The sequence below is a fragment of the Apostichopus japonicus genome, chromosome 1 (assembly GCF_037975245.1).
Source record: "Apostichopus japonicus isolate 1M-3 chromosome 1, ASM3797524v1, whole genome shotgun sequence".
NCBI lineage: Eukaryota > Metazoa > Echinodermata > Holothuroidea > Aspidochirotida > Stichopodidae > Apostichopus > Apostichopus japonicus.
Window position 1 is genome coordinate 9,838,510 of NC_092561.1, and position 54,292 is coordinate 9,892,801.

The window sequence follows — 54,292 nt, forward strand, 5'->3', positions numbered from 1 at the left end:
TAGTTTAATGCATCACAAACATTATATCAAAAGTTCTCCAAAAAATTTCCTGCAGTATTTTTGTAAGAAACCCTTGAAATTGGGTAAGTTATGTAGACATTACGTGCTACGATGCTATGTATTAGGAACACGTGCTAACGTTAGATTTGGTACAGTGGTGCATACATACCACAAGTTATATGTTAAATTACGACTGATATATTTTTTTTGTATAATAGTTGGGTCAGGGTTACAAGAATGGTGGAAGAGGATTCTGGTCTAAGGGTCAGTGAGGGTTGTTTTCAGGCATTACAAGTTGTGCCCCCCCCCCTCCATTTTCGCCAAAATGGTAAAAAATCACATTTTCAACTTTGAAATATGAAATACAATTTTTGCACATTATAACTTAAGGGTTTTAATTATAAAAATGTACCACTTTTGATAAACTCAGATATAATGCTTTGTAATAAATCAAATATTTTTAGATTTTCCCCCTATGTTATGAATGCATTTCGTCTGTGCATGTATGCGTAAATATACACATATAATGAAAAGTTCCTCTCCATAATTGTTACACTCCCCATCCAAACTGTTTTACAAATGCGACCCCCTCCCCCTCTACTTTACATGTAGCTAAATCCCTAGTTACAATGAGATGTACCAATGCCCCAAGACCAGTGAGCTATTTCTTTTGTATAAATCAATATATAAGTTGGCACACTAAGACGTCATGGCATATTGTAGATGTGAAATAAAGTTATAGTCGGTATATATCCGTTACCTTAGTACTCTTTCTACAGTCTCCTGCAAAACTAGGTACTTTCTCCTTGTTACTGAAACGACATGTTTATAATTCGTATTCCTGCAAAAAGAGTTTCCAAGGGAGTTAAAGCATAAAAGAAAAGATCGACAAGGTTTCGAATGGTATTTTGAATAATAATAGTTCTATATTCTACAAATAATATGAATAATAAAGGTGAATGGTACAAATAAGTGAATAACGAAGACAGTTAACTTAAGCCCCAGATATAAAGAAATAATGTATCTATTAAGACTGGGTCGATACACTCAATGGTGTAGTAGAGCTGGGCCTTTGCGATGATTCAAGATACAGGTTCTTCATCAAAAGGCGCGGCGCAGAATTAATAAGTAATTAAAAGTTCATGCAAGGACAGTTGTACTAGTCTTAACAGTATCCACTTCAATTCACTGCATGGAAGTCAGATATGGTATGGAAAAGGGAAAGTCTATTCCGTAGTAGAGGTGAAGATAATCAGATGAAATAAAAGTCACTAAAGACTTGAATATCCTTCAGTCAAAACTTGAACAGATGCACAGAACATATTAACAATATGAATAAAACAGGTAACGAAATGTTACGGCAAACAATAAAGAACCGTGATATTGGAACAGGGTCAGGGGCGATGGTTCCCCAACAACAGTATATAAACCTTTGACTGGTTTCAGGACGCGGTATTTGCGTCATCGTCATCAGTAAATGTAGTTGTGAATATGCAAGAGGTAAAGCATGCCCATAACACCCTCCTCCCCCCTCCCATCCCCTCTAAAAAAAAAGTGTGATTTGAAGAAAATGTGGATATTTATCAAAGGTGTCTGGTAGGTAGGGTAATCTACGTAAAACTACTAATAGCTAAAATGAATATATGAATAAGATCATGTTTACTGGTTCCTTTAAACTCTGGGGAACAAAATAATGACAACATGACTTTGAAAAAGTTAACCCTCTTCACAAACTTCAAACTTGATTAAAATTTCAGACTAAGATATCGAGATTTAACACCATCACAGTTCATCCTCCAAATCATCTTCTCCTGCATCAACAATCTCAACATCTTCTTGGAAGTTGCTGCAATTTCCATATTTACATAGGTCTGTACACGGTAGTTGTGCATTCATTCAGGAACATCTTCCTTTAAGACATTTGCCGACTCTACAGCTACTGCTGACACACTGAAGCAAAACATCTGGGTTAGGTGGCTTCGTCATCCAAGTGATTATAAGGTCATCATTTTCAAGTTTACATCCATGTCCCTCTGGTGAGAGTGCATCAATCCTTGGCTGCAATGCCCTACTGTGAATAGCAGCCTGGTTGGTGCAGCGCTTAACATGCGGGATCAGAGCATCTTTTGTTGGTGGTAAACTCTGCTCTGAGGAGGAGATGAACAGAACACCTTGTACCATGAAATTGGATATTTTTGAGTCTCACATTTTATGATGGGGTACCAATATAATTACAGTTCAGCTAGAAATATGTTGCAAATTTCTTTAATAATTTCAATGGAAAGATTAACCTGATATTGCATCTCAAAGCGTTTAGAGAATTTTTTAATTTTCCTTGGGGGAGGACCCCCATATTCCAAAAGTCCTAGATCCACCCCTGAACACTCAATGAACCACACATTGAAGAGAGTACTTTACCTTTCAAGATCTGTATGTCTTCCTTGTCAAGAATTGTATCTAGTTTCTTCAACATAGAGAGTGGTACCTCACTTCAATGGCAACACGGTCTTTTCCTATAATATTCATAAAATCTGGGCTCATCTTTTTTCCGCTCTGCTGCTTGTCGAAGCAATACCTTAATAAAATGAAATAAAAAAAGCACATTGTTTTGCATTTTCTGTTGATCAAAATGTAAGTTTGAACAAATAAGAACTAAGACAATTTTATTTATATACCATGTGATCTGCTCATCTTCTATGGACAAACAAAGACACATTCAAATTTTGCAAACCAGTGTCATGCAAAAAAGAATTAAAACAGGCTTTTTTTGACAGTACAGTACATTATATCTTAATGTTATGGTTTAAATTATACAATGGTAGATTATATCTGTTACTAATAAGACAGATACTTGTTCATTTTGGTAAAGCTAGACAGGCTGACCATAAGACCTTGCAAACCTAACCTTATTGCACCTTTGTTACACTTATTTTTCTAACTAATATATTATCTCTATCATTCAAATAAGGGCCACAGTAAGAAAACTATGAAGCCTGTATTTAACACTTAGGCTAGTGCCCCAGATGGAGAATTTGAAACAAATTTTCGTTCCTACCACCTTATAACAAAACAAATCAGATGACCATGCCACTAAGTAATTATATTATGTTCAGGTCCAACACTGTGCCCTTTGACTTGGATTCTATCCCTTAAGAGCTACTGATCTTGCATTATGCAACTTCTCTTAACACTTCAACTATGCCACAGAAGTACAAGTAGAGTCGTGTAGTATGCTTAGGCTTACCTCCATCGAAAGTCTCTGCCTGCTGCAGCTTGTCCCGTTTGCAACGCCTAGTAATGTATTGTTTCTTTTCCCACATATAATAAATTGAACAGGCAATACACCAGAGCTTCTGCTTGGTTTCCTCGATCTTTTCCGTCAATTCTTCGTTTAAAATCATATGGGGTCCTCTGGAACTGTCCGTTTTCTTGCAGCAATGTGCTTGCTATCAATGAACCGCCTGTAACACTTATCGTGGAACCCCATCATACTATGCTGTTGAACACACGCTTGATCGTAGTAGGCCATGGAGTAATCAGTAGTACGGCGATATCACTGTCTCCGCCGCTAAGATTAAGCCAATCTTTAGCGCAGGAAGTAACTTTATTCCATCGTTTATTCGTCAGTGCCTTGAATGCTTCAAATTTTACAGATTCAATGTGCACTGAGCACTGTAGATTTCCGTGTGTCGGAGACTGACTAGCGCCCGTGGGAGCCGCCATGTTTGTTGTTTTCTACAAAGATTGCACACAGAACTCATGGCTCATTGGACAATTCATATCACATGGTACAGATATCTCACTGGCGCACAACTTTTGAACGTAAAACGGCAGGTTTCTTAACATACGCAATAAAAAATATAGTTCGATCTTTCGAGCGGAATTGCAAAAAAACTGCAGGAAAGTACATGGAGAACTTTTGGATCATTAATCTTAGTTAATTTATGTATTCAATGCTGTAGAGAAATTTTAGACCCGCAGTTGCTGGAACGAAACAAGCGAATTTCGACCTTCAGCTGATGGCCTATCATTGCTATACACTCATTGTGGTACATTTATTGCTATAAAGTTTGTAATGCAATCAAAAGAAAGTTCGGATCTATTAACTTTAATTGTTATCTTCATCGTCATTTACTGCTATAAAGTCATTGATAAAGTACATCTATTGCTATAGGTTAAACTGCTATAGCTATACTTTCATAGGTAAACATCTTAGTCACAATGGTCAGGCGTGACTGTCATTAAATATGATGGTCAAATTAAGGAAAACACATAACACAACATGAAACAACTAAGTCTCTGTAGTGTTACCGCCGATCAGATTCGCAGCGTCGTAAGTAGATTCGTCGTATAAAACACCTGAAAAATATAAAAATGAAAAAGATTGACATTATCGGTTAAAAGGTTTTAATAAAAACAGTTATTCCAGCTGCAATGATATTGTGTTTCATCGGCAAAGATTTCCGAGTGTTTGTTCAACGTTTACTGCACTTACTGGGCTGGAAAATGGGGAATGAGAAGAGAATGTTTTTTGCTGAAGTACGCGCATATAATTCTAATATCATACTTAACGAAGTTATTATTTCCCACCGACCTTCATTTTTAGTGGTTCAGGGTCGAGCAAGTTGATCAATGTTGACTATTGAGTGCATATTTTGACTAACCTGTTGTTGTGTAACATTTTCTTTATCCCAAAAGGTGAGAATTTATTATATGTGAGTGTTCACAATGATGACTATTTCTACAGGGTAAATCCAGTCTTCTCCATGCAGTGAATGCGAACAGAATTAACTCTTGCAGATTGAAACATTAAGTATGTTTGAATAAGCTAAATTGAACTGAAGTCACTTTTGATGACAGTAATCTATTTGCGTTCTTAAAAAAAGGTAAAGCCTCAGTTAAAAGGTGTGAAAGTTAGAAAAACTTGTCTTATGTCAAAACCAAAAAAAGAAAGCTCGCCAAAACAAAATCTAGAACCGTCTAATTATGAGAGTTTATATTTTACCATCTACCGTAAATGATCCCATAACTATATTTAGATTTCACGTGGTACAAACAGTCGTGATAAAAAAGATTATGATAAAGGTTATGAGATGGTAACGGTGGACTTGTTACTGGAATTGATGATGGATGATGATGGTTGTGATGGTAGTGGTTGTGATGGTGGTGGTTGTGGTTGTGATGGTGACAGTTGTGTTGGTACTATTATTCATTACGTTGTACATAGATACCTGCAATACACGCTGTCATGAAACATGCGATAGAACCAGCAATCAACGACCGCAATGCGACCGACGCGAGGTCACCTCTTCTCTCTGGCGCCATTGGTGTAAGCCCGCCCAACAAGATACCGATGGAGCTAAAGTTTGAAAATCCACACAAGGCGTACGTGGCAATTATTTCAGATCGAATCTAAAAGAAAACACGACGCAAAAGAAAACAGATCAATCTCGCATAATCATCCGTCTTTCCATGCATCCATCTTAACTTTTAACTTTGTATGGAACATGTGTTTACTTCATTAGATTACAGTTCGCTTACATTAAAAGATTATTCCAGTCGCATTTCTTTCTATATATAATGAGTAGAACTTTTTTTTTCATAAATCACAATCATTAATTTCGTTCACGTTGGAACAACTGCAGCATGTTCGTAACAAATATATATCGGCTTAAACACACTTTTAACATATCGTTTTCAGAAGGTATTCATTTTCATGAAGTATTCACGATAATTATTAACCATGTACCATTTGATGAATAGATAGGAGCGGGGGAGGGGAGTGGGGGTGATTATGAGACCACTGTGGTTAAACACTGAAAAGAAGCGAGTATTCTTTACTACAAAATGTGAATGGGACAATAAATTGGTTTATACATTGAGCAAAGAGTTATATTGTTCAAACCATTACTTATATAGTGATGAATTTATATGACCATGTCTTTTTCATTTCACTATGTGTTGCTGTGCTACTTACATCAGAGACAATCGGTAGCCGACAGCTCGTCAACATTTCTGTTGTCTGAATTGCATATTCAAACATCATGCTGAAACTAATTCTCTGTGTATTCTGTGCCACAATTTCCAGTATTTGTTTTCAATGTAAACAGCAATTTCTAGTCACAAAATGTTTTACTTTCTCAAGGCAAAGGCACTTTTTTTACATAGGACCTCATCAAATGGTACATTCCAATCGAAAACATGGAAAATGGGTAAAAGGATGATTAACATGTGTGTTCGAGATATGTTAGATTGCAGGGCCAGTGCAGGGGTTGGGGATGGGCCTTGACCGGACCTGTTGGACTCGTGACGATAAGTCGTATTATGATTTGCTTTCTCGCTTCAACAAGAACGACGTAACACTCGTACCTTTCAATGCACTTCTTACTTGTGTTCAAAACGAAGTAACACTCGCACCTTTCAATGCACTTCTTACTTGTGTTCAAAACGAAGTAACACTCATACCTGTCAATGCAATTCTTACTTGTGTTAAACATGTGAACATCCAGTGACAAGGGAATCAACCGATATTGGCACTTTATTGTAGTAATGAAATGCTACTAACTGCAAAAACAGAATTGATTTAAGACCATATCCGATCATTTGGTTATGGCAATAACGTTATTTACAAACTCAATATCTTAGTTTAACACAGAAGGCGTAATGCAGGCAACTAGTTCGAAGAAATCTCAGTTTCGTCGGCCTGGTTACAATAAATCAGATATACTTTACCGACATATAGTCTCCACTTTCATTTTGACGGTTTGCAATGTATTCCGCTAGTTTTCCATACGCAACGAATTCATTCAAAAACGTCTTGTAGCCAACTAATTCCGCAACGATACGGCAGTCCTTTACTTCAACACCCATGAGAAGTGCCAGAGGTACAAATACGTATGAACAGATAAACTGTGAGGAAAGTAGAACACTTGAAAACATATATATGTATGAAGAAAAGGAAGACAGAAATGTTTGTATTATTTCAAAGAAAGTTCGAGGTGATAAACTGCACTATTGTGAATTATAATTGGAGTGTTAGCTCAGTGGTGCCGGTGCCTTCCAATCATAAGGTCCCCTGTTCGAGTCACTCCTGTTCGATTAACGTATGTCGTCCAGTTACAGAGTTGTTGACAATTGACAATTCATAATCATGGACGTTAAATATGAATGTATGAGACTGACTTCGGTCAGCTTAGGGCTTTGATAAGCCAATGAGGCTTCTTCGCGAGTTCCTGCTTGCAGGAGGATCTAATATATATATATATATATATATATATATATATATATACTAAAGAATCCAATATATCTTGTTTTTGATTGGTGTATGACCGATATGAAGACGATAGTCGGTAATCGATTGGCAAAAAAAATATCGATAATCGTTCTAAAAATGGTTCTATTTCATTGTTACCTTGTTCAAAGTGTTGTGGAAACATGGTGGCGTGGGCGGAGGTGAGGGTCTCTTTCACTCAATCCATCCATCCATCCATCCATCCATCCATCCATCCATCCATCCATCCATCCATCCATCCATCCATCCATCCATCCATCCATCCATCCATCCATCCATCCATCCATCCATCCATCCATCCATCCATCCATCCATCCATCCATCCATCCATCCATCCATCCATCCATCCATCCATCCATCCATCCATCCATCCATCCATCCATCCATCCATCCATCCATCCATCCATCCATCCATCCATCCATCCATCCATCCATCCATCCATCCATCCATCCATCCATCCATCCATCCATCCATCCATCCATCCATCCATCCATCCATCCATCCATCCATCCATCCATCCATCCATCCATCCATCCATCCATCCATCCATCCATCCATCCATCCATCCATCCATCCATCCATCCATCCATCCATCCATCCATCCATCCATCCATCCATCCATCCATCCATCCATCCATCCATCCATCCATCCATCCATCCATCCATCCATCCATCCATCCATCCATCCATCCATCCATCCATCCATCCATCCATCCATCCATCCATCCATCCATCCATCCATCCATCCATCCATCCATCCATCCATCCATCCATCCATCCATCCATCCATCCATCCATCCATCCATCCATCCATCCATCCATCCATCATTCATTCATTCATTCAATCAATCAATCAATCAATCAATCAATCCATCCATCCATCTATCCATCTATCTATCCATCCATCAATCATTCAATCAATCCATCCATCCATCCATCCATCCATCCATCCATTCATTCATCTACCAATCAATCAATCAATCAATTGTCCCTCCACAGTATGTTCCAATCTTTGTGATATAACATATCTATGTCATATTGTTTTCTGTCAATTTTCAGTTTCTTCTTTGATGTATAATATCTCTTCGTAAGGTTTGATAGTAACGATTAATTGGTTGAAATAAAATAAAATTAGAACTGATGTGACGTACTCTGGACAACATTACTGCTGCTTACTAAACCTGATGTTCAACGTACATTTCAATGGACCTGGTCAAGTTAAACATTTGAAATACAAAACTTTTGCAAAGTCATTCTTACATTCTGACAGCTATAAACTACAGATTTGCAGTTTGATATCCTTTTCTGTCAGCTTCTTGACTCTGCCCACAAATAACTGGAACATTTATGTAGTAATAACCCCGTCCCGGTGTCTGATGAGAAGTAAGACTAAGGTATTAGCATTTTTATAAGAAAAAAAACTTGGCTTCTAAAAGGGGTTCCCGCCGGGACTGTTCTTGTCAGGGCCCCACCTGGAACTCGACCCCCACACCCAGTTGCTACATCCCACATATGGACGTCTGTCGAAAGGAATTGATATTGTTTGGTGTATCAATTAGAACCATTTGGTCATAAAACCATCGTAACTAACCTCAAATGAGAGTTCGTCCCAACCTAAGAGACCTCCGATGTATCCCAGAATGCCATTCATCAAAGCCAGCAGTGCGATGAATGCAATCAAGTTACCGGCGATGTTAAGGGCTAATGGTATGGCGGTATAAGCACCGTATGAAGCAGCTTCAATGATATTCCTTTGTTCTCTGTAGATTTGGAGATAACGCAACTTTATAGGACGAGAATAATTTACCTTGCAAGGGTTGTCGATGGCATTATTCGCTCAAAATAAGACATTTTTTGACACTGTTTGGATGATATACTAAACGTATATATCGATGTAAGCTCCGATATGAGCTTTAACGACATTCATTTGTTATTATAATAATAATAATAATAATATACAATCCTTATAAAGCGCTTTCCATGAAATCTCAAAGCGCTGTACAGCATAACTTTCTAAAGCTTAAAATTATAATAAAATGCACAATAGCATGAAGAGAGGTAAGACAATAAAAAACATAAAAGAATAAATCACTCTAAGCAATTAAAAAATAAGTCTTCAAATTCTACTTAAAACATTAAGATTGTTCAAATTGCGGAGATCTGAAGGTACAATGTTAAAGCCTAAAATTATAATTAATTGCACAATAGCATGAAGAGAGGTAAGATAATAAAAAACATATAAGAATAAATCACTCTTAGCATTTAAACAAATAAGTCTTCAAATTCTTCCTAAAAATGTTAAGATTGTTCAAATTGCGGAGATTTGAAGTTAGGCTGTTCCAAACAACCGGAGCAGCGACAGAAAACCGTCTTCCTCTGTAGAACTTGGTCCTCGAGTTGTGGGTGACGTAGAAGTAGTTCGGACGATGAGCGGAGAGACCTATCATTATAGGTATATTAGATAACACCAGTGATATTAATATGTTAAATTTCAACATTTGTTTAGATGATAATCTCAAGGGTCAACACACAAAGAAATGTCATCTAAGTTCTTTAGAGGCACTAACAGTAACGACCATATACAAACCAAGCGGTAGCTTTAGCATGCCACCATTTTATCGTTCTAATTGGGCTGTATTGGTAAAGGTGTTTAACTTTAAGCCTCACGGTAAGAAATATCATGAATGAAGTAATACAGATTAAAAGCATGAACGACACTACAGTGAAGGTGCCTCATTAGCCACGGAAAATGTCGTCAATTTCTTTCTAATCTTTCTTTAAGTATTTCCCAATTGCACCAGCTGCATTGCATTAGATCCTGGTAGAGTAACCAACGAATTACTTATTTACTCCCCCGACCAAATAGAGAGAGAAAAAACGGAAAATTATGACTAAAGATGATCCATAAACTCATTCTAATTGATACTTTCAGACTTGGTGAACAAGTTGGAGTGGTAATTAACAACTTCCATATTACTGTGGCCAAACAAGAACTGAACAACAAACTAAAAATGGATGAATCAGACTTTTATATATTTGTATATTTCGACAAAATTGAAGTCACATTGCAATTCTTTACCCTTTTGGTAGGTCCATTTTGTCAACATCTGCATGCCGCGACTTCTCAGTTTCCGGATAGAAGAGTTTAGAAATAGCTAGAGCCGCTGGAGCAGACATCACAGATGCGGACAATAGATGAGAAGCACTAATTCCAAAAGAGACGAAGGCGCCCAGGAGCCCGCCAGCAATCGTTGCAAACCCACCGGTCATAACGGCATGGAGTTCTGACTTGGTCATATCTTTTATCATTGGTCGTATCAGTAAAGGCGCTTCCGTCTGCAAAATAAGAACTACCGTGTTAAAGCAGCTGGTTTCATAACGAACATTTTACTCACTCGGAGTCGCTATAGTTGTGCAATACCGAAGTGATGCACTAAGAGTGGGGGTGGGGGTGTGGAGGGGTTCCATGCTAGAGACGATAAAACGAATATTTTGAACAAACAAAAGTAAATATTAAGACACATTCACTAAAGAATGAGAATTCCAAAACATAATAAGTTCAACGCTTTTCTGAATGTTTTTCACATTTCGCATCTTAGCCACCTTACAATAATAGGGAAACTATCGGACTTGGATGAATGTTAAAATTCATTATTAGACAAGCAAAACATAAGCAAACCATCTCATGATAATGTCACCTCTGAATAAAGAGAGGGTTAGTCCCATGTTGCAAACTTCAAAACTTAAAAGGGTTTACATAGTTGTCGTAGTAAGAACGAAATATTTCCGAATAGTTAATGTTCAATTTCAATTTGTAGCCTAATAACTTCAATCTTAACGAGGTGAATTACTTTTTCGTAGGAAAGGAATTAATAAGACAGAGAGCATGTGTCTCGTTTGACTTTGAAATATATAATTATATATATTTTACTACTTGGCATAATAATTTTAAATGTCTTCTTTTATCTTTGAAGCTGACATGTTCTTTTATTTATGTCAGCCTTTTGGAATATTATTTTCGAATGCAATTCGAATGCACTAATCTTCCAATTGTTGCTTATACTATCATAAATCTGGGGGACCAGTTTAAAAGATAAGGCTTCAGCAGCTGCAAAATGTGCTCCAGCAAGGCTGAATCAATGTCAAACAATAGAGATTATTGCGGCAGACAAGCAGCGCCTATTATGTAAAACTGTACGGCACAAAATATTACATCCTGCAAGATTTACAACCTGCATGGCTCACCGGGGATATACTGCAGCCTCCTCAGGGCTCTATTTTGGACACAGTACCTAAGACGAAGAAGGTGACGGTGGTTATTGGGGGGGGGGGGAGGGAGGGGAATATTATTATCCTTTTGAATGACCAAAACTGTTTACCCCTCCAACAAAGATGTTGCCAGCAGCATTCAAGGATTCAGGGCCTGATGTCTGCATTGTTTTCTGCATCAGCCATGCAATCTTTTTGATGATTACTTGCATGACCCCCAAGTAATAGAGAACAGATATCACGGTACTGAAGTATATCACAACAGGCAACACCTACAAAAAGAAAATGCTCTTTAAGAATTGATCATAAAGTTCCGCCGTTATACTTCATAACATTATACATTTTCATGGCTAATCCTATTCTTCGTCGTTCGTTTTAATTGGTTCCTAAATGTTCAACGATAACATTCAAACGAAATAGTTGATTGAACACTACTGTACGTTTGGATGAGTTCCTTAAAATACATATACGATTTAAGTCATTTTCCAATTCCACAGTGACTAGAATTCCGTAAGTCTATAATGTCAACGTTCTACGAAAATAGAATACGGTAAAGGTGGCTCTTACTTTGAAAGCGAAGAAATGGTCCTGATAACTATCCCCGAATACAAACTTGGCTCCTTCATCAGAAAAGTCGAGAAATATTTGGACGACGTCTCCCAACCATTGGAAAGCTCGAAAACCTACTTGGGTTCGGAGAATGACTAATCCAAAAATGAATTGCAACGCGCAACCCCATAGGACTGGTCTCCACTTAACCTAACATGCACGGGGAGAAGAAAAGAGAAAAACGTTGTTTCGATTAAACAGAAATATAGAATCGTTCTCGATACGTGTTACATGTGTGAAAAGCTACGTGAAACATGCACGGCATCCTCGATCAACAAGCAATAGCAATCAAAGAACAATTCGAACTGTCTGTATGCTTCGAACAGGAATAACGAACAACATATGTCTTGCAGGGGCATGTTCCGGAAAGGGTGTACGCCGGGCACGGGTCTCACATTATGAATTGTTTTGTTTTAAAGCAAAGTACATTTCCCAGCTGGAAAACTTTACCATGCTTCTCGTGCGGGCCATTTCTCACTTGTTGCCGATGTTTTCTTCTGTATTAATGTCGGTAACTAGCAAAAATATAGCCGCTACGGTCTCGTCTTTGGAGAACTGGGTTCGTCATTTTTTTTGTTCATATCATAATAACAAGAAGACTTTATAAGATCAGCTATAATAAAGATATTATCTCATTGATTTTTAGAGAAGCTTGGTATATAAACTCACTTGTCTGGGATATTTGGACGTCACGTAAGTAATGAGAATGAGGACAACTAGGCCACCAGCAGATACGAGTTGTTTGGGGTTTTCAAGACGAAGTACAACCACTACAGCAATAACAATAATCAGAAAGACAAAACAGAGGGTCCTGACGAAGAGAAGAATGAATAAAACAAAAAACGATGAATTTAATGAGAAGAATTTGACTTTACATAATTTTTAATATTATTTTAGGCGTTACTTAAATTTTAATAATTTATACAGTCACGTACTTTAATTTGCATAAATTGCATATCTAGAGTAAGAAAATACATCTTGCTTACTGTTCAGTTTTTGGAGATCCGTACAGTTGCCATACTGTACAGATTAAGTCCAATCCCCTTAAATAAAAAAAATAAAAAAGATCTGTGCCATGGGATGGTAATTATGCAGTGATTGGGATAAGATAGAAGTGTTTTAGTACAATAGCCCGGCCTTTATATTACCCAGAAAAATATCTTCAGTACCATCTGATATACAATTAATATACAATTAATACTGCCCATTGAACCCTGTGATATCGGACAGTACTCTATTCCAACCATTAATTAACTAAAGCAGTGAATTCCATTGATGAAAACAAACATATAAATGGCTACGAAATATATTTATATTGCCTTATTGTGATAGGCTATAGTTCAACTGTGGTACGTCGATTGTAAAAAAGTTGCACACCGTTCTATTAGTGTATTGGTGCAATTTTCGTGAGCGATTTTGGGTTAGCACAGTTACTACATGATATCCACAACAATTTAGCAGATTTAGCAGAGGAATACTTATACTTATATGAGTTTTTGGTAAACGCTCTATTCTTAATTGCCAAGACTATTTTCTTTCTCCTTTTGTTTTATCTCCTTTTTAGCCTGCTAAGAAAGAGCAAAAGGCAAGGAAAAGGGAGATGGGAAGAAACGAAATGACACCTTTATCTCGCCTGTGTCTTATATTTTTCGTACAGAAGCAAGGACAAATTGATCAGAAATATTTTTTGCCAATCAAAACAATTTCTCAAATAGAAGCTGAGCTGTGCTTGGGCCGCTTTGTCAATCTGGTTTATTCTCCATATAATGAAATACTTTGAATCAATTTTATCAGTGGAATCTGCTGTTGAGTTCTCTTTAGTTCCGCTGACAAGCTGCGGTCTTTGAAATCACGGATAACTGTTTTGAGGAATCTCTGACGGACACTGCTGAGCAAATTACTTGCACATTCCCGAATTTAACACATCCTGGAATTGTTTTCAATCTTGTCCGCTACACTAAGACTAGGCACTGAGCGTCAGTAAAATTACATCCAACTCTCCAATATACAATATACTGGACCTGCGATTTGTCTCATTATTATTGAAGAAAAGAGATTTTTAAACATACTTTCACAATTAGCTCATAGATTGAGGTATACTACAGCGCTATACGAAAAGATCTGTAAACAGGATAGATAACGTGCATTAGGACCGAGGACCGAGAGTGATATCTACGGCTCTGTTAGGCCATATGGGACAGTGCCCTCTGCGACAAAAAAAATCCTAAAGATTCCCATCAGACTATATATAATACGCTTACGACGACGGACTCAAATACGTCTACCAAACAAATATTGCGATGCTTTTGAAATTTAATATTTCGATTTTTTTTTTTCAATCAGCACGCTTTGGCTTTTCATGTCGGATATGTTTGTCTCGACTTAGTGTTTAAATGAGATTTAATGGATACCCCATCCAAAAAAATCTTGATGCAACCTTTCATTACTATCGTCTCCATTACTAATTAAGAAGTAAAATTTGGTCTGTTTTACGTGGTCATATTGGGAATACATTTTTACCTTTGATGACGCTTGTTTCACTCTCCTTTTACCCGCTGGTACAAAGTTCTATCACACTTAATTTTAAACGTTTAAAGGAGCTGATAACTGCATAGCTTCGAATAATCGGCTTACCATTTCACCTTGCTGCCCATGTTCTCCGAGATCATTGTAACAGGGCGTTGTAAGATGTTATTCCATATGGCATCTCCATGGAAATCTCTGATAAAGGTGTACACGGCAGCACATACTGCAAGGCCAGTCAAAATCAACATCACTTTGGCTTCCTCGAAATCTCTGCTGCATGCGTATGTCAGACCAGCCAGATAAAGCAGTAAGGCAAATAACAGAATCGCCCGTTTGACGACCACTTTATTCTCTGCCTTCAGTGTCGGCTGAATAACGCTATCGATGTACTAGGTTAATGTTAAAATGAAGAATAAAAAAAAAAACACTATTCCAATGAGTGTGAATTCATTCCTTAGAGTGTCGGATACGAAGATGGAGTGAATTCAGTCTTTTTTCAGATTGTAAATGAAGGATAACTTTTTGATAACAGATTTCGCCTTCGCATACCTCACCGTCTGCATGGGGCTTTGCTATATATCCGCTAAAATTGAATTCTTCTAAGAATGTATTTCTATGTATTAAAACGCAAAGTTTAGTTCATGGAGAGTGAATTTAAAAGAAATGGGAATTAAAGACACGTTTCATTACAACTAATAAGAAATATATCATTTTTGCAGTTTCAATGCTTTTGTTACATTTAAAGCCAATCATATTGAATTGTTTTCATCGCTAATCAAATACAATTTATATTGCTACATTATTATGGTAAATATTCGTGAAATTATTCACATACTCTCTAATTCCAAAGTGTGAGAAACTTATTGTTTTAGAGTGTCCAGTATGAAGACTATGTAGAAGAATCGTGAATTTTCCCCCTGTTTACAGAGCTGTTAAAGACATCATTTTGGAAGATTTCACTCTGAGAGAAAGACAGATCCAATATTCGAAAGAATTAACATTGTGAACACTCTTAAAGAGTAATGTTTCACTCCTTGGAATTAAGATCGTCCATAACTATTTGCAAAATTGAGCCATGCGAAGTGAATTAATATTTTGTCTATTGACAATATATACACCGGTAATTCTACGAAAGTTAATATAAAAATGTCAACGTCATACATTTTGAAAGGTTAAGGAGGAGCAATTGGAGGAAATGGAAGGAAGAAAAAACAGATGTGGAAGGGGACGGGCAAGAAAGGGGAGGGCAAGGAAGGCCAAGCGGTGGAAACGACTGTAAATTGAAATGTTGAACTACATGCACGTTAACTTACCTTCCACATTATAAACTGTACACCGTGCTTGCCATCTTCACTATTTGTCCCGCAGTTGTCGCCAGCTCCAGGTGTTTTTTCTGGATCATTTCTCTCAACGTCGCTGAAGGTCATTTCTGGAGCAAAGCTTGGATTTTGAAATCCATCAACGTGCTTCCTAGTCGTACCGGGAAAGGTACCGTTAAGAAGAGTTTGAGGTGAGATAAGTAACAGAAGCCAGATCGTTAGTCATGGTCATGGAGTATAGTAGTGAACAGATTTCGTAAATACCCGACATTGAGTAAATTGTCAGTTGAATAAACCTAACGGAAGAGGACTTAATGTTTACTTACTTATAATTATCGTACATATAAAACAAACGTTCAATCAAATCTTTAAAAAGTAATACTATATGTAACACTTATTCAAATGTGTTATGGATCAAGCCGAAGTTACAAATAACAATCACTTGTAACCGAGATCCACTCAGTAATTAAACAACAGGTTCAGTTTAAAATTCCTTAGGTATAGCATTTCATGTTGAAACACCCTCATTAAATTTGTATACAATTAGACCTCTAACAGAACCAAACAAAGTGCCACATGGCTCATAACCTACATAGAATCTTTAGCTCTGAAACCATCGAACAGTTGTTTTGTGAGTCTAAGATTAACACTGACAGTGTCTATTTCTAACCAAGGAAATGTGACACTGTGTTGCAGGTAACGTAGTATAGTAGTTGTAAATAAATTGTGAAACTCCGCTACAGTTCTCCATCCATTCGTTTATCACCCTAGCTGTAACTCCTTATGAGCATCTACATCGTGCCTCAGTTCTGGTTTTATCTTACTTTTATGGTTCCTTATTTGTACTACGTAAAGGAATTACGTTTTTGGTAGCCATTTTAGAAACACGGCAAAACACTCACGAACAGCCGAGTCCAACTAATAACCGTGCAAATTGGCTTCATGGTTAAGCCTAAATGAACGCGCTTCATGAAATCGTATTGTCAAAACGTGTGCAAACGTGCGTGTCTGTGTGTTCACGCTTTTGTATGTAAGAAGTATAGGAATCATGAATCTGCCTTCCAAGCTATACAGAATCTTTGCATTGACTAGACCAAGGTTTCAATTTGTGCAGTTCCACAAAACGAAAACATGTTTATGAAAACACAAGTTGATGTGTTGTGTTAAACATTTAAATTGCTTTGAAACTTCAAATGGATGTATCTAGTCATCAATAATTACGAACTAGTATATAATAGAATTGATCAACTCATGGTGACGCTTTGCTACTAGACTTGTCAAGTTTCGCCGAACTAAATAAGACCGATATGAAAGCGCCATCTGATAATTTGTCCACGATTTGTGAGCCACATACTTCCATGATTTTGAGCACTTAAGAGTTCAGAAAGGAAGCCTCATAATTTTCTATGTTTAATTGATATGTGTGTGCGTTTTAGAGTATAAAGATGATTGATGATGGGTGTAGCCTATAGATTACATGTGATAAGGATCGTCGTGAGTTCCATTTGACACGTACAATGTATCATTTGTTTTCTCTGTCGCATTTGTTTTGACACGTACGTGGTTTTATTACAATATGTCTGTTCGACTCGCTTGGTTCACCCACTCTACCAGTGTAATGTACAATGTGCTGTGTGCAATGCTCTAGGTACAAAGTAATATGTGCTATGTTCTAAGTACAAAGTAATGTGTACAATGTTCTACATGTGTGCATTGTTCGATTTGTACTGATCTTGTTCTACCACATTCTCTGTGCGATGTTTACAAAAAGTGTTCTGCATATAAATTTGATGTACAACATTCTACTTGTATGTGTTATTTATACTATGTTCAACGTTCTATGTGTCTTTCTCATTTAGGTACATCTACTGTGTATGTGCTGAATGTCTATACTAAGTGTTGAAGGTTGTTTTTCCGTAACAGACATTATCAACATTGTTAACATTTAGCCGGTCAGTAGAGCACAGTAAACGGACAGCACAGTTGGGTGCAATTTCATTTGCTAAAAAATAAATAAATGAAAATTACCGTTGCAGCACAACTAACTACAGAACGATATTTGTAGAAGGCTCTGTGTGTGAAACGACTGACCAGGTTGAACTGATTAAACTAACATTTGCTACTTAACCTGTCCTGTTAACACAATCGACTTGTAGTGCGAGTACAATAGAAGTAAAAGGCTCATGCGTTAGTACTGGTACTTGATCTTACTCTGCATATCTACACTTGACTTAAAACAAAAAGCATTAAAACAAGTAAACCCTATGAGCTTGAATACAGGCAACTATGCTTTAAACGATTGTTTTTGGTGTATAACATGTCATACTAAATGTGTAAAGTAACAAGAACTACGTTCCACAATACAGACCAACGCGTAAGCTTAGGCCTCTAAGCCTATTACAGCAGATGTATGAATCAAGCTTATACTTGCCTATTACGATCGAGACGACAGCTGTTATCAATAGCCATTAAACATATTTTGGCACTATAAAGACTCTGTTGATGGTTTTGCTTTTTCGGTGGAGGCGGGGCAAGAATATAGTTTCATAGCTTTCTAAATTTTATTGACCTAATTATATTTAAGCACATTTACTTGAGAGGACTGGACATGGCAATTAACTCTAGCTACTTTAATATTGTAAAGAAAGTAATATATTTGGAAAGGCTCACGTATGGTTGCTGTCCTGTGTCGGGTTTATCGTTTCCACTCATATGCTTAAGATGGAACACTTCACATGCACAGAAGTACGCGATCTGCTCCGGATAATTGGAAGGACTATACGTTAACACTGCGTGCCATGCTGTACACTTAAAATCTTGTTAAAGACGTGCATATAACGAACGTTTACTATTTATTGGCAATTAATAGTTGTTTATGTAGGATCTTGATATCAGTTTAAATTTACAACAGTTCTATTTTGAAGTACTCTGTGATGGTGGTAACAGGCAAACGATATTGCAGTCAAGTAAATACTGCTTGCATTGCTAAGTATACGTGTTGGACCCGAGGTTATGTTTGCTAACCTTTCATCGAGGGCTCAGGCTGTATATGAGACACTGATCTTGGTTATCGTCACTCCATCTTGTATACCTTTAATAACAGATGCGCTTTACAACACTCTACTTCTTAAACGGGCTCAATAAAGTGCTAATTTATTTTATGCAAACTATTCACACAGTTGCCATATTTTTGAGAATGACTTCGTAATCACACAACCCCCGGCCTGCATACTATACACAAAGTACAACTAGTTTCGTCTTTTTGCGGGAAACGGTACCTCTCTAGTCTGTAGGGATCTTCAAAATGTATTAATCACTCGACAGTATATCAGCCAGTTGTATTTTTGTATTATGTACCGTAACAATTATTTAAAAGGAAATCCACTGACTTCGAGATTTGATAAATAGGATTTTGCGTTAGTCACGGCTTTCGGCAATCTAAAATTACAATTTATCCTCTATACAAACATGCGTCCACCCACCCACTCATGCATCCATCCACCCATAGATCCATCCATCCGTCCATCCGTCCATCCGTCCATATGTCCATATGTCTATATGATGTCTGTAATATGATAAAAGTCTAAAAGATAAAGGTGAAATTTCCCTGATTTCTGTCAATTCTGAAACGTTTTCCTCTCACTTTGGTAAAATGTACTAACCTGAAGCCTTGAGCGCTGCCTCAGAGTGATAACAGAGTACATGTAATCAGGGAGTTGTTAGGATAATGCTGTGTAATTCTGTGGTACAACACTTTGCAAGTCAACAATTTTTGAGGTATAGTTTACTTTAGTATTTCCCAAGTGCTAGGAAGCCACCAGAAGCAAATTGGAAACACTGCAAATGTAACGATCGATTATGAACAGTGTTCAGAGATTTGCGAGGCAAACTTTTGACCGTCGCACCGCAGCATCTGCCCACTTTCTTAAATACCGAGGTAGATGATGGCATCTCATTCACCATCACTGCAGTGCTAGTTGTTTCGAAACCATTGAAAGAACAGAATCACTCCCCAGTGTCCAGTTTCCAAATCAGAAATGCCAAATGAACGAAAAATCTCCCGTAAACTACACTGCAAATCATGCATTTGGAATAGGTCAAGAGAATATAGTCCTGGTGAGGATTGATCCGAGAACCGAATGATTGTGGGCGGGACACTTTAACCGCTATACCACGCCTTCAAGTTTTACGAAGCATTTCTTTTTGAAGTTTCGGAATCCCAACTAAATTAATTACTTTCTTTCAAGGTAGGCTAATTTTAACTAAGCTGTGCGCACAAGGACTAATTTGATATATGCACATACATGTCCAAGGTTGCAGCTTGCAGCGCTTATAAATGTACCTTCTTTTCCGGTGTGGGTGGACTTTAGGTCTATGTAGTGGTGCATTATAGGTTTCTTTACTTAAAAATAACACTCTTGTTACTGTCACTGGCTCGAGTTTATTGCTTTAACTCGACCTTGACATCAGTAAAATGACCGCCGACTGCGAGTCAAGTCAAGTCATGTTCAGAGGTGACTTGAGGCAAGTCATATTGGGTTAACATATATCTCCAGTGAAATTATTTTGGGTTCAGGCACGAGTCAATTCATATCATACACTGGGGTTGAAAACAGGGGCGGAATGGAATACTCTTTCTCTCTTCCAGATAGAGTATGATGCTCCTTCAATATCATAATTTTTTGATAATCTACGTCTGCCGGTGGTGATGATGTCATGGGGAGAGGGGGGGGGGGAGATGTGGGGTTGGGGCGGTGGATTGAAGAAACAAACTGAAATAAATTCTGCATGAAAAGAAATGAAATGAAAACAAAAGAAAAACAAGAGAAAACAAATATTTCTAGCAAATGCAGCAACAGTTAGGCATAACGGCCAATGAAATAAGTTATTGTGGAAGCATCACCCAAACCTTTCCACACATATGTTAACTTGCTTGTCTTTTTTGTAAAAAATGTAGGCGATTGAAAGATAATAACTTTAAAAAATATTAACAAATAGCTCTTTGTTTGTGGTTAAAACCACCTTCACCAACTTAACTTCAAATATAACGATTACGGACAGATGTTACAGTCTGCATGTGAGTAAGAGTATTTACCGGCAATTGTTAAATTTATGACACCTCGTTAATTAAGTAGCAACCGAGAGAATCTGAGAGGGAGGGTGAGGTAAATCTATTGTACATAATATTCATTTCATTAATTTTTTAAAATTAATTACCTTTCATACAGTTTTGTTATCACCATCAAGATGGCAGTTGAAACAATTAAGGACACATGTTTCTGCCTGTTAACAGAGGTGTTCCACAGAGACTACGCTTTGTTGTTTTATAAATTGCCTAATTTTACGACAGTTCGTAGTAACTAGACAGCAAGAGATTGGGTTTGAAGGAGAGCGAGAGAGAGAGATAAGGAAAACTTGTGGTTTATCTAGTTGTTATTAATTGATTTCGACGGAAATAGAAAGAATTTCACTTGTAAAGATGGCAGTCAAACTCCTTGAAGCAAGATACATTTCCCTAACTTCGAGCATACGTTGAAGTTTACTGTGTAATTCAGCTAAAGGGCTGGAATAATATATGAAAGTGTCTCATAATATAGAAATGATGTTTCCTTGTTCCACTGTGACTAGTTTGACTGTTTCTCTTGTAGGCGTTGTATATTACAATTGGGATTGAAAAAGTGGTTAAAATTTGACAAACGAGCACTGCAACTTCAGTGGCCATCAGTGCAACTACATTTCGGCGTATATATAAATGTGGACCGACTATGTTTTGTTGTTTTATTAATTGCTTAATTTTAAGACAGCTCGTAGTTATCATCAATTAGGAGACGGACGCTCCCCCCCCCACCTACACACAAATGACCCTACCAGCCATGATGTAGGGTGATGTGACGTGCTCTCCTGTAGTACTCAAATCTTATATTGTACAACAACTAATGTCATGATATCATAACTGCCATATCCTTGCGAAGCTACGCGAACGATGGAATATATTCAAGTGATATATTTCCCCAATGTTAATTTTTCCAAAATAATTTTCCAAAAAAATTCCAAAATTGTTATTTGAGTAATTTCTATCTAACGATGTCTGAGTATGAGCAGAAATTAACAAGCGACATGCTATTCTAGATGACACTGTTATGCTCCAATATGTCTCATTGTTCACATAGAAGAATCGTCTCAACCGGTTACATCTTGTTCAAAGTTTGGATTTTGCCATTTTTCAATCAGTTTCATATTGTTAAAAGTTTGGACATTGATTTTATTAGCTTTTTGGAAAATGTAATATCCAATGACGAAATCTACCCCCATCGAGGCAACAACACGATGCGCGCAGAACTAAAGCGTGTGCAACGCCAAAACGCTTTGCCTGCCCTCTGGTCATGGTGGTAATGAAGAAAACAAATATAACAAGGAATAAGGTCCTTACCGATTCCTCTCCTCTAATCAACGACACCTTCAACCGACATAACCTGCATTGTTTCACCTCGAAGGCAATAGGCTCGTAGAAGTTCAGATGTTTAATGGTAAACCTTACATGAACAAAATGAAAGAAGGGACTTAACTTAGGTGTGAAACAGTTGGGGGGGGGGGGGGGGGCTGAAATTGTGAAATCGTATATACTGAGCTGTGATTGGGCAATAACGTTTGGTTCGTTTAGTGAAAGCGACAAGCGCCCACTCCTTAGATTTAAAAACACAACTGTCGTAACGGTTACCTTTTCAGAATATAAGACCTAATTCAAATTATTGTCATACTTTTCTCCTTTATTTTTCGGTTACAAATATTTTATCAATTGATACGTATGATTTCATACTGTAATTTAAATCTCATTTTGTTCCGCTTGCAAAGTATTGACATGTGGTTACGTATTTTACGCGTTGGGAGCAAAGGTATATCGCTGATGAAAATATTTAAGAACAAAATATGTAAATAGCCAGTATATTTATAAACCATAGTCAATTTATTTGTAACATGTGTTCTTAAGAGGTTTTAACGACAATTTATCAAATTGTCATTGCTTTGTTTCCGTGGAAATAAACACATGGCATTTATATAGGTATATAGGTATTAATTCTTGTTTTATTGCCTAGTGAAACTGTTCCCTTCAGACAGTTTATTCTTCTTTTTTATATTCGAGAGAAAAAAAGTGGGAGATTGAAATAAATGCAGACCTCGTGAGACAAACACAATATTCCGACACTTTATGGCTTCGTCGGGAGACGTGGGAATTGTTGACGGGGAGGCGGCAGAGGTTCAGTAAAGGTTTTTTTCAATCTGTTTACTATTCTCTTCCTTTTTTTGATCTTTTTGAGGACCGAATTCCGGGAATTGTTTTTTATTTAAACAATAAAATCAAAGCAAAACAGTACAAATGTAGACCTGTAGAAAAGCTTCTAGCTACTGAGCTGTAAATACCCTACCTCTTATCCAAGACGGAATCAATGTTTTCGTGTTTCTCTGATACCTTTATGATTTAGTGCTAAAAATTGGTCTATTCATCTATTTTCAATAATCATGCTAATGATGCAACAGGATGGACAAGCAAAACCGGTGGGGCAGACGTGCGGTGAGGGAATAAAGTGCCGTAGGGAGTTAAATGAAAACGTTAAGTGTGCGTGTGTGGTTGGGTGGGTGGGTGGGGTGTGGGTGGTTGAAAGAGTGTAGTCCTTACGGGGTCCTGTACAAGAATCAGACATACCTACTGGGTGCACATTCCTTACGAGGTACAAATCATGGATCTTTTATGGACTAGCTGTACTGCCGCTGTGAAGAACTAACCTGTACATACCTCTCTTGTTTTACAAAAAAAAAATGTGCCAGGCCAAGTGTGAAATATTTTCTGTGTGAGAGATGTAGTACTACTTTGAACTAATGAAGTATCCAACACTAGCAATCCTAAAGTAATGTTGGTGAGGGCATGCTAGGACAAATAACCCTACCATGTATGAGGCCGGGAAGCCTTCTTTTCTGTGTTCTCTAATCCAAATAAATAAAAATATGAAAAAGAGGGAAACATGATATGAGTTGAAGACAATAAGTTGCATGATGTTGTTTGCAAAGGAAGCAAAATATTTTTTAATTTTCCTTTTCAATTGTCATTTGCTAGTAGGATACCTCTCAGTAAGTTCACATATGTTCTGGCTTTATCTCTTAACCACACTAAAATGAATTTAACCAACAATTTACCCAGTGGTGTGAAGGGTAGAAGGAGAAGGGGAAGGAGAGCAGTATAAAAGCCGGTGGTGGGGGTAACAGGACAATTGGAGTTAATAATCTTACCCTTTCTCCATCATTTCGCTCTTCCATGTACGGCAGTACCCTTTCTTACTTGATGGTCATATCGATTTACCTTCAAGGCTGTCAAAAACAACTATTGTTCTATTTGAGCAGTTTGTTTTGTTTGGCAATATTTCTGAGCAGTTCATTAATTTGTTTGTGCGAAAAAATGTAAGACATGGGAGGTATAAAGGTGCCATTCCCTTTCCTCCAAACCCTTTCCCCCCTTGGCTTGCTTTATATCAAAAACTTCGTTCGTGAAGTTTTAGTAATTAGTTACCATACTGACTGGATTTAGTAACAATACTGATTTAATTTTAATCACCAAAGTGATTAGTTTGACTTATTTAGTTTAGCTTGAGCTAGACGGGATAGCCTATTGTATACCCCTAGTACTAGATAGACCTGATCGTCGTACAGTTACTATACTGCTAACCCTAAAAGCTAGTGATGATAGGGGCCTAGCTCCACTAGTACTAGTACTGCTAATGTACTGCTGGGCAGTTCAAGTTCATTTTAATTCCGTGCTACCGTGCACCAAAGACTTCAGGAGGCCACAATGTTTGTGCCATGTAAATTTCACACTAATCCTTAAATACATTTCAGGCCTTTCAGGGTTTTCAGGTAATTTGTGTTACATCTGGTATTAACGCAGTGACCATGTTTCCCTCCGGACGCACATTCAATTGCTTTTTGCACTTCTATCACAGTTGTTATAGATCGGATAAGGGTGTTTGCTTACCGAAGTTTCGAGGCCCGCAAGCATCTAGCCTATCATTTGACTTCATTGCGAACTGTGGGGCAATGTTGTTTACCTTTGTTAACCAGAGAAAGTTCATTTTCTCTCAAGCGGCTGCTTCTGTTCTGCGATGTCATATCATCTGGCCTGCTGCAGATAATGTACTTTAATGTAATGATGATGATGATCAATACATCCGAGTAAGCGTTATATGGGTTCTTTAAGCCGGGAGCTAACGGGGTATATATACCCCCGCCCCTCGATAATGTTTGCTTAAAATTAACATTTGATCGTCCGAACAATTTAAAGTTTTTACTTTACTATTCAAATGGACCTTGACCTTCAGTTGTTATGGAATTTTAGCATAGAAAAACTAATTGAAATCAACTCAACGTGATGCATTAACTTAATAATTAACTTTATAATAACAGGATGTATACTTTTGGTTAGATTTGTAAAATATTTTAACAAATGCTTTCATCACTTTATCTTAATTTAAACCAATTTGTCATAATATCGCCAAACTGGCAGGCAAGCTTCGAACGCTGGGACAGTTTTAATTTGAAAGGGTATACACCCTTTAAATGTAGACGAGTTTTAGCGTATATAAAGGTATGACTGTCTAGATTTCAATCACTTTTTCTCCATCAATACTGTAACATGAAGACCAGTCTTGTCGTTGCTGTTCTGTTGGTCTCTGCGTTCACAGAAACTAACGGTGAATTCCGATGTCCGAAGTTTTGGACGGAATTCAATGGACATTGCTACAGGTAAGTTGATCAACCTCTTTACTGAAAAACAGACTAAAATATCAAGTTTGATTGAATTTGATCCTCAATCCAATGGTTAAGCTAAAATCGTTTTGAAAATTTCCAATCTCTTATGTTAATACGTTATGAACGTACACTGTTACAAAATAAGGAAAAATATGTAAATTTAAGGTCAAATGTTGACGTTATATTACTGTGGCTCGCCGTTTGTATTTATAACAGTGTTTTATGGCTAACGGCAGGACAATTTTATAGCATTTGCATTCATCTTTATTTTACGTTCACTGCCCGTTCTGTAAAAATACAGGTCGTTTTAGACGTAGAATAACAGTGAGAATGCACTTTTAATTACATAATGTTAGTTAAGAATAAACTATTAAATAACATATATTATCTTTATCGTGGATATAATGACTTGATACCCATTATTCAACCCTCCTATGCATGTACATTTACACTTCTCTACTGTTTAGTATCAATTAACATACAGCGGACACTGTTCAATTTGAAAATCCATAGAGGTGTTACCAAAATTCGTGTGTTATATTCTCGTTTTGATTTCGTTGTTTAATTATGCACATAATATGTCTAAATTATGATGTAGGTTGTTAGAAATATTACATTTGATATGAAAGGATGTGTCTATTGCTTGAAAACTTGTTTGTGCTCAAACTAAAGTGAAATTGGTCACTATTATCATAAAAACACAGAATCGGTATATATATATATATATATATATATATATATATATATATATATATACATACATATATAGGCCTATATACAATATAACGAAAATCCACGTTTACTCCAAAAGAAAATATTATTAGAGAAAACCAGAGAAATAAGATATGACTCATAATTGACAAATAAGGAGTAAGTTTTAGAAAATATATTGGAATTTTCGGTCCCCCTGGGACCTTCGTCAGCAATACTTGGCAGTCGAATGAGAAGTACCTTAAGGTACCCCCCATGCTAGCATTTCGTCAACCCCCCAACCTTAAATTTCTTCTCACTTCCTCCAGACTCCCCCTTATTTTAATTGCCTCGGACTTCAAATCAACTACTGAACGTAAACGTAAAGAAATCGATTGGATCTTTCGTATTAAGTCTCACATCACCGGCCTCAACAAAGACTTGGGACCCCTTAACAACTATCAGTTTTACAAGCATATGTAATCCGTTCTTTGCTCCTTAATCCGCTTCCTGTAAAGTCATTGTTTATTTGGTTTAATTCCATCATTGCAACTTACACTTATCTAGCGTCATACTTTCATTGTGTCACATTTTGTACTTCTCATTCGACTGCCAAGTATTGCTGACGAAGGTCCCAGGGGGACCGAAAATTCCAATATATTTTCTAAAACTTACTCCTTATTTGTCAATTATGAGTCATATCTTATTTCTCTGGTTTTCTCTAATATATATATATATATATATATATATATATATATATATATATATATATATATATATATATATATATATATATATATATATAGCGGAATTGTCTCTAAAGCAAATGAGCATTATCAACTGAAATTAATCAAACATTTGGTGTTACAGGTTGAGCAATTGTGGTATTTATTCTTATTTAAACGAAATTAATTGCCGATTTATGAAGTATACAATTAGTCAAAAATTAATCTGTTTACAGTAGGTAAAGGGTTTGTTGTAAAGGAAGTTTGAAGACGTAATTGTTAGATAGTCTTTCTTTTTTTTTGTTAGATAGTTTTTTAACAGTGTAACTGTGAATTACTCGGTAGCCTGCAGCCCTCATTTACACCGTAACAAGTAAATACAATAATGAAGTATAGAAATTAAGACAATAAAACCACGCCAGTATAATATAAATAAATAAACCAAACGACAAGTCATAACAGTTGATAGTTCATTGTATCACATGATTTGTTTGGAACACCCAGGTATTTCAACCAGCCTCGCCTAAACTTTGATGCATCGCAGTCCTACTGCCAAAACTTCAGATTGGACCCTGACAACTGCTCCTGTAAGCGTGCTAGTCTTGTGACTGTCGACTCATCCGAAGAGAACACCTTTCTCCATGAATGGTGGAAGTCAGTAAGAGAACCAATTTCCGACAGACAGGTACGTCATCAATATGTTAGAGAGTTAGTTAACTCTACTTTCATATGTTATGTGTTTTGTCGGTGGTGTGAAAGCAAGTCGGGTAGGTGTGTGTGTGGGGAGGGGCGTGTTGATGCTTACAGTTTGAACGCAGTAAAGCAAACATATGCTTTAAGTTGGTCTTATCTGTTCCACGTACTGAAAGCCTCAGTTGTGTAAACGTGTGAGACAATCTAAGACACAATATTTAAATAACGCTTGGCATGGAGGAGCGCTGCCCCAGTTTGAAAGGTGGAGGGGTTAGAGCGGTAGTATAACTTTGGACCTACACTTTCCTAGCTAAAGAAGTATTTCATGGCCTTGCTGGATCATTAGCTATTTTTGATGTTTTTTTAGATATATTTTTAAACGAGTATTCTACATCCTGAAGAAAATGTCAAGGGGACTGATCGCAAGGCAGGGTGTGATGTAGCCCCCCCCCCCCCACGTTCCAAAAATGCATACAAATAATACGTAAAAGAGAGAGGTATACGTAAAATTGTTTAGCATTGAACAAGTTTGGTTGATAAATTAGGACTGGCTTTAACCCTTTAACTTGCATTTCTAAAAAATATGCAACTAAGTGTTTTTCTTCTTCTTCTTCTTGAATGAAACTCCAGAGGAATTTTTTTTTTGAATGATGAAAAAGGAGCACATTTTAAGAATACCGGTGAAATTTGCATCCTATTCACAATCACTACAATAATAATAATAATTATTATTTTGTTTTAAAGTAATTCTGTGGGAGACGGTGTTGTTAACCACACTTTCCCCTTCCGAATCCAGTAGTTATAAGCGAGGCTTGTTTTATTCTTCGCTTAAAGGAGAAATAAACCCTGAGATTGTGCAGTGACCTCATAGTAGAGACTAATATTTTTACACCCTCAGTGAAATAAAAAGTCAAAACTACCTTTCCCAGAATTTCCAGGACTTTTTCACACCTACTGTGTTGGCGGCATAGAAATTGAAGTAGAGAGAATGGCGTCATGCGATACATATACTGAAACCAGCCATCCAACTGGTGGCGCTTTGCGTGTACGGCAAGAAAGTAACGGCGCGTAAAACAAGCGATAAAGTTGAAACACATTACTCGATATAGTGATATTGTGTGCCGCACTTGGGTGCCTAAATCTTCAAAAATGTAGCAGTAGGCTGCAGTTTCACAGGTAATTCTTAGGAAGCGATAGTAGAAGCAATTACATAGGAATCTAATTACCTTACTAGTGTCGTCTGCTCGGCTGCTGTATTGTTATTCAATGGACCCTGGATATAGTTAGCCTAGGCCCCTAGACCGACTACGGCTGTCCTTTTGGATGCGATATGACTAAAGCCTAATTACAAAACTTATCACCACCTCATTTTACTTGAAACTGTATCCCTAACGATATATCTACATGCCAGAATAACATGGGGTGACGGTTATGATGTCCTGGGCTTATCACTAACAATTCAATACTAGGAAAACTAGGCTACTACCCACTTTAAAGCATTAAAATTAAACTAAGAACTGCATGCACAGACTACTATGGAAGTATTACACAAAAGTAGGTGAGTGTGACAAGGGGGAGTACGGCGGGGGAAGGTTTGCCTATTCAATGCATTTTTTAGATAAAGCTATGACACTATTTGAGTGGAGCACTAAAATAATACAAGCAAGTCAAATGTTAGTCATGTTGCTCATCTGCTGTACCGCTATTCACTGGACCCTGGATATAGTGAGCCTAGGCCACTATACCGGCTACGGCTGTCCTTTCGGATGCGATATGACTAAAACCTAATTACACAAATTTATCACTACCTCATTTTACATAAAACTATATCCCAAACGATCGATCCAAATGCCAGAATAACATGGGATGACTGTTAAGATGTCTTGCACTTAACACTAAGGATTCAATACTAGGAATATTGGCTTAGCCTAACATAGGTACATAAGACTACACTAACATAAGTACTTAGCCTTGGCCTTGGTCTACCTTAGGTTAGCCTAGGTCATAACTTAAGCCTAGAATATTTCCCCACTTTGCAACATTAACATTAAACTGCAAACTGCATACCCATACTAATATGGAAGTATTACACAAAAGTAGATGTGTGGGAAGGTGGGGGTGGGAGAAGGGTTGATGTTTTCCAGGGACAATGATGACGCTATCTGAGTGGAGCACTAAAATAACACGAGCAAGTTTTATTATGTGCTTTTATGTTATTTTGATATACCCCGTTTACTGTAATGTACTCATATGCACTATTTAATTGAAACAAAATGTCGCCTGTTCGAGCTATGTTTAGATCCCATGATGCAATTTTAACTTTTACTAGTTGCCATGGTGATAGGAATAGCCGAACCTCTTATAAACTAGTAGGTTGTAGAAGATGTAGCAAGATGTTAGTAGACTTGTTGCTATTTTGTGTATTATGTGAACTGCGGTTGTTCTGTTAGAACCTTAGCAAGGATTAGCCCTATTAGCCTCCTGACGCCCAATAATTATACGAAGAGGGGAAACGTCAAAGACGTCTTCTCTCTTCGAGATCAATATGTACACTGATGATCAATTGTGCAATATCATGTAAACCATCCGTACGTGTGATGCTGCCGTAGAAACTCAATCAAACCTTACCCTAAGGCTCGTTTAGGATTTAGGATTAGCCTCTCTCATATATGGTACAGATTCCATCTGACCAGATATTGCAGATAGGCTAGGTGATATAGTGTCTGCTTTACTGTGAAACCCAGGGAATATTTAGGTACCTGCAGCCTAAGAAAATGTGTTACTTGCCATGGCAACATGTGGTCTAAGTCATTAGTTGTGCGTGGGTTGCAGTAGTTAGTGTGATATTTGTTGTTATTTTTATCACTAGCCTACTAGAGGGACTTCCCAGTTAGTATACAATGCCACTTGTAGACCTCGTGTAAGTGATGATTTTAGAGTTAATTGTGCGCCCCTGTTAGTGGAACTAGGGTGACCAGCATGTAGTTGTATATCTATTGCGACATACCTAGATACGCACTGCTATGCGACTATAGGGATAGACATTCCAATTATTTGTTGAGCACTATATTACTGTCATGTGAGCAACACAGGCAAGTTATTGTATGTTTAACGACCAGTTGCATAATATTGTTAATGCTTCTGAAGGTTCACTTTACTATCAATATATTTGATACTTTTTACGTAGTACCATATCGGTTAGGTAAAGTAAGGTACACATTTATGTTTCACTCTGGCGGAGGTGACTAGATTGGATCTTGTATATGTTAGTTATGTCATTATCAGTTATTGCCCTTGTGTACTTGTTTATGCAATAGGTAGGAGAGTCTACCGTGTCACGTCGGGCCTTTGTATATATTAATTCATATATTATACTTATTTTATTTTGCTTTATTAGTTAGTTTACTTATTGGAGAAACTGTTGACTCCTTGCCTCTTTGTGTGTAGTTGTAATTGTTATGTATTGGCAATATTAGTAATGTATGGTGACCCTTCACCAAGACACTCCAAGCTGCCATGCATCTGCAGAGACAAGCAAGAAGATTACATAAAATAATTATATTAATTTCCAAACAGTATTTGGGTAATAGTTGTATAGTATAACACCTTACTGAAGGACTAGTTGATGTCTGTGCTAGACGAAGCCCTTAGGAAAAGTAGTTGGACGCCTATCATCCCAACTCATGGTACTGCGATCCGAGTGAGAGGATTAGACGTACCCCTCCCCTAGATGTTAGACTGAGTGACCAATGTCCATAGATGGCATGGGGGCGCCTATGGCGAGCCGCTTTAACATTTACCTCCTTATTCTATTGAGGTAGAAATAATTCCGCTTAAGTAGAATACAAAATTCAGCCGAAGTAAAATGAATTGCACTTAAGTAGAATTGTATTTTACTTAAGCTAAATTGTATTCCACTTAAGTAAAATATCAGCTTTCTTTAAGCTTAAGTTAAATTAAATTTCATTTAAGCTAAATTTGTATTCTACTTTAATAAAAAAAAAATCACGTAAGTATAATTTAATTGAACTTAATTAGCAAACCATCTCTTCTATATTCATACTGAAAATTGTAGTTACACTCTTAAGAAAAACATAAAACAAAGTTGTTAGTGTGCTTCTATGACATTACACCTGCTTTATTAGCAAAACACCCATCTCTAGTGTATTCACACTGAGATACATCTCAATTTTGAAAATTGAAATTACACTTTCAAGAAAAACATAAAACATAGTTGTTATTGTGCTTCTATGACATTACGCCTGCTTACTTCAAGTTCACTTCTGCTGCAAAATGTTGCTGGAATCTGGACAATTATACATTGGAACCGAATGTAAATTACACCAGAATGCTTATAATTATAATTCCTGTCTCATCTGTAAATTGTTTTCCTCTCGACTATCTTCTTAACAAGTTCTTGTTATAATTTCTTTTAAAAAGCATGTCAGAATCGGTTACACTGACAGTGGTTCAGAGGGAAGGTGGCGGTGGATCGATGGAAGTACTAGCTCCTACACCAGATGGGATAGTGGTCAGCCGGACAATTCCGATGGGGTTCAGAACTGTGCGGTGATTTGGAAAACAACTACTGACTACGGAAAATGGGATGATGAAGGCTGCGGCAGCAGCCGGGCATTCATCTGTGAATATTAGGATGATGATAATGAATAAGTTCTAAATTGAAAACCAATCAGTGGTAGAGTAGTTTGGTGATTGGGAACTCTTTTCTGGGACAATATAACGATCTCAACAGTGCATTTGTTGTACCTCTGTTTGCCTGTTCAAGACAAAATGCCGTGTAAGGATAAAAGATTTGAGGTGATCGAGGTAATGGATGGTACTCTATGTAAACAGTAAGGCTAAACACTTATAAATACTAACAAAGAAAGAAAGATAGAAGGAAAGAAAAAAAGTTAGGTAGAAAGAAGGAAAGAACAAACAAAACATAGCAAAACAACATCAAATCATTTCATTTTCATCCATTTCATTTATTGAAACCAGTATAAATATAGCATATTTATAAAAGGAGTACACATGTCAAACTAAAAAATAAATAAATATGAAAACCATGATAGATAAGATGTTACCGTACGGTTAAATCCTGAATGACATTTCGGGACGATTTAAATAGCTCCCCCTCCCCTACCCTCCCCCATTGCCTCTTTTAACAAGTGTGAGAGGCAGGTGGTAAAAAGGACGTAGGCCCACGTGATAATATTATACAATACTGTGGAAAGTCCATTGGTATGTCAAATGATAAGCTCACCCCCCCCCCTCCTGGGATTGGAAAATTTAACTTTTTTATCCGTTTTGATTGGACCTATAGTTTAGACCATTCCTAAGATTGACATTTGTGTTGAAAACAGGATTTAAAGGAGTTAAAGAAGTACTTATATGTAGTTGTGCCCCTGCAAGTGAGACAGACAAAGTGCTTTGTGGATGTATATATATATATATATAAAGTGGATTATTGATATGCATTGTATTGCAGTTGTGAAATGTGGATCAACCTGTGAACATACTCAGGAAGCAGCTGAAGAAGATAACAGAATTATATGGATAAGCAAAATTGGTGATATGCAGCTTGTAGATGTCAAAAACAGAGAGCGAATTCAAAGTGACAAAAATTGGGGCTTTTCGAGAACGGTAGTGTTCTGTCTAGCAATAACGCGTGTTGTCGTCCGAAGAACAACACGCTTTTTGTAGACGGGAAATATAGTTATTGCCTCAAACAATATTACAGTATAGCTAAGGTGAATAATGATAATAATATAGTTTGGGGAACAAGAGGTAGATATATTAAGGAAGTTAGAATCTCAGCCGATTAATGATTCAGTACCTTTTGGAATCTTGCTAGAAACATGGTCAATATGTAGTTGCCAAGTGAGGTTTTGATCAATAACAATGCCTAAAAAATCAGCAGAGGATGAACGCAAAAACAATGTTCATTGCCAATAAGCAAATAATTGCAGTTCAAAGGTTATTTCTTGGAATGCGCCAAAGACTAAAACGGAATAACTTTCTTTTTTAATAGTCAGAGAAAGAGCAAGCTTGTTAACTTGAGACCACAGAGAAACCTTTTTTTGGGACCATTTTCAACGGTAAGGATCGGAGTGAGGGGAAAGTAAGTTCTGTAATCAGCATGAAGGACCACTTACTGCTACAAAGATGAAGAGACTATCATTTTACATACAAAATAAAAATACGCCCTGAAGCCTCTTGGAGGAGGATACAAACAACAAAACAAGATGCTGAACTTGCCGGCCTTAATTGCCTGGTTGATATATAAACCTACGAAAGCAATTTCTACAGACTTTGCCAACATTTCTTCTCCGACTTTGCCACCCTCCCCCCCCCCTCCTTCCTTCAAACATTCACTTTTGCACCTTCTGTAATCTTCCCACAACACTTTATTCTCTCTCACACACGTCTGGCAGCCTCCCTGAAAGTTCAAACGCTGGTTATTCGGACCATACATATTGATGCTTACATAGCGTTTACCAGTGGCGTAGCCAGGATTTTTTCAGTGGGGGCGCTAGGGGGGCTTATCCATTTCCTGGGAGGGCGTCTTGTTACTATCTAAGCGGAGCGCCACCTTGAGTTGGCGCGCAGCGTACCGAAACTTTTTAGCTATAAAAGCCTCCTAGATCGTCGGAAATGACACTTCCCAAGCCTTGTAAGCAGGGGGCGTCAATCCGATTTGGAACGTTGGGGGACGTTATCGATTCGAATTTATTCCGGCCGCAAGTACTATCTAAGCGACCCGCCACCATCAGTTGGCGCGCAGCGTACCAAGAAAATTTCAGATTTCAATATCTGCCAGATCGCTGGAGATGGCACTTGCCAGGCTGGATAGCAGCAATCTAGTTGGGTGATTTCGGGAGAAAATTACAAATTCGTCACTCAGGAAATCTGCAATAAAGTTCATGTGGCCTTAATTTTTACGGAATATGCTCCCTATTTCTTCAATTTCTCAATATTAGGGAACGGGCACCGTCTTTGAAACACCATCTACAACTAAACAACAAATATGTACTGTACAGGCTTTGGCTCTAGCTATGTAGTGCCATGACTCCTTGACCTAGTTGTAGGCTCCGGCAGCACCGTTATCCGCACACAGTTTGTGGTTTCAATCTCAAGTTTTGCTCGTCGCGACACACAGACAAAGTTGCAGGTCATACCGATGTGAAAAATCTCGGTCACTTTTCATAGAACTGAACTTCTAATATTCGATGATATGAAGCCTAAGATGTGTAAGCCCTAACCAAATAGAGCTACGACACTAAAATGTGTGTGTGTGGGGGGGACATTTGATAGTGTGTCCCCCACCCATCGAAATGTGGGGGGACGTGTCCCCCGCCCCACCCCAGGATTGACGTCCATGCTTGTAAGCTGCTCTAAAGTTTTCTCAACATCCCTCTGAAACATTATTAGGGTGATAGACTGATTCTCAGCGATAGTATTGTCTCCTTTCTTGAAAATTTGTCTTTTTAGCGGTTTTAAGATAATCAGGGTACATCCCAGAAGTGTAAACCCAGCCTATGCGCTATGTCACGTCCGGTTTATCAGCAACTATAGGCTACTACCGTCCCGCGGTCGAAGGGTCGTTCATGAGTGGTCATCATGGAGATTCGAGACCATTCAGACCAATGATATATTTTTCGCACATGTAATTTTTTTCGACACCTAAAATCCCAGTGGGGGCGACTGGGGGGCCACAAGCTTTCATGGGGGTCTGTCGCCCCCCCACGCCCCCCCTGGCTACTCCACTGTCGTTTACCACATATTATTAGCCGAAAATGTCACATATTGGTTTTAGATAAGTGTACTTGATACAAAAAGATGTGATATCATAGTTACACTCTGACAGCAACATATCATATTTTGATTTATGGTTTCCAATCAAGCTTTGGATTTACCTTGAATTAGAGAACCTTGAGGCAGAGGGCCATAACAAAGAGCAACTGCGCCCAAGGACAGGAGTTGAAGCACGTTTAATATTAATACTAACGTCTTTGCCTGTCATAAAGAGTTCTATTTTTACACGGAGCAGTGGCGTCGCAACAAGCAAATGGGTCCCGTTCAGTAACAGTGAGTCCAAAGAGAGCAATTTTGATATTTTGCACCCATAGACCCCAAAAAAATTCTTAGTTGTGTCCAGCTTGGTTTGATGACTGTATGTTTAACATCAATACTAGCCATTTGGACCGCTACTGCGTCACTAGATAGGTGGTTATTTCTCTACCTTAAAATCAGTCAGATTTAATGCACAACTGGGTTGTCATCGAAATCTGGAACAGTGCCAATTGTATTTGAATAATAATTTGTTGTCTAATTTGGTGATTATAAAGATATATGTCGGTCTGGGATTTCAATCATTTTTTTCTCTATCAATACTGAAACATGAAGACCAGTCTTGTCATTGTTGTTCTGTTGGTCTCTGCGTTCGCATAAACTTACGGTGAATTCCGATGTCCAAAGTTTTGGACGGAATACAATGGACATTTCTACAATTAAGTTCATAAATTCTTCATTGAGAAACGTAAGAAATACCACAGCTCTAAATGGAATCAAAAATTAAATCCATTACAATGTCACTGAAATCACCGTACAACTTAAGTAGGTATTATACCAAGTTAACCAAGCCTGTTAATGAAAAAGAAAAAGAAAGATGTTTTACTATTCTCAATACGTTTGTTACAGTTAAACAGGCAAAAATACGATTATATTTTCTCCTTTACATAAACGTTCTCTTCTTTTAGGGAATGAACAAATTAACGATACTTTATCAGACAAAAGAGAATCTGCCTTTCAATAGACAGCGTGCTGATTTTGCAAGAGGCATGATAGTACCTTTCTATCCCCATATCCTATCACAGACAACTTTTGCTCTTAAATCAAGGAAGTAAACAATCGAACGTAAAACTTTTAAACAAATGTTTATGCTAGTAAAGAAAGTATGTATCCATTACGTATATTGGTTATATATAGGTTTTTCCATTTCTTGTTGGAATTTATTTAATTGATATATTGTATGCTAAACCGTGACACTGGTATTTGATAATTTATTTAATTGAGGATAACTCGCTAATCTCATCCCCTCATCCCTGATTTACACATGTGGAATAAAAACAAAGAGGTAGGAATTAAAACAAATCAAATATGCAACCTCAAAATAAATAATGATAATAACACTAAGCAAAGCAATCAAAGAAGCTGAGAGAAGAGCAATGACGTGATAAACAAGAAGTCAACATTGTTGATAGTGCAGCAATGACCTAAGTGACACTGTTAGTGGTGATAACATAGCTGGGACTAGTTAAGCGACATCGGATGTTCAGTGTCGGCGAGAGTATTTATTCTACTTTAGGTAAGGTGAAACCATCCATGATAGCTATTAATGTGGGTGGAAAGAATATCAAAATGGAGGTCAATACAGGTGCTTCAAGCTCCACGATATCAGAGAATGATAATAGCTCTATGTTACACATGTTACACATTTACCTTACACCCCTTGGGAACTACACTACAGAGCAGTGGCGGAATGACCACACGGGCATTTGGGCAATGCCCGGTGGGCCGGTGGGCTGGGGAGCCCGGTGAAAGTTACAGCCTATTTTCACAGTATTGTATAGAATACAGGCGGGACCTTATGATGGAAAAGCACCGGCGTTAACCACTGAGCTAACACTCTTTGAAATACTCAATGAACAATAAGGTAATCTGTTTACTTCAGAAGTCTTTTACCAGCATTTTATTTTCTTTAATACAAAGTATGAGTCTGTTCAGAACACATTCCGTAACTTTTCCAGTACAAGTTGAATTTCATCATATAACTGATCCCTAATTTAAGCACTGTCAAGTGAGATTTTCTGATTATTCTATACGGCCAAAAATTGGAAAGGGTTAATTTGACCATAAAATATCCCAGTATACCTGAGAATTTCCATGGAAGCTCCACCACTTTGACACTGACCATCAATGCAAATATTTTTCTTTCTTTCTAGTGTATTGGAAGATAAGTAATAGCAAGTAAGGTAATTTCCAAGAGTAGCAATTGTACTCATTCTAAACAATGTATTTAACAAGACGAAATTCTTTTGATTACTATAAGCATATATTGTACTTTGACTTTCATAATGCTATTAGTTTTCTGTTTCACTGTTTCAGTGTTAATTCATTTTAATTGGTTTCAAGGTTCATGTTATTGTTTTGTTTCTTATTATTAGTTTTTTTTTTTAGTATGTCATAGAGTAGTGTCGATTTAGCCGTTGCTCTTTTATTCTATTAACACAATCTGTTTGTAAGAGTGCTTAAACGGACGTCGGTGCCCTTGGTAGGTTAATAGTCTAAAACTCCTGTCAAGATTACATGTTGGTAACAAAAAGCATGTGGCTTTACTAAATTGCGTTCCTCTTGGTATAACCGTAAGTGTTATGGCTTCATCTACATCTCTTTAATGAACATCCAATTCCTCTTCACGGACGATTTCCCCATGATCACAAATTACTTTACCAACATAATAGCAGCTTCTGTTGGATACTTAATTTTCACTTTCAACAACAAGAACATTTGAACAATGTATTCAAACTGTTAGTTGTTAAGTTAGCGGACACATTTGGTCTGAAAACGGAAAAAGTTTGACTTATATGCAACAAGGTTTATGAATTTTACATCAATGAAGAAATGAATCTGTTCCTATGCAATTTGCTGTTGCAGTGGCTGTTGTACACTGATGAAAAAACAGATGGAATCTGAATGACAGCGTTTCTTTTGTAAAAATAAAGAGAATTTTTTTAACACTAAAGTAAGGCTTTATTACTAAACAAAATTGCTACTACTTTAATTTTAATATCAGTTATATGATGAAATTCAACTTGTACTGGGAAAATTACGAAATGTGGACTGATAATGCCCTGGAGCATAGTTCGATTGTACAGATAAAGGCCCTCCTCTATAGTTACAGTTCAACAGTGGACTGATAATGCCCTGGATCAACTTAGAGCATAGTTCGATTGTACAGATAAAGGCCCTCCTGTATAGTTACAGTTCAACAGTGGACTGATAATGCCCTGGTAACAGTGGACAACGTATAAAGTCATAAAAAAGAGATATATATTTATAAATCTAAGAACACGTATACAGATAATAGTAATATAAAGGTAAAATCGGATTAAGAAAAAAACAGTAGAACATACACAACTAGCGACTTATTTTGCTGTTGTAAAGTTTAATTGCACGAGGTACGAAAAAAATCCGATATCGATTAGTATTTAGCTTTAGGGAGTCTCAGTCTACCAATATCTACCACTATCCAACAGAAGCTGCTTTGTGTTGGCAAAGTAATTTGTGATCATGGGGAAATCTTCCGTGAAGAGGAATTGGATGTACATTAAAGAGATGTGGATGAAGGCATAAAACGTACGGTTATACCAAGAGAAACGCACTGAGAGAGTCAAATTTAGCTAAGACACATACTTCTTTTTACTCTTGGAAATTAGCTTTCCTGCTATTACTTATCTTCCAATACACAAGAAAGAAAGAAAGAAAAATATTTGCATTGATGGTCAGTGTCAAAGTGGTGGAGCTTCCATGGAAATTCTCAGGTACACTGGGATATTTTTGGGTCAAATTAACCCTTTTCAATATTTGGCTGTATAGAACAATCAGAAAATCTCACTTGACAGTGCAAACATTTGGGATCAGTTATATGATGAAATTCAACTTGTACTGGAAAAGTTACGAAATGTGTTCTGAACAGACTCATACTTTGTATTAAAGAAAATAAAATGCTAGTAAAAAGACTTCTGAAGTAAACAGATTACCTTATTGTTCATTGAGTATTTCAATGAGTGTTAGCTCAGTGGTTAACGCCGGTGCCTTTCAATCATACGGTCCCGAGTTCGAGTCACTCCAAAGATTAATGTTTGTCGTCCAGTTACAGCCACCACATTATTGAATCCAATTCCATCACCAGCCACAGCATGCAACTCACACACAAGACTAAGGGCCACATCACTTGCACAACCAATATTGTAATATATCTGATCTCTTGTAGAGTTTGCGGCATCCAGTATGTTGGCGAAACCAAAACCACCCTCAAGAAGCAATTCTATGGTCACAGATCCACAGTCAACACCATGAAGATTGAGACCCTAGTTGGAGAACACTTTAACCTTCCCAACCATACCATTAACGACATGTCCCTACAGGGGATTGAATCTTTAGGTAGCCGTCCTGACCTAGTACGAATCAGCAGAGAGAGGCTGTGGATGCAACGCCTTCGCACCATTTAACCTCAAGGGCTCAACATTCAGGAAGAACATGACTAACTTTTCTTCTGTCCCCCTGACTCTTCCCTTGTTCCCCCGTCACTCCTCGTCTCAAAGCTCTCTTCCACCTTTCTTCCTCCACACCTTTCTGTCTTTTTCCTTCTCCAGTTTATTCCCTACCTCCTTCCCTTAATCCTCTCTTTGTCTCTCCATTATTTATCTCCTACCTCTCCTCTTCCCCTGTTGGTTTCTTTTTTCTCTCCATCCCTTGTGTTCTAATCCCCTTACATCTATCTCTTTGTGCTCACCATGTTCATTAACCTGTCTGTATTCTGTGCGTGTTTTTGTCCCTTCTGTTACTGTTACTTGTCAGTTAGCCTTTGCAGAAGAAAGATCCTGCTAGGATCGAAACGTCAGGCCAACTTACTTTTACACATTCTCCTACACAGGCGTTCTAGTATATAAGCAGTTTGCTAACAGTGTTATTTTATTTTGATTTCAGTTACAGAGTTGTTGACAATTGACTGTTCATTATCATGGACGTTAAATATGAGTCTAAGAGACTGACTTCGGTGAGCTTGCGGCTTTGATAAGCCAATGATGGCTTCCTCGCGAGTTCCTGCTTGCAGGATGATATAAAATACATACATACATACAAGCGGACATACACGCATACATACATACTCACATACACACATACAAAATCAACTTAAGTGATATAGAACATGAATCTGTAAAATTTAGTAAAATATAGCAGAATTGTTCACAGAGTCAGCACCTGTTAAATGGAGGTATCAATAAACAAAAATAAAAGTTAATGGCAGTGAAAAAAAGGAAATGCAGTTAACTCAAGTAACTTAATACTTTTGGCTAATGTAGCTGAACTTTTTACATGTCCTCAAGATCAATAATAGTAGCTGAGAGTGAAGAGTAATACCAGTTGCGTCGCGTGTCTTATTCTCTACTTTCTTCATGCGCTCATAAAGTGAAGTGACTTTTGGGTTGATACTCCATCTGTGTGATTTCTTAGCCTCGAAGCCTCTTCCTGGATCAATCTCGAATACAAATATGTAGGCCAGGGAATAATTTGAAAAAGGTTATCATAAAGTCCAGTCTATCCTTGTTCATCAAAAATATTATTTTTTTCAAAAACTAAACTAGTTCAAACTTTGGTTTGGCTACCAACCAGAAGTTAATTTATATAACGGACAGTTTATTTGATGAGGTCATTGTTTGTGGTGGTTTGCTCTGCATACAACTGTTTTTGTGGTACAGTGTAACATAATGTGCTTCTTAACTTTGTGAAGACATATTAATGCCATTGCAATGACTGTTGTTGAATTTCTGGTCATCACACTTGGTGCTTCATGTTTGCAAAGTTGAGCAATTTTGACACTCCCACAAAACAAAACAAAAATAATGATAATGACAACAATAATAATGGGGAATAATCAACTACTTGTCAACTACTTGGTTCATACCCACACATGGGATTTGTAGATCTCTCTGCAGTTCAAATGAGTAACAACATCTCTCGTATTTCATTTGCTGGTGTAAAGTGGATTTTGTGGGGATATGTTGGTATCTTTATAATTGTATCTTTTAGGTTATCAGCATGAATGATGTCTTCCATTTGACCAACAACTGGTGTAGACTGCCAAACATAGTAGTGCATGACAACGAGCAAAGCTGGTAATATTATAAAACACAGACCAACGTTTAATTTTTTTTCCAAGTTGATTACAGTGTATAAACTGTTGTAATTTGAATGAGATAGGTGCACCAGTATTTTAATGGAAACATTTAACGTTGCACAGTATGCATAACGCTATTACTGAACAAACTGAAGATGCTTTGCGGTTCTTCTTGCCGGATCTCAACAAGATTGAGGAACTGTAGTTTGACTGCACCTCCTTCGTTAATCTATCAAAAAAACAAGTTTAAACTGTACCCTGAATGTATTCTACGGTTGCTTGGACCTCATGTGGGATAGCATATGTTAAACACATATACTAGCTCATGAACAACATCTTCAACGCAGCAATACAGGATACAGCAAAGGATCGACTGTTATGGTCATTCTGTTTCTAAGAAATGGATTGCCTACTGATACACAAAAACAAAATCATTTTTCATTAATCTTACATAATAATGGTATAATTTTAAAAGCAATGTCAGTTAGAACGTACGCAAGAGTAGACTGCAATTCGAGAAATGACTACATACTTTCAACTAATATTAGTAATTTTTTTACGATTTATGATTGGCAGATATGTTATAATTATACATTTTTATGACTCACTTCAACATGGTAAAAAAATAAGTATATAAAGATCATTTTGGTTTACGTAGCTTTCTTTCTGTTTTCTGTTTTCATCTTTCTACCTTTTTGTTTCTAACCTACATGAGGTTTCTGTTGTTGGCCTTCTTGCTTAAGCGTTTCATTAACAAGACTGTATAGTAGATCAGTAATTGAGTTATACTAGCTCTGCGTTAACATAGAAGTTGACTTTCTAAACGTTTAATAAACAAGTACTAAAATTCACACGGATTCACACAGATATCGAGTAAAACTAATATTCACTTTCATATATCGCTTTTCTTTGTGTTTCATAACTTGATTTCCGGGAAACGTTCTCATACATATTAGTTCCTCTTTTACAATGGTATCTAATCCAGCACAAAACGTAAAATTTGTGGTTGTTAATTTTGAAGGTGATATTAAATATTTTGAAGGCGATAATAAATTAAATTAAAAGAATCTTACATTTAAACTGAATCCTTATTAAGAACTGATCATATCTAGACAGTATATCCAACCTTTTCATTGGTCTAAGAAGGTTTAGAATAATTTGTAAGGTTTTATATTATAATAGTGTAACATTATGGTTACTGTCATTTCGCTGCGAAACTGGAAAATGCAATCAAGTGATATAGATAAAAAAAAATTAAAAAAAAAACTGTTCTCATATTAAACGATGTATTTATTGCGAAGAGTATATGTTTCTTTGAAATCTAAACCTGTCAGCCAAAACGAACTAAACAAGTATTGAAAAGTTAATGTAGTGATCCGAATATTTCTTTGTAAAGTTACGGTAATCGATCGTGCGAATTCCTACATTAATCTTATTTGTAATAACTTTGTCTTGGGACTGCATTTTCCCTTCGGTTTTATATTCCTCTTTATGCATTCCGACCATTATTATTATTATATATAGAGGAGTTCATATTTATTTTGTGAAATTTTTATTGCAAACTGGTCAACCGTGCTTTGCAACTCATGCTGGTTGGTCATGCTTGGCTTAAAATTTGCAAGGAGCACTGACAACTTAGGCATCTGCAACCTTGCTCTAAATTAGAATGCGTCATCTGTAGCTCAATCGATCTAAAATACTATAATTCTCTCATATATACGCAGCGCATATTTCTGTTTCAGTAACACAAATTGAATGAATGCTTGTACAAAGCGCAGCAACTGAGGACAGTAAATGATATTTCATTCAAAACCTTTTATGCAAAAAATTTGTGTAAAATTTTTGACAAGATGCTCAACCAAGATTCGTTTCAATTATTAACAACAGAAAAGGACGCCTTACAAATTTATGATTTTTTTTATATTTGATTTTAAATGATTGTAATTCTGAAACTGCCCAAAAAACTTTAACAAATATCAGAGAATAAGTGCGTAAAGATTATTTATACGCACTGAGCAATAGTCGCCAAGTTTGCGATGACACGGTTAATCGAAATTATTTGTACAAATTTCAATTATTGACTAATATTGGAAGAAAATTTGAGATTACAGTTCTAATCAGGATTAATATACGGTGCCAGACATCAGGGGCCGACGTTGCCGTGACCGAGGGGCCCTTCAATTTTTTTAAACTTCATAGTGCCCTTGTGAAGTAACGTGTTCCCAACCATCGACATGTGTGGTGATTTGCCTGATCACGATATTAAAGAGGGCGGAGAATAACCGGAAGAACGTTCAACACGTGATATACGACTTTAAGATATTCATGCGCGTGAAGCGGAAATTAAAAATTTCATTCTTGACACAACGATGAAAGGTAGCAGATCAATATTGTGGTTTGAAACATCTTCTTGTAGGAAGAGTCTTCTGGAATACCCTTTTTATAGTGTAAGGTCAACAGTAGCAATGATGTATCTTCTTGTAGTTTCTATTTTCATGTGGACATCACAAGAGGTTTTGTCTCAATTCGTTCAGCCAGTACCATCAAGTGAGTAATACGTTCTTAATTATACTACTTATACTAATTACTGAACATTTCGTGTATAAACAAGTTAGAAGATTTTGTTTTAAAACATGGGTAGGTATGCATCCATCGAGCCTTCTTAATAATGCCAAATTAAACGCTCCTAGAAAATTAGCGGGTTTTGTAAATAAAGGTACTTGTCATATATACCAAAAATATTTGTATACGATAAGGGTGGATAATTATGATTAAAAAATTGAGAGAATTGAATGAAATATCTTTCTTCTTCTATTTAGAAAGTCATTATAGCAATGTCCTGTAATATATCAAGCCTATACGAACCTACGGGTAAAATTCAGTGAGCAAGTGCTTAACTATACAGCCTTCGCGTAGTAACAGGCTGAATTTCTGTCCTCATTCTAAGAGTCATATAGTTAATGAACGCCTTCCATTAAAAAAAAAAACACCGAGTACCATATTTTCTCGGTAATTATGTTTTGGTCCCCGTTTCGTGTCTGAAATTGTATGAGTGCGTGTCAAGGGGGTGGAAGAAGGTAACCAGCTGCTTGCAGTAACTACGCTATTCCGTTATGATACAACTGTTCCTATTTCTACGATCGTTCTGGAAATATATTTCATTTTCATTTTCATGCATGTTCGATTAAATGATTGATTGATGTGTAAAGTAACAAATTGAAAGGGCATTCAAATCACTAAATATAGAATAAAAGTATCCAACTAAATCCATAACGTATCATAACGTTTGACTACAAAGTTAAATGCGATATTGTTTACAAGCCAGTGATTTGTGTTACCATATTTACGGTTTAATAAATGTTTAAATTCTTATTTTGATACCTACCGTTCTACTTCAAATTTGCTTACAAGGTATTAGCGTATTTTCACTGCGCACGTAGTAGCCTTACACGTTAAACTTATAATAAGCCTTCATCATATTTTTGTTACTTGACTCAAAAAACGCATGAACAATTGATACAAATAGACAATCATGTTGCAACTCGTTGTGAATAACGGTTATAAAATATTTGATGGATCACCACAAGCTGAAGAGGGATATACTTGTCATAACCAAATATAGCTGAAATGAATGTTACACAATTACGGATTCTTGGCAATAACGAAATCGCTCATGCAAATAACATTTGACTTAATATCCTGCTAGTACTTATTTTATCTAGTGACGTTTGTTTGCTTTTTCTTCTAAAAGCGACGTTAGCGAACCTATACAAGGTACGTGCCCCGTTTGTCCAGAATATTAATATTCGGACACCGCATATCAAAGTCAATTTACAGAGAAATCAGTCAGTTTGACAACGGTGGTTTGTAAAACAAACACGCATTTTAGAAATAGAATTGGAAATTTGGATCGGGAGGGAATTGAAAGCAAACACTGGTTAACATATCATAATACTTGTAAGACAAATATAAAACAGAAGTTAACATAGGTATACAGAACGTATGCCACAAAAAGTCTCCAACCAAAGAACGTAAAGTAAGAATGATAAAAAGGTTAAGTTTCTGCTACATTTTTAAATTGCAGTAAGCTGTTGTTCACGCTATTGCTTGACGTAACTTCTTCAAGTGATAACATTATGATACAATGCAAGTAAGAAACACCACTTCCTTTCAATATCTGATCATTGCTTGTTCATTTATGGAAGTATACAGGATCTCACCACAATTGCAATCACTGTTCCATGTTGATAACGTCATTTTGATCATACTTTATGAAGCTAAATAAATATCTTAAGCTTATTATAATCACTGCACGTATAAAAAACAATTGAAGTAAATGAGTAATATCACATATTTTTTATTTTAATTGAAACCATCCGATTAAAGTGAAAAATCTGCAACTATCAAGCTAGGAGTTGTATAGTACTTCGTTTTGAAATTTCCGTTATTACATATTGTAGTAAATGTCATACATTGTCATGCCTTTATTAATTAAAGAATGTAACAGTTACGTACTTAACTGAATGTTTAACTTATAAAACCCTAGTTTGATAATGTAACATTTCGATTCGCAGATTCTTCCTGCGGTGTTCAGTATTTCAATGAGAGCGATACATCATTTGTATCGCCTAATTACCCATCTAACTATACTAGCAATGCTGAATGCAGCTACTACGCAGAGGGACCCGAGGGACACATCGTGCTGCTTATCATTGATACCTTTCAAGTCGAAGATGGTTGGTTGTGTTCAATGGACTACGTCTCTGTAAGGGTTTTTTCTTTTCTTTTTTCTTGATAGAATACCTAAGTTTGTCCTCACAAAATAAAGCAGCTAGTTACGACAAATGAAGAATTATATATCAGTTTTCGATGAGCTAGATGGTCAAAACGCAACACCGAGCTATATATGATTTAAAATATCATGAGCATGACGGGGAAACTGAACAGCTCAGTGGAGCATATTATTAAAAACCCATTAATTTAATATCAAATTCAATAAGTAGCAATGTTTTGGGCTTTCTAACTGTGGTCAATTGTAGTCATTAATGTATCAAACTTGACTTTACTAAGTTAGTTTGAAACATGACATAACCTTCACAAGTGTTCGGAATGTCGATATGTGTTGCATCGGACAACAGTGCACCTTAAAAACAGGAACCGTGCGATGGGTAATGTGCATTTGCAAAATCTCAAATACAATCGTGTTTGCATCTTAACGTTTTCTAATTTCACGTTGAATCGTCAGGTGTACGATGGACATTCTGTCGACAATCAAACATTGATAAGAACGTTCTGTGGATCGAAGGTCCCTGGCATCATAGCAAGCAGTGATAGGTATATGCTCGTAACTGTCACATCATATGAATTTGTCGAAGGAGCTAGTTTCAGCGGGAGATTTCTGTTCATCGAGGGTAAGACAGAATAAGTTTTCTTGACTCAGACTACATCAATGAAGTTAATACTTTGTGTAATGTTACACTGGCCACAAACAGTTACAGTTATTTATAGATGTTAATAACACATTTATTATGATATTTGGCTTTGAGCTTGGTAGTTATGATCAAGAACATTCGTTGTCATTTTATAAAATATTGGCTAGTCTATACAAAAATGTGATAATACACTAACCATTCTCCTTGAAGTTAGCACAAAGTAATGCATTGCAGATAATAGGAGAGTACAGTGGCTTTTAATTTTGATTGAATAAAGTATAATTATATATGAACAATAATTATTGTAGATTAGTGTTAAGGCAATCAGATTCTTGTTCAAATAATGCATTATATTTAAAGTACCACTTAATATAACGGTTGTACAAAAGTACAAAGTAGATCACCTTTTCAATAAATAATGTATTTTTTGACAAACGACAGATAACTGTAACCTTGAGTTCAATCAGACAGGAAGTATGTTCACCTCCGCTAACTACCATGAAGAATACAACAGCCCTACACTATGTACATACAGAGCTGTTGCTAAACCGGGACAATATATTGCTCTAACATTTCTTAGTTTCGACGTCGAAGCTAGTCCGGGTTGCATTTACGACACAGTAACAGTGAGTCATACTTTCACTTTTCGTTCGCTTTTGACCACAGTTCGTAGTCGTTGCTTTCATCAATCATTGATATTATCAATTTCTGGTTTATTAGGAATACTTTCATAAATTCACTCCAAACATCGTTCACAATGAAGGTACAGGTGGTGTAGCTGTTACTCTTGTAGGTCCCCGTCTCAAAACGTAATCAGGAAGCGGATTCTCTGACCAATTCAGAATTGCGGATGTGCAGTGCTGTTGAGCGATATCTTTCGTGGATTAGTGATTCCTCTTTTGCAAATATTTGAGTCAATTTTCTTCACCATGGCTGTATTTTAAGGATGCAGCTCCCCAGTGTTCGACCCTAACTAGTCGCAACTGAAAACCGTATTCCTGACAGCTTAGATGGCTTCAAAGAAATTGAACGAACATCCTACTTTACATTTCCAAACGATGTATTACAAAAGTCTATTCTTTTAAAGTTCACCACATACCGGCTTGGATGCATTAATAAACGTTAAATTGCCAGCACTTCAGTACCACAAGCGATACTGCAACCAGTGGCAACAATAATTTATTTCCTCTCTTTGCACAATGTTTAGGTGTACGACGGTGGATCTATATACAGTCCCATTATGGATACCTTTTGTGGAACGTTGGGACCAAAAACACTCTTTAGCAGTGAGAACGAATTGCTAGTAGTCATGGTAGCCAATCGAAATAAAAAAAGTGACGGATTCAAAGCACTGCTAACATTTCGAGAAGGTACGTAAGGTCCGGCATGGGCAACTGACAATATTATTAATAATGTTTGACTCACGAATGCGGTTCTTAAATGATTAAAATCATGATTTGAATTTAATTCACTTACCAAACGGTAACAAATTATATTACAAATATTATTATTATTATTATTATTATTATTATTATTATCATTATCATTATCATTATCATTATCATTATCATAATCATTATCATTATCATTATCATTATCATAATTATTATTATTATTATTATTATTATTATTATTATTATTATTATTATTATTATTGTTGTTATTATGATAATTATAATTATTATTATTATTATTATTATTATTATTATTATTGTTATTATTATTATTGTTGTTGTTGTTATTATTATTCTTATTATTGTTATTATTATTATTGTTGTTATTATTATTATTATTATTATTATTGTTATTATTATTATTGTTATTATTATTATTATTATTATTATTATTATTATTATTATTATTATTATTATTATTATTATTATTATTATTATTATTATTATTATTATTATTATTATTATTATTATTATGATGGTTGGTCCCATTTGTCTTGGGCCAGCAGACTAAACTGTAGTTTGTTTAATGTTAATGTTAAATAATGTGATTATTATATCTTTTCAGATAATTGCAGTCATCATCTTCACGACAATAACACTAAGGTGTCGTCAATAAACTTCCCGGGAAATTATTCCAACTTTGAAAAATGCGATTATGTTATTGAAGCGCCACAGGGGATGGTTGTGGTTATCACGTTTCTGGCATTCGATATAGAGCAGAGTAAAAATTGCTCAAAGGATGTTCTCTCGGTAAGTTGTGCTTAATAAAGACATATCGTTTCAAAGTTTGTAAAACGTGTCTACGTTATCGGCTGAACCGTCACACGTGGATGAATAAACCTATGATTTATAACTCGTGCAGAGAACCGTTTTCCACATAGGATAAATAATGGATTCTAACACATTTCATTTTTCTGTATATAGCATAATGACTAAGTGTTAAGTGTGATACTATGATGAAATTTAGACTGATTGATTAAATGCATTCTAATCCCACAACTATAACAGATAGTTATATATTTTATGAAGGTTGGCGTTAAATCATGTTCATCTACCAAAGATAGCTGGCATAAAATATAGCAAAAATATACATAATCTGATTCAGCTCAAGCTCATCTTAAGAATACATTGTTAGCTGGTAAGCTTGTTTGAAGATAAATTAAAGTATTCGTTAATACTTGATTTATAAAAATAATTATTACCTAGACAGGGTTTTAAAAGCTAGCTAAACCCCTTGTTTCATGCGTTCCCATTCTACAGATTGCTAGCAGCTTGGACGATGGCATTCATCCTGTAACCTTTTGCGGGTCACAGATACCTGATACTTTTACATCAAATGGAAGTAATAAGCTTTTGCTGAAGTTTAGGACAGATAATGAAGGAACGAAGACTGGATTTAGCATTCGCATCTCATTCACTGCAAGTGAGTATACTATATATTTAGAACATTGTTAAAAGAATCTTGTTTCATTCATATGCAATATGGGGTACATTTGAAAGGCAGTACACTTTTCGTTTTGAGAAATCGTTTGACAACATGTTGCCAGTGATATTTTACATATTGTCACAACTGACATAAGGAAATATTAGCCATGACCCTTCTTAGATTGATCAATAATTCTCAAATACACTCATTTAAACAGCGTAAGTTTACCCATGTGACATTGCCTATACTTTGATCAAAGGTGGCCTGCTGCACAGCAGAAATATGTTAGCAACATTATTTCATTTCATTTCATTTATTTGTTTCTTCACAATATAAACACAGAGAAGTTTACTAATATAAGTGACAAAACATTTCAACAACATGGAAAATTGTGAAAGGAAGCACTCCAAAAATCCAGAGGGCTTGTCCAGTAGAGCGCTCCCATAATCATATAGTGAGAACAATTCTAGAAAACAGTAACCCACCCATCCCACCCCACCACCCACAATACATAAATACACATATGCATACATACACAATTTAATACATATACACACACGCATATATATATATATATATACAAATATGTGTATGCATACATATATATATACAAATATGTGTATGCATATACATTAAAAGTGACTTAACTGCATGACAGCCAATTGACTTGGCTTCTTTGCAGGTACACTTATCACTCAAGTTAAAAATACATGACTTATTCCCTGAATAATTGTAATCAAAATCTGTCGTAAAATTTCAACTTGGATATATCACGTTCTGCACTTGCTGTGATCATTATTATTTTTGTTTGTTATTATAGAGATTTGTGAAACTTGCAGTGTAACTGATCGGTTCTATGGAATATGTCCAAAAGATGCGGTTCCACCATCACCATCTGAACGTTCACTACTTGACCGTTTGCCTCCCTCTGAATTTCTACAATGCGGTTCCCTTACAGTCGAAGATGAAACAACATATGATGGAAAATACTTCTGGATGATAAGCAATTGTCCAAATCACGCTAATAGCAGCATACGTATGAAATGTAATGGTTTCGAGGAAACTAATGGAGAATCCAAGAAGACATTCTCTCCACCGGTGCGGCTGCGTAATTTTATGATCGGATTTAAAAATAGATATTGCGCTGTATGTAACGGATTTGGTGACGAGAGTTGGCGTGAAATTGAAGTGCTCAGTGTATGTTCAGAATGTTCTGAGTTTGATTACAAATTACAAGAAGATGATATACTTGATGACGAGCCATACACATATTGTGAAACCAATATTGAAAGTATTTTTTCTCGATCTTGTAATTACTCTAATTCAATAGAGGAGGATAGGTCTTGCCCTGGGAAAAAGTCAGAAAGCGAATTGTTAGATGCTTTCAGTCACGCAACTGTTGTAACGCGAGTTCCGGTAGCACCTATACCTTTTTCACATGTGGAATGCAGTGAAGGGCATATCGATCAAAACGGCCATTGTCAACGAGAGTTTCCATTCGAAGCTTGTCCACAGTCTAACGTTCGTACAATACTTGTTTTGACGGCGGATAGAGAACGTTACAGGTGCAGATACCTGAAACAAAGATCAATGTTGTGCTTTGAAAAAGAAATGAAGTTATATAATTTAGGACATGTTCAAAGAAATAATATTACTGGAATCGTTGACAATCGTAAACAACTGGTTAGCTTTGAACTGCACTGGAAAACAATCATTCCACCTCCGAATTGGATAGAACCGGATATAGAAAACAGCCAGATAGTGTTTGAACTGCCGAAGGACGTGTCTACAAAAAAGTATTGGAAGGAAAATGTCAAACGAGTGATAAATAATACCCTAGACCGTAGAGATTCTTGTTATATTAAGTCTTTGGACATCATGGAACTCTGCACAGAAGACAAACGACTACCTACGTGTAATGACGGGGATGTTTATCGAAGCTCTGTTGACAAAACCCACATATCCTCTTACGAAAAGGGACTAACCATTACAGTTGGAAATATGACTTTCTGGCACTTAGACTGGTACGGTGTGATAACTAAATTTATTCCGCTCACTGATCACGATGATTCAGAAACAATTTTATTTTGTTCTACTGATGACGGAAACATAGGGAATACCGGCAGCGAGCCAATGGTTAATGATTCATTAACAATAATCATCGATATTTGTTGTGGTATAGCTGTGATATGTTTGCTTTTGACGTTCCTGATATATTTGTTTACGTCAGAACTACGCAATACATTTAGTATCGCGGTCATGGCATTTGTATTAACTTTGGCAACTAGTATTATTTTACTTCAGTTCGTAAATCCTTACATACAAACCATTAATTGGTTGTGTGTATCAATGGCGGTTGTTGCCCATTGGACTTGGGTTTCTGCTTTCTGTTGGATGACAATACTTGCCTATGACTTGCGCAGTACCTTCGATATCCGCAATATTCGCGTGGCTGATAGAATCCACGGCACAAGATTACGAGGATATTTTGTCTACAGTTGGGGCTGCCCTACCTGCCTGGTAGCAGTTTGTGTCCTGTTGTGGAATTTTACGTCCATACCAATATTCTACGGATCATATGATGGAAAAAGTTGTTGGATCTACCAGAACACTGCTGCTATTGTAGTTGTTAGTGGCCCATTAATCCTCAGTCTGTCTGCAAATTTAGTGTTCTTTACTTTGATGGTTCGGGCAATGATAGTTCACAAAGCCACCTCTAAGGGTGCTAAGATTACGTCCAGGAGATCAAAGAAGACCATCCCTGAGATAATTATCTGCATCAAGGTAAGGAGCTAACAAACCACACAACATTGTACAGTATTGGTTTCATTGGAACGTCAGTTCATTGCCCGGCAGCCTTGTTTTCGAATTTGTCCCATTTGTATGTTTTAACTTACGTCAGGTTTTACATCAAAGATACCTGTACATTGGTCCTTTCACAACAAGTGGGGTTCGGAAGAAACGGTAGCTATTCTCATCTCATCTTCGTTTTTATATGCACGAAGTGACATGCATATTTCTGTAAGTTTAACTTCGATTAGAGATCACACTACCTCAAACTTACGATCACTGGTTTTATCTCGAATTTTGAATACATTTGAGAATAACTTAACATTGTCTGTATATATAAGTACTTTTTCAGGTACGTTTCGCCCTTATTACGGTGAATATACATACTTGACGAATATTTTTTAGTTTCCTAGCAACGTTCCCAACTTACCACAGCCGGTAAGCCAACCTTGTGTATCTACTTTTAAAATATCGTCAATGACTTAACTTTATTTTTCGATTTATACCATAGATATCTCTTTTGATGGGATTCGCATGGCTTTCTGGATACATCGCGCCTCTAACAGGCATTCACGCATTCAACTATCTGTTTGCTCTTTTTGTGTCTTTACAAGGCCTTCTAATTCTTGTGTTTTTTGGAACAAATGAACGAATTAGGAAACTATGGAGGCAAAAGTTACGAAAAGCGACGTCAAAACAATTCTCGACAACGAATAAGGAATTACACCGTTCGAATGATATAAAGAAAATAGATAAAAAACCGAGCAAAGGGAAAGAAAAGCAAACTATCATCATGTAGCCAAACGCCAGAGTGCAAGTGATTTTATGTAAGATTAATACATGAACAACAGAAAATTGTAATTAATTAATGAGCAAAGCAGTTGTTGTCTTAAAAGGGATTCAAATCCAGTGACGTAAGGATTACGAGTTCTGACCTGTACTAACTGAGCTATTAACCCGTTGGTAACTATTGCAATTGAATTTACCCGCAATTCGTCACAAATGGTATGACTATGTATGTTTATGTAGATATAAATGTATATGTATGTATATATGTATCAATATATATATATAAATATATATATATTTATATATATATATATGTATCTATATATATATATATATTTATATATGAATCTATATATGTAGACATATATATATATATATGTATATATCTACATGTTTATATATATGAATCTATATATGTATCTATATATATACACACATATATATATATATGTATCTATATATATACACACACATATATATATATATGTATATATACATGTTCAAGAATTTTTTTCGA

At 36.5% G+C, this 54,292-nt stretch overlaps 3 protein-coding genes and 1 long non-coding RNA gene across 5 annotated transcripts; 2 read left to right on the forward strand and 2 right to left on the reverse strand.

Annotated features, from left to right (window-relative positions):
* Nucleotides 1-508: 508 nt before the first annotated feature.
* LOC139966966 (uncharacterized) lies at nucleotides 509-4,033 on the reverse strand. Of its 2 annotated transcripts, none has more exons than XR_011792814.1 (3): nucleotides 3,245-4,033; nucleotides 2,419-2,575; nucleotides 509-2,142 (listed from the first exon to the last, which is right to left on the reverse strand). It is a non-coding gene; the product is annotated as an uncharacterized lncRNA (long non-coding RNA). The 2 variants fall into 2 exon arrangements; XR_011792815.1 differs by having other exon boundaries at nucleotides 509-2,147.
* A 186-nt stretch (nucleotides 4,034-4,219) lies between these two features.
* LOC139966944 (solute carrier family 28 member 3-like) lies at nucleotides 4,220-18,815 on the reverse strand. Its single transcript, XM_071970450.1, has 11 exons — nucleotides 18,686-18,815; nucleotides 16,010-16,166; nucleotides 14,805-15,085; nucleotides 12,840-12,981; nucleotides 12,129-12,320; nucleotides 11,672-11,833; nucleotides 10,372-10,628; nucleotides 8,884-9,052; nucleotides 6,733-6,909; nucleotides 5,232-5,412; nucleotides 4,220-4,359 (listed from the first exon to the last, which is right to left on the reverse strand). The coding sequence occupies exons 2-11, from the start codon at nucleotides 16,121-16,123 to the stop codon at nucleotides 4,292-4,294; spliced, it is 1,743 nt and encodes a 580-aa protein (XP_071826551.1). The 5' UTR covers nucleotides 16,124-16,166; nucleotides 18,686-18,815; the 3' UTR covers nucleotides 4,220-4,291.
* Nucleotides 18,816-25,647: 6,832 nt separating this feature from the next.
* LOC139966968 (alpha-N-acetylgalactosamine-specific lectin-like) lies at nucleotides 25,648-32,897 on the forward strand. Its single transcript, XM_071970511.1, has 3 exons — nucleotides 25,648-25,804; nucleotides 27,730-27,910; nucleotides 32,359-32,897. The coding sequence occupies exons 1-3, from the start codon at nucleotides 25,695-25,697 to the stop codon at nucleotides 32,569-32,571; spliced, it is 504 nt and encodes a 167-aa protein (XP_071826612.1). The 5' UTR covers nucleotides 25,648-25,694; the 3' UTR covers nucleotides 32,572-32,897.
* A 10,568-nt stretch (nucleotides 32,898-43,465) lies between these two features.
* LOC139983264 (uncharacterized) lies at nucleotides 43,466-54,028 on the forward strand. The gene is made up of 9 exons (XM_071997052.1): nucleotides 43,466-44,431; nucleotides 46,459-46,649; nucleotides 47,130-47,295; nucleotides 47,758-47,942; nucleotides 48,524-48,686; nucleotides 49,336-49,520; nucleotides 50,031-50,193; nucleotides 51,017-52,980; nucleotides 53,498-54,028. The coding sequence occupies exons 1-9, from the start codon at nucleotides 44,254-44,256 to the stop codon at nucleotides 53,783-53,785; spliced, it is 3,483 nt and encodes a 1,160-aa protein (XP_071853153.1). The 5' UTR covers nucleotides 43,466-44,253; the 3' UTR covers nucleotides 53,786-54,028.
* The last annotated feature ends 264 nt before the right edge of the window (nucleotides 54,029-54,292 follow it).

Coding starts and splice junctions, on each gene's coding strand:
- LOC139966944 (XM_071970450.1), bottom strand. CDS start 16,123: ATGACCTTCAGCGACGTTGAGAGAAATGATCCAGAAAAAACACCTGGA. Junction 6,910..8,883: donor GGGACGAACTCTCATTTGAG/GTTAGTTACGAT, acceptor CTTTCCTCACAG/TTTATCTGTTCATACGTATT. Junction 4,360..5,231: donor CATGACAGCGTGTATTGCAG/GTATCTATGTAC, acceptor TATATTTTTCAG/GTGTTTTATACGACGAATCT.
- LOC139983264 (XM_071997052.1), top strand. CDS start 44,254: ATGAAAGGTAGCAGATCAATATTGTGGTTTGAAACATCTTCTTGTAGG. Junction 44,432..46,458: donor CGTTCAGCCAGTACCATCAA/GTGAGTAATACG, acceptor TTCGATTCGCAG/ATTCTTCCTGCGGTGTTCAG. Junction 48,687..49,335: donor ACTGCTAACATTTCGAGAAG/GTACGTAAGGTC, acceptor ATATCTTTTCAG/ATAATTGCAGTCATCATCTT.
- LOC139966968 (XM_071970511.1), top strand. CDS start 25,695: ATGAAGACCAGTCTTGTCGTTGCTGTTCTGTTGGTCTCTGCGTTCACA. Junction 25,805..27,729: donor TTCAATGGACATTGCTACAG/GTAAGTTGATCA, acceptor TGGAACACCCAG/GTATTTCAACCAGCCTCGCC. Junction 27,911..32,358: donor AACCAATTTCCGACAGACAG/GTACGTCATCAA, acceptor TCTTTTAAAAAG/CATGTCAGAATCGGTTACAC.